Source organism: Podarcis liolepis (assembly GCF_965112155.1).
Source record: "Podarcis liolepis genome assembly, chromosome: 13".
NCBI classification, from domain to species: Eukaryota; Metazoa; Chordata; class Lepidosauria; order Squamata; family Lacertidae; genus Podarcis; species Podarcis liolepis.
In genome coordinates this window covers 23,856,285-23,928,373 of record NC_139573.1, presented here as the reverse complement: position 1 = coordinate 23,928,373, position 72,089 = coordinate 23,856,285, and the positions used below count along the sequence as shown (strand labels likewise).

At 39.5% G+C, this 72,089-nt stretch overlaps 2 protein-coding genes across 6 annotated transcripts in view; both read right to left on the bottom strand.

Annotated features, from left to right (window-relative positions):
* The window catches only part of LOC310691961 (vomeronasal type-2 receptor 26-like), a 9,817-nt gene extending 6,037 nt beyond the window's left edge, over window positions 1-3,780 (bottom strand). The window contains exons 1-2 of one of the 2 annotated variants that reach the window (XM_083472265.1): window positions 3,486-3,780; window positions 808-1,035 (exon numbers count right to left, since the gene is read on the bottom strand). In XM_083472265.1, the coding sequence (XP_083328391.1) occupies window positions 808-1,035; window positions 3,486-3,743 (486 nt within the window). In that variant the 5' untranslated portion in view covers window positions 3,744-3,780. Of the gene's footprint in view, window positions 1-807; window positions 1,036-1,857; window positions 3,464-3,485 lie in introns of those variants that run through there. The other variant, XM_083472264.1, reaches the window with a different exon arrangement.
* A 16,456-nt stretch (window positions 3,781-20,236) lies between these two features.
* On the bottom strand, window positions 20,237-45,044 carry LOC310691962 (vomeronasal type-2 receptor 26-like). Of its 4 annotated transcripts, none has more exons than XM_083472268.1 (8): window positions 43,864-44,731; window positions 42,070-42,163; window positions 40,054-40,180; window positions 30,014-30,129; window positions 29,041-29,332; window positions 26,470-26,697; window positions 24,439-24,565; window positions 20,237-22,564 (listed from the first exon to the last, which is right to left on the bottom strand). In XM_083472268.1, exons 2-8 carry the CDS (start codon window positions 42,102-42,104, stop codon window positions 21,663-21,665), a joined length of 1,827 nt encoding a protein of 608 aa, XP_083328394.1. In that variant the 5' UTR covers window positions 42,105-42,163; window positions 43,864-44,731; the 3' UTR covers window positions 20,237-21,662. The 4 variants fall into 4 exon arrangements, with proteins under 4 accessions (XP_083328394.1, XP_083328392.1, XP_083328393.1 ...); XM_083472266.1 differs by having other exon boundaries at window positions 42,070-42,297; window positions 43,559-44,730; XM_083472267.1 differs by lacking the exon at window positions 43,864-44,731 and adding an exon at window positions 43,122-43,152 and having other exon boundaries at window positions 42,070-42,297.
* Window positions 45,045-72,089: the final 27,045 nt, after the last annotated feature.

Sequence of the window (72,089 nt, the reverse complement as noted above, 5' to 3'; positions counted from 1 at the left end):
TTACTCTTTTCCTGGCAGTTGAAAACACTCTTCTTTCAGAAGTCCAGCTGCTAAGGATTTATTTTTTGCCTTTTTTATTTTCTGTGTACAATTAATTTATTAGTTCTTGTTTTATTTCTGTATTATGAATGTCGCATTTGATTGATCTGCCGATGTTTTATCTGTAACCATCCCTAGGATCATGGGAGGAAGGATGGGAAATCAATGGAAATACTATACACCTGAAATTAGGGCTATGAACCAACTTCTTATGCTTACTGTGAATATATGTACAGATTAGCCTTACATTACAAGCATTTCCTGAGTCTCCAGTGACCCTCTTTAAATGAAACCAACCCAGGGTACATGTTGAAAGTCTTGAAACCTTTTGCTGATTGCAGAATGGGGTGCACTAATTAGAGTGTATGTAACAATATTGAAAAAAAGTCGTCAGACTGGGGAAAGTTTGCGGAATATCTGGGAACTATATGTGACCAACAAACAACACTAGTGGGGTTTAAAGAGACTTTGTAACATTTTAAGGTATATTGCAAGACAGAATTAGAGTGGTGAAGGTTAATGGTAAATCGGCAATATTATATAGAAAATGCGGGAAAATAAAGAAAATGGATGATTGTGGGAGGTGCTGGTGGAGGTTCAAAAACTGTAAATTTGTAATTATGGTTGTAACCAATATAAGTAAAAGGAAAATTTAATAAAAATTTAATTGCAAAAAAGGGGGAAAAAGAAAAAAAGGCGTCAGGCACATTTGAAAAATCCATTTCCAGTTATTTGGAAGAAAAAGATTTACAAGTCTTCCTAGCTCACCTGGTTAAATGTTCTATGCCACACAATGTGTTCATCCTGAATGGTTAACTCCTTGCCTGGAGGAGCTTGACGATCCAGCCTTCCAATCTTGACTCTACCAAAAGATTGATTTGGAAACATTACCCAGTTGGTCACATCAAATCCTGCCATTATCTCTCCATGTTCGTTAAGCTGTATTGTCTCTCCAGCACTGTTGTTGAATGTGAGATTTCTTAGAAAGGGATGGAGCTACATTCAAAAAATATAGAAAGGGGTAAAATGTTTGAATCCTCAGAGTGGTGAATACAACCATAATTTTCAGAGAGGTGTGCACTAGTTGTGTGTGTGTAGCCAGTCCAGACATTTTATGAAATACAAAACCCTTAATTTAGTTTCACCCTAAAAAAATCATTCTAATGTTAATTTGTAAAATACTAGAGAATATCAGCCTCCACCTGATTCAGTAGAAGGGTCAAAAACCTGTTTATCCCTCTTAGGATCCATCACACAAAACAACAATAGGTTCAAAAGTATCCAAATGTATCAATGAAGATGGTGTGGCAGCAAGACACATTTCCACCAAGCCAAAGGAGCTTGGGAAGAGACAAATGAATAATTTTCAAGTGCAGGCAAAAACAACATGATGAGGATGCTTTCTAATAAAAGATGAAAAGGTAAAAAATCCCTCCTGTTTCTTTCTTTAAAAAAGTGTTCCTGGTATATTAGCCAGCAGTGAGAATGTTATCAGCAGCCCTGGAAAATGCAGAATTGTATACTCAACCTATAATAAGGTCTATCAGAGACGTCAGTAGGGGAAGACAACCAGACCAATATTTGCTCATTTATGAGGTATGAGATAAAAGTGGATGAATTATTAGTGAAAGTGCTATGTATAACACAGCAAACAGGGAAGCCATCAATTCTCACCAAGCTATTTGATAGGAAAGAAAAAGCCTTAAATGTAAGATCTGTTTATGTACATGAGATATATATATTTTTACACAGCTGTGGAATAATATGGTATTCTAGGCCACACAAGAGCAGAAAATGCTGTGCTGTGGGTAAAATTACCTCCCATGGCTGCAGATTCTGCAAATCCACTCTAGCCACCTGCAATTTTTGTTTAAATCTAGATTGATAAATAGCATGTAGAGCATGTGCCACTGCGTGAGGAACATTGTACACAGCATAGCTGCTGCCAGTCATGCTCATTTCAAAGATTTGTAATGGAAGACTCTCCAATTTCTCCTCCTCAGTGCAACGTTTCTTAGGCTCTTCACCCACATTATTATTTTTCAATGAGCACTTGAAGGTCTTTTCCCAGAAATCCTTGATCAAATCATTTTGTTTTTTCTCAAAAGGATTCAGACTCTGAAGAAATGTCCTGAATCCCAGGGGTTCATTTGAATGTAGAGATATAGATAATGCACCCTGTAAATGGTGCATATTCCACCTCCTTTCATTGGTGGTTTTAAAATCCCAATGACTTGTCACAAGCCATACTTTACCCATAGGAAGTTGTGCCATATGAAGATACCCGATCAAAATGTCCATCACTATGGGACTACCATAGACCACAAAAACATTGGCTTTGCTTGTAATGACAATTGAATTTTTATTAAATTCACTAAGGAGCATATCCCTCATTCCTTCAGCATAAGCCAATGGCCATATTCTACGTATAAAATCAACACAGATGTAATTCAGGGTAAGCTGTGGAACTAATGCTTCCAAAAAAAATTCTCCAGTAATGTATTCCATAGTAAAGAGACCAATCCATGTCCATTTGAAATGCAAAAGTAACTTGACCAACCCATTGTACTCATGGACATCATTAGGGACCATCTGGTACAGGGAATGGTACTGCCTTCTTTCAGTCACCCTTGAGTCAAGACAATTATAGGTGAACTAAAAGCAAACACATGATACGAAAAGCACAGAAAATGTGTGGATTAATGGTATGCATTGCTAATATGGATTACTTTTGTCCACAGCCACTACTTTGGGTTAAATGAATATTTCATTTACCAGGGAAAAATAATGATAGTATCTTCAGATGAAGGGCAGTATACAAATTTAATTATTACTACTACTACCACTGCTACTACTGCTACTACCAACAACAGCAGCAGCAGCAGCAGATGCATAGCAGGATATATTTCGATGACTTTCTCATTAGAAGCAATGGGTTAGATGCATTCTTAAACTAGTTTCACTTAGTTTACATCAATGGATATTTCAAGCCAAGGCAATCTTGATGCATTTAATTTGAAATAATCTAAATAAACATAATTTAGGGTGTAATCCACTGGTTCCTGGAAAGGTCTCTCAGTAGTCATAGGGTTTGTCTAATATTCTTCTCCAAAGAAGTGCAGGAGCTCAAGCTGCAGAGAGGGGAAAATGCCCCTCCAAGCCCCCTCTCCGCTTATCACTAAGACTAAAACCCTTACAGACCAACAAACTTTGAGGCAGACTGCAGCAGAACTGAACAGGCCTACTGCTCAGTGTCTCTGACACAAAAAGTCTGTTATTAACTGACATCACTGTACCAACTTACACAACTGCCTCAAGCACAAGGTATATAACCTCACAAGATTCTTTCTTAGAATGTTGCAGCCCTTGTGAGTATTAACCCTTTACTTAGCATTTTGAATGCTCATATCTCACACAATCTCAGCACTATCCTCAAAAACACCCACCTGAGGAATCTTGTACATGTTTATAATAGTGGCCAAAGTGAAGGTGAGCTCAGGGTACTTTGTTCCAAGAATGACCATCAAATTGTTCTGGCGATCACATTTATAATTTGGAGCTGAAATATGCCGCGGAGAAAGTAGGTCCAGTGAGAGCTTATAAGTAACTACAACCCTGTGCATGCTATCATAGATTCGGAAGCCCAACGTGATGTTAGGCAAAATATGGTGATTTTTGTTTATCTCCTCTACAGCAAATACCATGGCAAGAACCTCCTGGTAGTTTTTTGGTACCACACTGCAATACAAATTAGATTAGATATAATAAATAGCTGGAGGGGAAAGAACCAAAGAAGCACACAGAAAATGATTTCTCATATTTTTTATCCCCTCCATGAAATAAAACAGGCAGATCTATTTATTTAGTAGGAACAATCTTCTACATTCATTAGAAAAATCTGCTGTGTACAGAATATTTCCTGCATTACAAATTCAGTGTAAGGTGTACTTTACTGCAAATCCATTGCAACAAAGCCGTTGTAAGGATTTTTGGATAGACTTATAGTCTTTTGAACAATTCAGAAAAACTATTTTCATATGCTCTACACATTCTAGAGCTCTGAAATATTTCTAGTCTCGAACTCATGGACATCCAATGGAATGTTTCCAGGGTAGGGCTATCATATGCATTATTTACAAATGAATCAGAAAGCACTGTAAACTTGTGCTATATTCCTTTATTTGCTCTATTTACACAAATGAATCTGGAGCAAAAACAGATTTAAAGAAGCACTGCACCAAGGCAGCCCCTTTGCTCTCTAAAATCAGGTGTCTAGAAATAAATTACGTAAGTATATAATGTGGAACACTAGATCTATAAAATTAGTAGACTGCAAAAAACTAACAGTAGAATAAAGTGATAAAATATGGAACAGGTTTACATCTACTAAAAAACAAACAAAATCACCTATGCTGAAAGTGCAGCCAATAAAAGTTCAGAAGTACCAACATATGATTTGCATCTCACATTTCAGATTATATCGGAGGAAAATACCTCTTGTTGCTTCATTATCTGTTCTTAATTTCTGTGAGATAAAATCATTAATTCTACAGAGAGGAAAAAGAGGGTGACTTACACGAGTTCCTTCTGGGGTGCTAAAGAAGGCTGTTCAGATGAAATTGTAGGGAAGTGCATCATGTAGAACCGAGAAGCAATAAACCCAATGACAAAATTTCCTGACTGAGAAAACTCCTGTGAAGTGATGTTTCTTACTTTGCATTGGACAAATCGGGTCTTCAAGCCGTAAATAATGGAATGGTTCTTGCTCACAATATGAGGGAGAAAAACAAGCAGCAGTATCAATAACATTAGCATTTTGGGGACAAAATGTCACTGTTTTCTTCAATGCCACTTTTATTCAGACGAGTCTTGTTTCAACTTAATTTGAACAAGATGTGACCCCGTTTTTACATTGATCAGTTGGTGAAAGAAGGTGACTGCATCCTATTTCATGTTTTTTTTTTTTTTTTTTTTTTAATAGGAGGATCTATAAGTGAGGCACTGCTGGGAGAAACAGATCGTTCGAGCAACTCAAAATATGCTTAGTCTGGAAGAAACCACAGCACAACCAAAGACTGCAAACTTATCCTAAAACTGTTAGAGCTCAGAATGACAGGGCCTTGCCTGCTCTTTCTGCTTTGGGCAAGCCCTGAGCATTGGAGAAGACTCTGATAAGTACTTCTGTTGTGGTGGTTTATTTTCTCAAGGCCTTGAACATACATTTCCTGGGTTTGTTTAGCAGGGTAATTATATGCTCATAATTATAGGGGTGAAAATCATCTCCCCATCTGCAGACATTGCTGTCTCTGCTACATATAGAAAAATAACTGGAAAAACAGTGGGAGGTGAACTTGTATGGCATACCCAGCAAGTGTCTCAGAAAAATTGGGGCATCCCAATTTTTATCATGAGAGACCAGTGGCATTTTTGGTCACCAAGGTCTTGCATAATTTTGCACCACAATTTTCCCTCTCGAACCCCCCCCCTTTTTAAAGGGTTGGGGTCGTGCAATCTTGCACAGTGCCCACAAACACACATTTTTGGGCACCATTCCTTGGGGAAATTGTCTTGCAAAATCATGTGAAATCATGACAACCAAAACCACTACCATTCTTAAAAGCTTTAAGTAAACAGTGCATTCTATTCCCATGCTGAATTCAGTTTCATTTTTATAGCCAGTTCCACACAAACAAGATGGAGAGTTTAAAGTACTATAAAACGAAGATTTTTAACAAAGCAGAGTGCCCTTCTCCACCAAAGATAATTAATATAAGCCTTTTGCTTTGTTAATTAATGCCTCCTCTTTAATTAGTCAGAGTCTTTATTATTTTATTGTTTCTAATGTTTTGTGCTCTACTGTTGTACATATGATACTATGGTCAATGGTTCCAATTGGTTTAATGATACTTCCATTCCATGCCAGCTCCTAGGTTTCACTCAAGATTGGATCCAGGGTTTGGAAACAATTTTCAATGTGGTCATTGCTTCCTTTATTTTGTAGTCATTCATCTTTTTCTCAAGATTGAAGCTGTTCCGAAGCGGGGAGGGGGGCGGGGACACCTGCCCCAGCCGCCCCACTTCGGAACGCTGTTCCGAAGCGGGGAGGGGGGGCGGGGACACCTGCCCCAGCCGCCCCACTTCGGAACGCTGTTCCGAAGCGGGGAGGGGGGGCGGGGACACCTGCCCCAGCCGCCCCACTTCGGAACGCTGTTCCGAAGCGGGGGGGCGGGGGCGGGAAGACCTGCCCCAGCCGCCCCACTTCGGAACGCTGTTCCGAAGCGGGGAGGGGGGCGGGGACACCTGCCCCAGCCGCCCCACTTCGGAACGCTGTTCCGAAGCGGGGAGGGGGGGCGGGAAGACCTGCCCCAGCCGCCCCACTTCAGAACGCTGTTCCGAAGCGGGGAGGGGGGGCGGGGACACCTGCCCCAGCCGCCCCACTTCGGAACGCTGTTCGGAAGCGGGGGGGCAGGAAGACCTGCCCCAGCCGCCCCACTTCGGAACGCTGTTCCGAAGCGGGGAGGGGGGGCGGGGACACCTGCCCCAGCCGCCCCCCTTCGGAACGCTGTTCCGAAGCGGGGAGGGGGGGCGGGGACACCTGCCCCAGCCGCCCCCCTTCGGAATGCTGTTCCGAAGCGGGGAGGGGGGGCGGGGACACCTGCCCCAGCCGCCCCGCTTCGGAACGCTGTTCCGAAGCGGGGCGGGGGGCGGGAACACCTTCTGAAGGCGGGCAGGGGGCGAAAGTCTTTGTCCCCCCTGCCTGCCTTCCAAGGGGCTTTTAAATCGCCCCGGACAGCGGAGAAGTCCTCCGCTGTCCCAAGGTTTTTTAAAATGCTGGGGGTGGGAAGAAAAGCCCTTGTCCCCCCCCCCAGCCTTCAGAAGACCTGGTCCTGGTCTGAAGGCGGTTTCCCTAGGAATGCATTAATTGATTTTCAATGCATTCCTATGGGAAACCGTGCATCGCAAGACGAAAAAACCGCAAGACGAAGAGACTTGCGGAACGAATTAATTTCGTCTTGCGAGGCACCACTGTATTCTGTTGGAAGCTGCCCAGAGTGGGGCATAAATGGGTGGGGTAAAAATTATTATTATTATTTATTATTATTATTATTATTATTATTATTATTATTATTATTATTACATTTTAATTGTTCTCTGTTATTTAACTCAGGCCTGAACACAATTATGTAGAATTTGGGGGAAAATATGCAAAAAAGTAGCCCGGCACTAGATGATAAGATAGCAAAGATCTCCACAGCTACCATGTATTTTCCTTTGGTACTCAGGTATGCTGGAACAAATGATATCCAAACACTGCAAAAGACCAACATGCTGAAAGTGATAAATTTGGCTTCATTGAAACTGCCAGGTAACTTCCTAGCAAGAAATGCCACAGTGAAAGTGACAGCAGCTAGGAAGCCCATATACCCCAAGACACCATAAAACATGGAAACTGAGCCCTCTTTACACTCTGCTATGATTTTCCCAATCAGGGAGTGCATATCTGAATGTGCGTAAGGTGGAGAAGTACTCAACCAAAAAGCACAAATTCCTGTTTGAACAAAGGTGCAAGAAAATACAATAGATTTTCCAAGCCTATTCCCCAACCATTTTCTTATCCTTGATCCTGGTTTGGTTGCCATAAATGCCAGAACCACAATGATGGTTTTTGCTAAAACACAGGAGAGAGCCACAGAGAATATGATGCCAAAAGCACTTTGTTGGAGAAAGCAACTCACCTGTCCAGGCTGCCCCATAAAAAGGAAAGAGCAGAGGAAACATAGGAGGAGTGAGATGAGAAGAATGTAGGTTAGACTTTGATTATTGGCTTTGACTATGGGAGTGTTTTTGTGCTTAATAAATATTATCATTATCAAAGCTGTGGTGAGAGCAAAAGCAAGAGCAGAGAAAACTAAAGTCATCCCTAAAGGTTCTTCATAAGAGAGGTAGGTTATAACTTTAGGAATGCATTGGCTTTGATCCAGATTTGGATATTGATCTTCTGGACATCTAGTGCAAGCGTCCATATCTGAAAAGTAGAAGAAAGATGAAAGATGTTATATTAAAGAAAGATGTTACACTGAATAATATGGAATATTTTTGTACACTTTGTATGCAGTATGTACATATCTATAACTTTTGTATATTTATAGATGGATGAATTAAGACTTTAAATATTTGTATTTGAAATTGTAATAATAAAATTGTTAAAAATTAAAAAGAAAAGCATGCTTAATAATTCCAGAATTATTGGAACTGAGTAAGATATTTGTGCTACACATTTTGTCAATTTATTTTAATGGTTAATGAGTGATGACAGCGGTACATAAGCATTCGTGACAAAGTTCTCATTTTTAATCTACTATCATACACACTTTAAAGTTGGTCAAAAGCTTTAATTGGAAAATGACGTCTGCTGCTAAAAAGAAAAGAAGCATGAAGCATAATTTTCATGATCAGTGTGCGAGCCAATTTAAATCTCTCCATTCAAAACTCACCAGGGACATGATTACCACTCATCTTAATCTTCTACCTAAAGGATATGCAGTTGTCTGTTTTAAGGGCATTAGGTCCATTAACCAGGAACTGTACATAATAAGGGATAGCAAATTATTCAGCAGTCCCAGTATATGTATGGAACGCTTACCTTGACTGATACTACAGTAAGTGGACTGAGGAATGTACTTGGCATTAGAAAATTAATTCTATTAATGCTATATTAATACAATTAATACAATTCAGCTTTCCCTGTTGCATCTTACAAGAGATTTTTGCAATAAAATATTGAATGAGAGATGGTGCAGCCAATGGCAATGATTAGCAAAATATGCTACATCTCTAATGTGTAAGTCCAGGTCCTGATTACAACAGCCAATATCAAAACATCACTATGAGCACAGAGAGTATCGGCTTTGTCTATTGTATGCCTTTTGTGTGGATTGGGTAATTTGGAACAGGAAATTTCTATGATATTGGTGTAAAGTACTAAAGTGGACACACTTTAAAGTGGACACAATTTGAACATGCACACAATGCCAATTTATCACCTCCTGCCTTTATGTAGAAGACTTGAGATGGTGAGAGATACTGAGGGTCACAAAGGGTCTGGTCAGCTATTTAAGCTGGATTGATCCACAAACCACCTTCTCAGCTGCAGTGCTCTGCCTCCCTTTACAGCGAGGAGTTTGCTCTTTGAGTTGAGTTGGAATTTTGGAGCTAACTGTATCATACATCATGTACTTAACCCCTGTGACAAACTTATTTCCTACCTGTTTGGTTAGAAATCTTTCCCTCTGGACACGGAACACAATCATAACAGCAAAATGGCTTCCCTTCTTTCTCTTTTCTTCTGTGACCGGGGTGGCACTTGTCATTACACACAGAAATAGGAAGAACCTATAGAGAAACATTAGGGATTGAGAAAGTGTGTGTCTCTTTCTCTCTTTCTCTCTGTGTGTGCTTGTTCTAAAGCTAGGTACTATGAGATGGAGCAACTGTTGGCAATTCATGTATACTCTTCCTTCACAATTTCCTTCATCATTCTTCCATTTCTTACACATGGTTCATGAACATTTCATGTATTCTACATTGTTCATTGTTTTTTTCTGGTTTTCAACTCCTATTATGTCACATAACTTTATCTTCTTAAGCCTCTTTGAGATTTTGTTTTTGTATAACGTGGCTCATAAGTGGTGTTATTATTATTATTATTAATAATAATAATAATAATATATGACAAAATGAGATCTCCGGTAACCTCATTCAAGTTAAAGCAACCAAGAGTACATACTGGAAACCTTGAAAACATTAATCAGCTGAAGATTGGGGTACTCCAAACAATGATTGTAGAGCATGCAACATCACTAAAATGTACTAATAACATTGAAAAGAACTCACACATTTGAACAATCAATTTCCAGTTATTTGGAACTAAAGATTTGTTGTTTGTTCTGTCTCACCTGGTTATACTTGCTATGCCACACAATGCTTTCATCTTGTATGGTTAACTGTTTTCCTGGAGGAGCCCGAAGATCCAGGCTTCCAATTTTGACTCTACCAAAAGATTGATTTGGAAACATTACCCAGTTGGTCACATCAAATCCTGCCATTATCTCTCCATGTTCGTTAAGCTGTATTGTCTCTCCAGCACTGTTGTTGAATGTGAGATTTCTTAGAAAGGGATGGAGCTACATTCAAAAAATATAGAAAGGGGTAAAATGTTTGAATCCTCAGAGTGGTGAATACAACCATAATTTTCAGAGAGGTGTGCACTAGTTGTGTGTGTGTAGCCAGTCCAGACATTTTATGAAATACAAAACCCTTAATTTAGTTTCACCCCCAAAAAATCATTCTAAAGTTAATTTGTAAAATACTAGAGAATATCAGCCTCCACCTGATTCAGTAGAAGGGTCAAAAACCTGTTTATCCCTCTTAGGATCCATCACACAAAACAACAATAGGTTCAAAAGTATCCAAATGTATCAATGAAGATGGTGTGGCAGCAAGACACATTTCCACCAAGCCAAAGGAGCTTGGGAAGAGACAAATGAATAATTTTCAAGTGCAGGCAAAAACTCAACATGATGAGGATGCTTTCTAATAAAAGATGAAAAGGTAAAAAATCCCTCCTGTTTCTTTATTTAAAAAAGTGTTCCTGGTATATTAGTCAGCAGTGAAGATGTGCTCAGCAGCCCTGAAGAATGCAGAATTGTAGAGTCTACCTATACATAGGGTCTGTCAGGGAATTCAGTAGGGGAAGACAAGCTGACCAAAATTTGCTCATTTAGGAGGTAAGACATAAAAGTGAATGATTTATTAGTGAAAGTGCTATGTATAACACAGCAAATAGGGAAGCCAGCCATTCTCACCAAGCTATTTGATAGGAAAGAAACAGCCTTGAATGTAAGATCTGTTTATGTACATGAGATTTTAAATTTTTTTTTTTTTTACACAGCTATGGAATAATATGGTATTTTAGGCCACCCAAGAGCAGAAAATAGTGTGCTGTGGGTAAAATTACCTCCCATGGCTGCAGATTCTGCAAATACACTCTAGCCACCTGCAATTTTTGTTTGGATCTAGATTGATAAATAGCATGTAGAGCATGTGCCACTGCGTGAGGAACATTGTACACAGCATAGCTGCTGCCAGTCATGCTCATTTCAAAGATTTGTAATGGAAGACTCTCCAATTTCTCCTCCTCAGTGCAACGTTTCTTAGGCTCTTCACCCACATTATTATTTTTCAATGAGCACTTGAAGGTCTTTTCCCAGAAATCCTTGATCAAATCATTTTGTTTTTCCTCAAAAGGATTTAGACTCTGAAGAAATGTCCTGAATCCCAGGGGTTCCTTTGAGTGTATAGATACAGATAAGGCACCCTGTAAATGGTGCATATTCCACCTCCTTTCATTGGTGGTTTTGAAATCCCAATGACTTGTCACAAGCCATACTTTACCTGTAGGAAGTTGTGCCATATGAAGATACCCGATCAAAATGTCCATCAAAATGGAACTACCATAGACCACAAAAACATTGGCTTTGCTTGTCATGACAATTGAAATTTTATTAAATTCACCAAGGAGCAAATCCTTCATTCCTTCAGCATAAGCCAATGGCCATACCCTATGTATAAAATCAACACAGATGTAATTCAGGGTAAGCTGGGGAACTAATGCTTCCAATAAAATTTCTCCTGTAATGTATTTCATAGTAAAGAGACCAATCCATGTCCATTGGAAATGCAAAAGTAACTTGAGCAACCCATTGTACTCATGGACATCATTAGGGACCATCTGGTACAGGGAATGGTACTGCCTTCTTTCAGTCACCCTTGAGTCAAGACAATTATAGGTGAACTAAAAGCAAACACATGATATGAAAAGCACAGAAAATGTGTGGATTAATGGTATGCATTGCTAATATGGATTATTTTTGTCCACAGCCACTACTTGGGTTAAATGAATATTTCATTTACCAGGGAAAAATAATGATAGTATCTTCAGATGAAGGGCAGTATACAAATTTAATTACTACTACTACCACTGCTACTACTGCTACTACCAACAACAGCAGCAGCAGCAGCAGCAGCAGCAGATGCATAGCAGGATATATTTCGATGACTTTCTCATTAGAAGCAATGGGTTAGATGCATTCTTAAACTAGTTTCACATAGTTCACATCAATGGATATTTCAAGCCAAGGCAATCTTGATGCATTTAATTTGAAATAATCTAAATAAACATAATTTAGGGTGTAACCCACTGGTTCCTGGAAAGGTGTCTCAGTAGTCATAGGGTTTGTCTAATATTCTTCTCCAAAGAAGTGCAGGAGCTCAACCTGCAGAGAGGGAGAAATGTCCCTCCAAGCCCCCTCTCTGCTTATCACTAAGACTAAAACTCATACAGACAAACAAACTTTGAGGCAGACTGCAGCAGAAGTGAACAGGCCTACTGTTCAGTGTCTCTAATTGACATAACTGTACCAACTTACACAACTGCATCATGCACAAGGTATATGACCTCACAAGATTCTTTCTTAGAATGTTGCAGCCCTTGTGAGTATTAACCCTTTACTTAGCATTTTGGATGCTCATATCTCACACAATCTCAGTACTATCCTAAAAAAAACACCCACCTGAGGAATCTTGTACATGCTTATAATAGTGGCCATATTGAAGGAGAGCTCAGTGAACTTTGTCCCAAGAATGGCCATCAATTTGTTCTGGTGATCACATTTATAATTTGGAGCCGAAATATGCCGTGGAGAAAGTAGGTCCAGTGAGAGCTTAGAAGTAACTACAACCCTGTGCATGCTATCATAGATTCGGAAGCCCAACGTGATGTTAGGCAAAATATGGTGATTTTTGTTTATCTCCTCTACAGCAAATACCATGGCAAGAACCTCCTGGTAGTTTTTTGGTACCACACTGCAATACAAATTGGGGGGGGGGAGCACACAGAATATTATTTCTCATATTTTTTATCCCCTCCATGAAATATAACAGGCTGAACTACTTATTTATTAGCAACAATCTTCTACATCTGTTAGGAAATATCTGCTGTGCACAGAATTTTTTCTGCATTACAAATTTCAGTGTAAGGTGTCCCTTACTGCAAATCCATTGCAACATGGCCTTTGTAAGGATTTTTGGATAGATTTATAGTCTTTTGAACAATACTTGTGTCCATGTGTCTTATTTCATCATAAAGCAGGGGACGGGGCCTCAACTCTCAACACTGTAAACTTGTGCTATATTCTTTTATTTGCTCTATTTACACAACTGAATCTGGAGCAAAAACAGATTTAAAGAAGCACTGCACCAAGGCAGCCCTTCTGCTCTCTAAAATCAGGTGTCCAGAAAGAAATTGCATAAGCATATCAGTAGAATTAAGTGATAAAATATGACCAAGATTGCATCTAGTAAAAAATAAACAAACCCACCTATGCTTAAAGCGCATCTAATAAAAGTTCAGAAGTACCATGATTTGTATCTCACATTTCAGATTATAAGAGAGGGAAAGACCTCTTGTTGCTTCATTATCTGTTCTTAATTTATGTGAGATAAAAAATATTAATTCTACAGAGAGGAAAAAGAGGGTGACTTACATGAGTTCCTTCTGGGGTGCTGAAGAGGACGGTTCAGATGAAATTGTAGGGAAGTGCATCATGTAAAACCGAGAAGCAATAAACCCAATGACAAGATTTCCTGGCTGAGAAAACTCCTGTGAAGTGAAGTAGGTGTTACTTACTTTGCATTGGTCAAAACGCATCTTCAGGCTGGAAAGAATTGAATGGCTCTTGCTCACAATATGAGGGGAAAAAACAAGCAGCAGTATCAATAACATCAGCATTTTGGGGGCAAGAAATTACTTCCAGACACACCTCACTGTTTTCTTCAATGCCACTTTTATTCAGATGAGTTTGTTTCAACTTAATTTGACAAGATGTGACCCCATTCCTACACTGATCAGTTGGTGTAAGAAGGTGACTGCATCCATCTCCTCCGCTCCTATTTCATGCTTTTTAATTGATTTTAATTGATTTCTCCCCTATTTAATGCACCTCAGTTCTTAACAGCAAGATTGTACATTTTTTTTCTGCCTGCACACAGAAGTTGTGTTTTCTTTATTAGAGGGATCTATAAGTGAGGCACTGCTGGGAGAAACAGATACAGTGAGGTGCAGATTGTTCAAGCTACTCAAAATATGTTTAGTCTGGAAGAAACAACAGCACACCCAAAGACTGCAAACTTATCCTAAAACTGTTAGAGCACAGAATGACAGGGCCTTTCCAGCCCTTTATGCTTTGTGCCAGCTCTGACCATTGGAGAAGACTCTTATAAGTACTTCTATTGTTGTGGTTTATTTTCTCAAGGCCTTGAACATACATTTTCTGGAGTTTGTTTAGCAGGGCAATTATTTGTCCATAATTATAGGGGTGATAATCATCTCCCCATCTGCAGACATTGCTGTCTCTGCTACATACAGAAAAACAACTGGAAAAACAGTGGGAGTTGAATAGTCTGGTAAACTTGTATGGCATACCCAGCAAGTGTCTCAGAAAAATTGGGGCATCCCAATTTTTATCATGAGAGACCAGTTGCATTTTTGGTCACCAAGGTCTTGCATGATTTTGCACCACAATTTTCCCTCTTGAAATCCCCCACTTTTTAAAGGGTTGGCAGCCAGATACTATAAAGCTTTGAAAGAATGTTTAGTGCAACCATTGAAAGAAGTTTGCAATGAAATACTGGAGGGGAAAAAGGCACCTGAAACGTGGAAAGAGGCTTTTATTTCGCTTATACCAAAAACTGAGACTGAAAAGAACCAGGTTAAGAACTACCGCCCGATATCATTACTAAATGTGGATTACAAAATATTTGCAGATATTTTAGCAAAAAGATTGAAGAAAGTACTGATAGGTGAGATTCATAAGGACCAAGCTGGCTTTCTCCCGGGAAGACATATGTCTGACAACGTGAGAAATATAATAGACATTGTGGAATTGCTGGAAATAAACATCAACAGAAAGGCAGTTTTGATTTTTGTGGACGCGGAGAAAGCCTTTGACAATATTTGCTGGAGTTTTATGAAAAAGAATCTCCATGGGATGGGGGTAGGCCAAGGTTTCGAAAATGGTATAGGGGCAATATATTCTGAGCAGAAGGCAAAGCTAATTGTGAACAATGTGGTAACGGAAGAGATAGCTATAGAGAAAGGAACACGACAGGGATGCCCTATCTCCCCTCTACTTTTTATACTGGTCCTGGAGGTCTTGTTAAATATGATTAGAAAGGACCAGTTGGTTAAAGGAATCCAGCTCGGAGTGAAAGAGTATAAACTGAGGGCATTTGCAGATGACCTAGTTTTGACCTTACAGCAGCCAAGCACCAGTACAAAAAGAGTTTTAGAACTGATTGAGATATTTGGTCAAGTTGCAGGATTTAAATTGAATAAACAAAAAACTAAAGTGCTGGAGAAAAACTTAACAAATGAGGAAAAAGAGACATTTCAGAAGGAAACAGGTTTGGAGATAGTAAAAAAAGTGAAGTACTTGGGGGTGAACTTGACAGCTAAAAATATGAACTTATTTAAAGACAATTACGATAAATGTTGGACAGAAGTTAAGAAAGATCTAGACATATGGTCAAGGCTGAAACTTTCCTTGTTAGGCAGAATTGCTGTTATCAAAATGAATGTATTGCCTAGAATGTTATTCCTGTTTCAGACACTGCAAATAATAGACAAGATGGACTGTTTCAAGAGGTGGCAGAAAGATATATCGAAATTTGTTTGGCAGGGCAAAAAGCCAAGAATAAAATTTAAGACATTAACAGATGCAAAAGATAGAGGAGGGTTTGCCCTGCCGGACTTAAGACTTTACTATGAATCAGCAGCATTTTGCTGGCTGAAAGACTGGCTGCTCCTCGAGAATACAGACATTTTGGATCTTGAAGGGTTTGATAATAGACATGGTTGGCATGCATATATATGGTATGACAAGGTAAAAGCGCATAAAGGCTTTAAGAACCATATGGTAAGGAAAGCTTTGTATAATGTCTGGATAAGGTATAAAGACTTGCTTGAAAGTAGAACCCCCAGGTGGCTGTCACCAATGGAGGCAAAAGAGGTGAAAAAATTGAATATGGATTCTAATTGGCCTAAATATTTTGAAATGATAGAACAAGATGGCGAAAAAGTAAAATTGCAGAGTTTTGAGAAATTGAAGTTTAAGGTGAGAGATTGGTTACATTATCGTCAGATAAATGAGCTATTCAAACAGGACAGAAAGAAAGGCTTCCAATTGGAGAAGTCGAAACTAGAAACAGAACTGTTAGAACCCAATACTAAAAATTTGTCAAGAATGTACAATTTGCTGTTGAAATGGAATACCCAAGATGAAATGATGAAATCTAGTATGATTAAATGGGCACAGGATATAGGGCATGACATTGAGTTTGCTGACTGGGAGCAGTTATGGACCACTGGTGTTAAATTTACGGCATGTAATGCCTTAAGAGAAAACATTATGAAAATGATCTACAGGTGGTACATGACTCCGGCTAAGTTAGCAAAGATTTACCATTTGCCCAATAACAAATGTTGGAAGTGTAACGAAACGGAGGGAACCTTCTACCACCTTTGGTGGACCTGCCCGAGGATTAAGGCTTTCTGGGAAATGATCTATAATGAAATTAAAAAAGTTCTGAAGAGAACCTTCAATAAAAAGCCAGAAGCCTTTCTCCTGGGTATGGTGGGCCAAATGGTGCCAAAGAAGGATAGGACATTCTTTATGTATGCCACAACAGCAGCAAGAATTCTTCTAGCAAAGTATTGGAAGACACAAGATCTACCCACGTTGGAAGAATGGCAGACGAAGGTGATTGACTATATGGGACTGGCAGAGATGACTGGCAGAATACGAGACCGAGGGAAAGAGGCGGTGGATGAAGACTGGAACAAGTTTAAAATTTACCTTAAAAATTGTTGTAATTTGGAAAATTAGAGGATCAGGGTTATAAGAGATAAAGAACTACAGTTGTTTTAAATATATTTTGGAAGTTAAATTCACGAAATAGAAATAAGTGTAATACAAAAGGGTTGCTGGAAAATCTTGAAACAAGAATGCAGAAAAGGGGTGGTATGGGGAAGTCATTTTTGTGTTTATTTATGTTTTTGTTTTGTTTTATTCTTTATTTATGGAAAATGAATAAAAATTTATAAAAAAAAAGAAACGCCCCCAATCTGTGACCCTGGGGGAGTTCCTAGTTGATGTGCATCAGCAGGACTTCCCCTACTGGTGGTTAACCCTTCCTGGACTTCAAATGGATGGGCTGAAGTCGGATATAGCCTGTTAGGACCAATGCCTAAGCCAATACCGCTCATCACCTGTAACCAATAAAGTTGTGGCCTTATTTAGACCATTAACCTTAATAATTCTGTCCTGTGCCATTATTTCCACTGGGAACTCGCCACACAACTTAATAACATGAATAATATGCACAAATTCTAATGAATGTAAGTTTAAAAAGAACTCTGCCATCTTATTTTCCTCCCTCTATGAAAATAAAATAATACATGATAATGACTTGTCTTTGTATTAACATATATGCAGGTGGAGCAGGTATCACTTTGATTCTACCACAATTCAACCAGTCTCTTATGCAAGTGGTTTATTTGCTATGCTCCTTCACATACTGTATAAAAAGATGTGTCAGAATCATGTTGAGGTGACCTGAGACACATTTACTTTAAGGCAAGGCAAGGCCCTTGAACAGAGCGCTAGATGAGTTTTTTACTAAATGATATTGTTTGTCCAATGGAAATAGAAAAAGAGAATAGTTACGAAATGACTTCCCCCTTGAACATGGGGATCTTGCCTTGGAGCTGTATTAATTTATGGGAGGTAGGAGATGCAGAAAAGGACCCTTGGTAGAACAAAAATGGATCAGTCTGGTTAAATAAACAACATGTGATGTTTATGATAGAAGCACTATCAAGGTACCACTGTATATTCCTCTAGGAGGTCATTTTGCAGGGTCAAACAGAAGTATACCAGATCCATTCATTCATTTCATTGGCACTTATGAGGAAAGGCTTACTAATGTCTTGTGCCCAGCAATAGAATATAGAGGGCAAAATATTGACTAACCAGTCCAAGCATTGCCAGCATGACACGTTCATCACACCCCCAATAAATAAATGCAATATTCATTAAATATGTGTTATGGTATATATGATCTGAACACATTACAAAAATGTGTGTGTGTGTGACAGAGAGAGAGAAAGAGAGAGGTGGTGGAAGAGGAGGATGGTGTCTTACATACCCTCGCCAATCACAATCTGTGAAGGCTGTTCCATGAAAGAGGGTGTATTATAGAGGAACACGACTTGAGAAACAATCCCACCAATGAAAAGGTCACCTCATTGGTAAAATTCATAAGGAATAGGGAGATGAGGAATAGGGAGACGATCATCATGTATGCTGCAATTAATGAAATGTGTCTTGCATACAATATGACACAACAATATAAGCATCATCATCATCATCATCATCATGATCCTGTTGACAAAATGTCCCTTCCAAATGTCATTTTCCATGGTGCCCTCTACTGCATTGCATATTTTTCTAAAGCCAGGAAGTGGATATATAACCTAACATATAAGAGAGATTATCTAACAGAAGAATGATGGAGCCCTGCCAATACCTGGACCTAGTTCTGAAGGATACAAGGGTTTTATAGCTCTTTTTCAGAATCTTGTTTTTTTGGTGTGTTGCTAGCATGTGCTGAATGTCAATGACATTAACAGGTATGATTATCATTTCTCCAGTGTGTTGTTGACTTCTGAAGTTGTATCACGCATAACAAAAGTGCTAGAAGATTTTTTCTTCTTTCCACCAGAATCATAGACATATTATTTTGTCCTTTGATGAATAATAAGTGGCCAGCGTTATATAGCCTGGTAGATTCAGATCTGACCAGTGCTAGAGCTAAGTTCATCCACAGAGCATTCAGTTTCATTGGAGGTTTTTAAGCAAATATTGGATGGCCACCTGCCATGTATGCTTTAGTTGAGATTCCTGCAGTGCAGGGGGTTGAACTAGATGATCCTTGTTGCCCTTCCAACTTTGTAATTCTAGGATTCTGTAATAGCTTTCCCCAAACATCCTAAGCTCTACAAATAGCTTCATATAAATGCTAATTAGCATTATGAACAAAACAGTGGCCTGTGATACATCACAACACTGGATACTGAAGCAAAAGCACTCAATACATCAATAAAGTCACATGTGTTGGTGAAAATAACATACAGATGCATTCTATTGAAGTAAATTTCTTGTAAAAGTTTTTTAGGGGGAAATTACATTGCAATTAGTATATTAGAAGAAACTTACACAAAAATGCTGCTGAATTCTCTGGAGAAGGTTTGATAGCAGCAGCAGCAGTCATCATCATCATCACCATCATAATTTATTATTTATACCCCGCCCATCTGGCAGAGTTTCATATTTGACAGAGAATCAGACCTCATCTGGCTACAACATCAGAAAGCTCATGGTTCAGTAAGACTCTAACTTGCTGTTTGGTCTATCAACAAGTCTTAAGCTTGTGCTGCATAAGAATAGTGTATCAACTAGTGCTAGATTATGAAACTAGGATGCATATATTGAAGTGATTTACTACATATAAGTGTATTAACAAATGTGAGAGTGAATAAAACATTGAAAGGACATTCTTTGTCTGTCTTCTCTTGGGTCTAGGAAAAGGAGTAATGGTGCTGACTTGGCGCTGCATAATAACTCTTAGTACAATCACTGTGGTCTAAACCACTGAGCCTCTTGGTCTTGCTGATCAGAAGGTCAGCAGTTTGAGGCCCCGTGACAAAGGAATCTCCAGTTGCTTTGTCCCAGGTTCTGCCAACCTAGCAGTTCAAAAGCATGCCAGTGCAAGTAGATAAATAGGTACCACTGCAATGGGAAGGTAACAGCGTTTCCGTTGGCCAGAAGCAGTTTAGCCATGCTGGCCACATGACCCGGAAAGGTGTCTGTGGACAAATGCTGGCTCCCTTGATCTGAAGCAAGATAAGCGTCGCAACCCCACAGTTGCCTTGGACAGGACTTAACCTTCGAGGGGTCCTTCACCTTTTTTACCTTTACATGCCAACCATAAAAATATGCATAGATTGAAAACCCAACATCAATAACAGTTGGTGGCTGTTGACTCTTAAGAAGGGTGATTAATTTGAGTTATATTCTAAGTGGGCCAGCTTGTTTGGGCAGGGGTAGATAGATGGAAAGAAACAACGCACCCATCCAGACTGGTGTTTTATTGTAGGGTTATTCTGCAGCATGTTCTTGACACAACAATAGTGCATTATTTGTATACTTAATCTTATTAAAACCATCAGGTAACTTTTTGGCTAGGACAGCCAGAATGAAACTCACGAAAGCCAAAAAACCCATATAACCCAAGACACAATTAAACACGGGAGCTGAACCCTCATTGCATTCAAATATGAATTAACCATTCAGTGACTGCATGTCTGTATCTGGGAATGGAAGGGAAGTACTTAACTAAAGAGTACAGATGCCAGCTTAACAAGGTCCATACACAAGGTCCAGGTAAGGGAGTCTGCTGAATTGCTCCTGAGGGGGCCACCAGACACACCTTGCTTCTTTATGGGTTTCTTCTCCCTCCCCTGGCTCAATGTTTCCAAGGACCCTGTCTTCCTACTCCCAATTCAGGCGCAGCAGCAGCAGCAGCAGCAGCAGCAACTCCAGCCCCCTCCCCCTTGACATAGGCAGATAGGCAGAGCCATAACTAGGTGATCTTGTGCCCCTGGCACAACTGTCCAGATTGCGCCCCCTAGCCATGGACAAATTAGCTCTTCTTTCCACCTTTCCTCCAACCCCAACCCCTCCACCCATTCAATTCACTCGCTATTTAAAACCATTTCTTATGAGGCAATAATCAATATTTATATGTAAGGACATATTTTAAAGCCAATTATGTGCCCCCCATCGCCTGTGCCCCATCTTGGGGACCCACCTTGCCACACCCTAGCTACGGCCCTGCAGATAGGCAGGTAGTTTCCTTCCTCCTCTTCTTCTCTTCCTCCTCCTCCTTGTCCAGGCTGCCCTTTCCCTTCCCTTCCTACTGCTGGAATTCCTGGGAAATCACCACAGACCAGCAGCAAATTGCTTACATACAGGCACTGGTCCATGAACCACCATTTTCAGTAGCGTTTTTCCAACAGAGAGAAAATAACAATAATATTATTACCTTCATTCTCTATTTTATATTTATTCATGGAATATTTATTTCAGTCAATCATTCTGTTTGGCTGATGAGTATGAAGAGAATAAATATGCAACTTCACCTTGTGGATCTTGACTTGCAAATAATTTCACTAAAATGTCAAAGAAAAGGTCCATTAAGATCGTTGAAATTAATTTTCAGGTCAAGAAAGCTTTAGAAAGCTTTAGAAAGGATGTTTCTGAGTATATTTAACCTCTGTGAAGTACTGTATGTGTCGGTCATTATACTATTCATTCTACCATTCAGATAGTATACTTGAAAGGGGGAGGGAGGGAAGTGCTATCTGTTTTTAATTCTCATATAACTTAGTCTTTTCCTGATTTTAGTTGCTCCCTGTTATTCAAGTCAGCCCTGAACAAAAGAACATAGCATTTAGGGGAAAAGATGCAAAGCAGTAACCCAGCACTGGAGGATAAGATAGAGAAGGTCTCCACAGCCACCATGTATTTTCCTTTGGTGCTCAGGTAGGCAGGAACAAAGGACAACCAAACACTGCAGAACACCATCATGCTGAAAGTGATAAATTTGGCTTCATTGAAAGTGTCTGGCAACCTCCTAGCAAGGTATGCCACCGTGAAGCTGACAAGGGCCAGGAAGCACATATAGCCCAAGACACTATAAAACATGACAGTTGAGCCTTCATTACACTCTGCTATAATTTCCCCATTGACGGAGTACATGTCTGTATCTGCGTATGGGGGAGAAATACTCAACCAAAGGGTACAAATTCCTGCTTGAATAAAGGAGCCTGAAAACATGATAGAGTTTGTCAGCTTTTTCCCCATCCATTTTCTCATTCTAGATCCTGGTCTAGTAGCCATAAATGCCAGGACTACAGTGATGGTTTTAGCTAACAAGCTGGAAAGAGCAAGGGAAAATATGATGCCAAATGTTGTTTGTCGGAGTAAGCAAATTAGCTGTCCAGGTTTTCCAATAAAAAGCAAGCAGCAGAGGAAACACAGTAGGAGGGATACAAGAAGAATGTAGGTGACACTTCGGTTGTTGGCTTTGACGATGGGTGTGTTCTGGTGCTTCACAACTATTATTATCACCAAAGCTGTGATCAGAGCAAGAGCAAGAGCAGACAAAGCTAAAGTCATCCCTAAAGGTTCCTCGTATGAAAGGTAGGTTATGACTTTGGGAATGCATTGGTTCTGGTGGAAGTTTGAGTATTGATCTTCTGGACATTCGGTGCAGGCATCCATATCTAGAATAAAATTTTAAAAAAATTGGATACTTTTATAGTCATTGTTGGAGCTGACTTAAATCTCTCCTCATTTCCAAGATCATTAGCCAAGGGTTGTCATTCATCTGCAACCTCCTCACATGCGAAGACTATCCATCCTTGCTTTTAAGCAAAGAACAGTTCCATCAGATGTGAGATATCAGCAAAAAAGGTGTTTTGAGGTATATGGCACATTATTCCTAGGCCAGAACTGGGGGGAAGCTATGCCAGCCCTGGAAGAACTAGCAGAAAGCATAAAACTAATTTAAAAAGTCACAGCCACCTTTCACCCTAATAAGCATGCTGTTATAACACTGGTCTTAAGATCTACGTTGGCTCCCAGCACATTTCTGATCGCAATTCAGGCCCTGTATATAGGAATATGTATATATTCAGGCCCTGTTCATCTCAAACAATAATGTCCAGCTCCGAGGGCCTTCTGGTTAGTTGCAGAGCTTCATGCTCCGGCACCAGGGAGCGGAGAGCAGGTGGGGACGGGGCTGGTGCGCATTCTGGGGCGGGGTATGCTGCCTGAAAGGGTGTGGCACCCAGCACGGGTGGGTGGCAGCTGCGATGGCACTTACTGGGATGGCGCTGCCGGGGGCTGTGTGTTCCACCCGCACTCCTCTTCCTCTGCCAGTGCTTCTGGTGGTTCCTCACTGCTACAAATGAAGTTATAGGGAACCAAGCAGAGGGCTTTCTTGGTGGTGGCACCTGCCCAGTGGAATGACATCTCATCAGATGTCAAACAGTTAAACAACGACGCAACTTTTTAAAGATTTGTTGGAAGCCACGCAGAGTGGCTTTTATTATAAGTAATAAAAAAATCATTCTATTGATTCACATGTTTTACTTATTTGAAGAAATAAATTGAGATTAATAGGTTCTCAGATCATGTAATTTCAGTTTCTCAATATACATATCTTTTTTGTTTTTGTTTTTGCTTTATATCTATTTTTCTATGGTGGGGTTAATAAAAATGGAATAAGTAATACATATTGAATTTTTAGTTATATATATCATTGGAAAATTATAAGGAAGATGAATTTTTGAAAATTCAGCTTCCCCTTGATGTGATGTGTCTCACAATAAAGTTCTGTATTGAAATATAGAATAAGAGATGTTACTTCCAATACCAATAGTTAGCAAACGGTATATAAGAAAACCCATTTGGTGTCCTTCTAAGGCCCTGGCCAGAATTGCTGATGTCAGAACATGAAAGTCTAAATAGTAACTTTTTTACTACATGTCTTAAATTTGGACTAGGCTACTTCTGAAAAGGAATTGTTTACATTGTTGGTGGAAAGTGTACTGCATATGGAATATTTTCAGCATTCAAACAAGATAATGCACATTTTAAGCATGATTGTTTCCCCCCTTTAAAGCCATATGGTGGGTTTCAATGTAGCACTCTGTGGTCCAAGCACATGGTGAATGAAGTCCCTTCAGGCAATGGCACTTCCACCCTTGTCCTCCCCCTATTCTCCATGAACTCCATGATTATCCCCTGGAGCCTTGTGGGAAACCCAGAATGGGTTTAGGTGCTGCAGGGGGAAAACAGCAGGGAGGTTCCATTGCATGTGCAGGCCTTGTTCTGCACGCACAACAACTTAGCTGAATACCAAATATAGTCATGTCAGTCTTGCTGGATAATTGTGGAATTCATTCTGCACTTACTAATATTCAATTTATTACCCACCCTTTACCAACAGATCCCAACAGATGCAACATTTTAAAACTGTACATTAAAAACAGTTATGATACTGTTAAACTAATTAGTAGTACAGGAATGTACTGAAAACACCTACCTTAAGTTTCAAAGGCACATTGACCTCTGTGACAACCATATCTCCTACCTGTCTGGTTAGAAATCTTCCCTTCTGGACAAGGAACACATTCATAACAGCAAAAAGGCTCCCCTTCCTTCTTTTTCCTATTGTATCCAGGACGACACTTGTCATTACACAGGGAAGTGGGAAGAATCTATAAATAAATGTCCAATTTTATCATTTTCATTACAATTCGCATTTCATTGAATATCACTACACATTGAATAATAGACTTATCTTTCCCCCTTCCATGCTTCCATTTATTTATCAATTAAGACTACATATTCTAATTCCCCTTTTATTCAATTATTCCCGCACTATAATTTTTAGAATTTAAACTGCTACATTTACATTAATCCTGCTAACACTTTATCTTGCTTTGCATAATTCTTGAGGTATTCTGCAAACATTTTCCACATTTTCTTAAACACGCCATCTTCCTGATTTCTTATTCTGTTGGTTAAATTTGCCAATTCTGCATATTCCAATAACTTTATCTGCCACGCCTCCTTTGTTGGGTTCATTCTCTCTTTCTATTTCTGAGCATATACCTCAGACTGCTGTAATTGCTTAAAGAAATTCTGCAGTTCTGCTAAGACTTCTGTTCCTAATATACCTTGTAAGAAGGTTTCTGGTCTTTTTATAACATTTTTTGATTTCATTATATATCACCTCCCAGAATTCCTGCGGAATTCTACATGTCCACCACATATGATAAAAAGTACCCTTCCTTTCTTGACACTTGCAACAGGTACTTAATTCTGATTTATATATTTTCGCTAATTTACTCGGAATAAAATACAGCCTATATATAATCTTCATGAAGTTTTCTTTCAACGTATCACAATCTGTAAATTTTAAATCCTTACTCCACAATTTTTCCAACACACTTAATTCTATACTATGTCCTATATCTCTTTTCCAGTGTATCATGGCTGACCCATGCCGGTCTGGTTTCATGCCTGGTTATGAGGAGAAGGACAGGGGACATGTCAATGGCTTTTGATGCCCTTGGCCATGGTATCCTTCTGAGTTGACGTAATGGACTCTACTTCTCTGTAACATCTGAAACAAGGGGGGCTGTAGAACCCAGTGTCCATGTGGGGAATCCCTTGAGGCTGGTCAAGAGGCTGAAGCTGATGCAAATTGCTTGACTGCTTACTGGGACACAGTATTGGCAACCAGTCACACCACTGCTGAGAGAATGGCACTGGCTACCAATTTGCTGCTGGCCCATGATTAAGGTGCTGGTCTTCTTCTGATGCCCAGAGATGATGTTGAAGGGTTTGTGGAAGTGATCAAATGATTAGCACTCCTGAAACTGATTCTGAAAGAGACATAGACTTGAATTCCCTAGTAGGAAAATACAATGCTGTGATATTGCTGGTTCTAATCCCATTGGGGCCTGGGGAGATTTGATGGGGAATGATATCCCCATATATTTTCCTGCTCGTATTTTATAAAATTACTACCTGAAGACAGTGAGTAAGCAGCTTACGCCAGGGCCATCTTAGTTTTAATGTTCCATTTTTTGAATCCCCCTTCCTAAGTAGTTCTGCTGCCAACCATTTACTCTTTTGCTGGCAATTGAAAAGACTCTTCTTTCAGAAGGCCAGCTGCTATTCATTTATTCTTTGCCTTTTTTATTTTCTGTGCACAATTAAATTATTAGTTCTTGCTTTATTTCTGTATTATGAATGTTGCATTTGATTGATTTGCTGATGTTTTATCTGTGACCATCCCTGGGATCATGGGAGGAAGGATGGGAAATCAATGGAAATTAGGGCTATGAACCAATTTCTTATGCTTACTGTGAATATATGTACAGATTAGCCTTACATTGCAAGCATTTTCTGAGTCTCCAGTGACCCTCTTTAAATGAAACCAACCCAGGGTAGATGTTGGAAGTTGGAAGTCTTGAAACATTTTGCTGATTGCAGAATGGGGTGCACTAATTGGAGTGTATGTAACAATATGGAAAAAAAGTCGTCAGGCACATTTGAACAATCCATTTCCAGTTATTTGGGAGAAAAAGATTTACAAGTCTTCCTAGCTCACCTGGTTAAATGTTCTATGCCACACAATGCGTTCATCCTGAATGGTTAACTCCTTGCCTGGAGGAGCTTGACGATCCAGCCTTCCAATCTTGACTCTACCAAAAGATTGATTTGGAAACATTACCCAGTTGGTCACATCAAATCCTGCCATTATCTCTCCATGTTCGTTAAGCTGCATTGTCTCTCCAGCACTGTTGTTGAATGTGAGATTTCTTAGAAAGGGATGGAGCTACATTCAAAAAATATAGATAGGGGTAAAATGTTTGAATCCTCATAGTGGTGAATACAACCATATTTTTTAGAGAGGTGTGCACTAGTTGTGTGTGTGTAGCCAGTCCAGACTTTTATGAAATAAAAAACCCTTAATTTAGTTTCACCCTAAAAAAATCATTCTAATGTTAATTTGTAAAATACTAGAGAATATCAGCCTCCACCTGATTCAGTAGAAGGGTCAAAAACCTGTTTATCCCTCTTAGGATCCATCACACAAAACAACAATAGGTTCAAAAGTATCCAAATGTATCAATGAAGATGGTGTGGCAGCAAGACACATTTCCACCAAGCCAAAGGTAAAAAATCCCTCCTGTTTCTTTATTTAAAAAAGTGTTCCTGGTATATTAGTCAGCCATGAAGATGTGATCAGCAGCCCTGAAGAATGCAGAATTGTAGAGTCAACCTATACATAGGGTCTGTCAGGGAGTTCAGTAGGGGAAGACAAGCTGACCAAAATTTGCTCATTTAGGAGGTAAGACATAAAAGTGGATGATTTATTAGTGAAAGTGCTATGTATAACACAGCAAACAGGGAAGCCAGCCATTCTCACCAAGCTATTTGATAGGAAAGAAACAGCCTTGAATGTAAGATCTGTTTATGTACATGAGATTTTAAATATATTTTTTTACACAGCTATGGAATAATATGGTATTTTAGGCCACCCAAGAGCAGAAAATACTGTGCTGTGGGTAAAATTACCTCCCATGGCTGCAGATTCTGCAAATCCACTCTAGCCACCTGTGATTTTTGTTTGGATCTAGATTGATAAATAGCATGTAGAGCATGTGCCACTGCGTGAGGAACATTGTACACAGCATAGCTGCTGCCAGTCATGCTCATTTCAAAGATTTGTAATGGAAGACTCTCCAATTTCTCCTCCTCAGTGCAACGTTTCTTAGGCTCTTCACCCACATTATTATTTTTCAATGAGCACTTGAAGGTCTTTTCCCAGAAATCCTTGATCAAATCATTTTGTTTTTCCTCAAAAGGATTTAGACTCTGAAGAAATGTCCTGAATCCCAGGGGTTCCTTTGAGTGTATAGATACAGATAAGGCACCCTGTAAATGGTGCATATCCCACCTCCTTTCATTGGTGGTTTTGAAATCCCAATGACTTGTCACAAGCCATACTTTACCCATAGGAAGTTGTGCCATATGAAGATACCCGATCAAAATGTCCATCAAAATGGAACTACCATAGACCACAAAAACATTGGCTTTGCTTGTCATGACAATTGAAATTTTATTAAATTCACTAAGGAGCAAATCCTTCATTCCTTCAGCATAAGCCAATGGCCATACCCTATGTATAAAATCAACACAGATGTAATTCAGGGTAAGCTGGGGAACTAAAGCTTCCAATAAAATTTCTCCTGTAATGTATTTCATAGTAAAGAGACCAATCCATGTCCATTTGAAATGCAAAAGTAACTTGACCAACCCATTGTACTCATGGACATCATTAGGGACCATCTGGTACAGTGAATGGTACTGCCTTCTTTCAGTCACCCTTGAGTCAAGACAATTATAGGTGAACTAAAAGCAAACACATGATACGAAAAGCACAGAAAATGTGTGGATTAATGGTATGCATTGCTAATATGGATTATTTTTGTCCACAGCCACTACTTTCGGTTAAATGAATATTTCATTTACCAGGGAAAAATAATGATAGTATCTTCAGATGAAGGGCAGTATACAAATTTAATTACTACTACTACCACTGCTACTACTGCTGCTACCAACAACAGCAGCAGCAGATGCATAGCAGGATATATTACAATGACTTTCTCATTAGAAGCAATGGGTTAAATGCATTCTTAAACTAGTTTCACTTAGTTCACATAAATGGATATTTCAAGCCAAGGCAATCTTGATGCATTTAATTTGAAATAATCTAAACAAACAGAATTTAGGGTGTAACCAACTGGTTCCTGGAAAGGTGTCTCAGTAGTCATAGGGTTTGTCTAATATTCTTCTCCAAAGAAGTGCAGGAGCTCAACCTGCAGAGAGGGAGAAATGTCCCTCCAAGCCCCCTCTCTGCTTATCACTAAGACTAAAACTCATACAGACCAACAAACTTTGAGGCAGACTGCAGCAGAAGTGAACAGGCCTACTGCTCAGTGTCTCTAATTGACATCACTGTACCAACTTACACAACTGCATCATGCACAAGGTATATGACCTCATAAAATTCTTTCTTAGAATGTTGCAGCCCTTGTGAGTATTAACCCTTTACTTAGCATTTTGGATGCTCATATCTCACACAATCTCAGTACTATCCTAAAAAAACACCCACCTGAGGAATCTTGTACATGCTTATAATAGTGGTCATATTGAAGGAGAGCTCAGTGAACTTTGTCCCAAGAATGGCCATCAATTTGTTCTGGCGATCACATTTATAATTTGGAGCTGAAATATGCCGTGGAGAAAGTAGGTCCAGTGAGAGCTTAGAAGTAACTACAACCCTGTGCATGCTATCATAGATTCGGAAGCTCAATGTGATGTTAGGCAAAATATGGTGATTTTTGTTTATCTCCTCTACAGCAAATACCATGGCAAGAACCTCCTGGTAGTTTTTTGGTACCACACTGCAATGCAAATTGGGGGGGGGGGAGCACACAGAATATTATTTCTCATATTTTTTATCACCTCCATGAAATATAACAGGCTGAACTACTTATTTATTAGAAACAATCTTCTACATCTGTTAGGAAATATCTGCTGTGAACAGAATTTTTTCTGCATTACAAATTTCAGTGTAAGGTGTCCCTTACTGCAAATCCATTGCAACATGGCCTTTGTAAGGATTTTTGGATAGATTTATAGTCTTTTGAACAATACTTGTGTCCATGTGTCTTATTTCATCATAAAGCAGGGGACGGGGCCTCAACTCTCAACACTGTAAACTTGTGCTATATTCTTTTATTTGCTCTATTTACACAACTGAATCTGGAGCAAAAACAGATTTAAAGAAGCACTGCACCAAGGCAGCCCTTCTGCTCTCTAAAATCAGGTGTCCAGAAAGAAATTGCATAAGCATATCAGTAGAATTAAGTGATAAAATATGACCAAGATTGCATCTAGTAAAAAATAAACAAACCCACCTATGCTTAAAGCACATCTAATAAAAGTTCAGAAGTACCATGATTTGTATCTCACATTTCAGATTATAAGAGAGGGAAAGACCTCTTGTTGCTTCATTATCTGTTCTTAATTTATGTGAGATAAAAAATATTAATTCTACAGAGAGGAAAAAGAGGGTGACTTACATGAGTTCCTTCTGGGGTGCTGAAGAGGATGGTTCAGATGAAATTGTAGGGAAGTGCATCATGTAAAACCGAGAAGCAATAAACCCAATGACAAGATTTCCTGGCTGAGAAAACTCCTGTGAAGTGAAGTAGGTGTTACTTACTTTGCATTGGTCAAAACGCATCTTCAGGCTGGAAAGAATTGAATGGCTCTCGCTCACAATATGAGGGGAAAAAACAAGCAGCAGTATCAATAACATCAGCATTTTGGGGACAAGAAATTACTTCCAGACACACCTCACTGCTTTCTTCAATGCCACTTTTATTCAGATGAGTTTGTTTCAACTTAATTTGACAAGATGTGACCCCATTCCTACACTGATCAGTTGGTGTAAGAAGGTGACTGCATCCATCTCCTCCGCTCCTATTTCATGCTTTTTAATTGATTTTAATTGATTTCTCCCCTATTTAATGCACCTCAGTTCTTAACAGCAAGATTGTACATTTTTTTTCTGCCTGCACACAGAAGTTGTGTTTTCTTTATTAGAGGGATCTATAAGTGAGGCACTGCTAGGAGAAACAGATACAGTGAGGTGCAGATTGTTCAAGCTACTCAAAATATGTTTAGTCTGGAAGAAACAACAGCACACCCAAAGACTGCAAACTTATCGTAAAACTGTTAGAGCACAGAATGACAGGGCCTTTCCAGCCCTTTATGCTTTGTGCCAGCTCTGACCATTGGAGAAAACTCTTATAAGTACTTCTATTGTTGTGGTTTATTTTCTCAAGGCCTTGAACATACATTTTCTGGAGTTTGTTTAGCAGGGCAATTATGTGTCCATAATTATAGGGGTGATAATCATCTCCCCATCTGCAGACATTGCTGTCTCTGCTACATACAGAAAAACAACTGGAAAAACAGTGGGAGTTGAATAGTCTGGTAAACTTGTATGGCATACCCAGCAAGTGTCTCAGAAAAATTGGGGCATCCCAATTTTTATATTGAGAGACCAGTTGCATTTTTGGTCACCAAGGTCTTGCATGATTTTGCACCACAATTTTCCCTCTTGAAATCCCCCACTTTTTAAAGGGTTGGGGTCGTGCAATCTTGCACGGTGCCCGCAAACACACATTTTTAGGCACCATTCCTTGGAGAAATTGTCTTGCAAAATCATGTGAGATCATGACAACCAAAACCACTGCCATTCATTCATGAGAAAATAATGGGAACATGTTATTCAATAAGATTTTTCCTGGAGTTTTCTATCACTGTGTTGGAGGGTATGGTATTATATTTTCCAAAAATCAAAGTAGAATCATTCACTTGTACTTAGTTCAATGTGGTTTCTATTCTCTTGGAAAGAGAGAAAAGTGATTTCTGACCTTCAGAGGAGGTGGAGTAACGGGTTTCACGGCCCAACTATGCACGCGGCAGCTGAAACCCAGCCCCCTCAGGGATTCCTGGCCGTGTCACTTCCTGGCCAGCCAATCGGCTGGCTCTGGGGGTGTGGCCTGCCCAATTTGAACCAAGACACAGCTGGGGATCTCCATCTTTGCTGCCTGCCAGCTGTTGCTGCTTTCCCCAGCCTCCCGCCCTATAAGGTTTTCGTTCCTTGACCTTGCTATGGATCTTGGTTGGTTGCCGTTGAGGGGCCTGGCAAATTGGCACCAGCAACTTGGTTTTTGCCTACCTCATAGCAAATCACCACAACTTTCTTGATATTGGTGGTTATGCATTGTTATTGCTCTGTAGATGGAAGAGGGGAGGTAGCGCCATCACCTGCCCCATATATTGATAAAGGATTCTGGGGGGCGTGGCCCTGTCCGAAGCCTATGGGTGTGCTGGCCTAAGAAACGCCCCCAATCTGTGACCCTGGGGGAGTTCCTAGTTGATGTGCATCAGCAGTATTCCCCTACTGGTGGTTAACCCTTCCTGGACTTCAAATGGATGGGCTGAAGTCGGATATAGCCTGTGAGGACCAATGCCTAAGCCAATACCGCTCATCACCTGTAACCAATAAAGTTGTGGCCTTATTTAGCCCATTAACCTTAATAATTCTGTCCTGTGTCATTATTTCCACTGGGAACTCGCCACACAACTTAATAACATGAATAATATGCACAAATTGTAATGAATGTAAGTTGAAAAAGAACTCTGCCATGTTATTTTCCTCCCTCTATGAAAATAAAATAATACATGATAATGACTTGTCTTTGTATTAACATATATGCAGGTGGAGCAGGTATCACTTTGATTCTACCACAATTCAACCAGTCTCTTATGCAAGTGGTTTATTTGCTGTGCTCCTTCACATATTGTATAAAAAGATGTGTCAGAATCATGTTGAGGTGACTTGAGACACATTTACTTTAAGGCAAGGCAAGGCCCTTGAACAGAGCGCTAGATGAGTTTTTTCCTAAATGGTATTGTTTGTCCAATGGAAATAGAAAAAGAGAATAGTTACGAAATGACTTCCCCCTTGAACATGGGGATCTTGCCTTGGAGCTGTATTAATTTATGGGAGGTAGGAGATGCAGAAAAGGACCCTTTGTAGAACAAAAATGGATCAGTCTGGTTAAATAAACAACATGTGATGTTTATGATAGAAGCACTATCAAGGTACCACTGTATATTCCTCTAGGAGGTCATTTTGCAGGGTCAAACAGAAGTATACCACATCCATTCATTCATTTCATTGGCACTTATGAGGAAAGGCTTACTAATGTCTTGTGCCCAGCAATAGAATACAGAGGGCAAAATATTGACTAACCAGTCCAAGCATTGCCAGCATGACACTTTCATCACACCCACAATAAATAAATGCAATATTCATTAAATATGTGTTATGGTAACTATGATCTGAACACATTACAAAAATGTGTGTGTGTGTGATAGAGAGAGAGAAAGAGAGAGTAGGTGGAAGAGGAGGATGGTGTCTTACATACCCTCGCCAATCACAATCTGTGAAGGCTGTTCCATGAAAGAGGGTGTATTATAGAGGAACACGACTTGAGAAACAATCCCACCAATGAAAAGGTCACCTCATTGGTAAAATTCATAAGGAATAGGGAGATGAGGAATAGGGAGATGATCATCATGTATGCTGCAATTAACTCTTCTTCATCCTGGAGAAGAGTGACTAGTGGGGTGCCACAGGGTTCTGTCTTGGGCCCAGTCTTATTCAACATCTTTATCAATGACTTGGATGATGGACTCAAGGGCATCCTGATCAAATTTGCAGATGACACCAAACTGGGAGGGGTGGCTAACACCCCAGAGGACAGGATCACACTTCAAAACGACCTTGACAGATTAGAGACCTGGGCCAAAACAAACAAGATGAACTTTAACAGGGAGAAATGTAAAGTATTGCACTTGGGCAAAAAAAATGAGAGGCACAAATACAAGATGGGGGACACCTGGCTTGAGAGCAGTATATGTGAAAAGGATTTAGGAGTCTTGGTTGACCACAAACTTGACATGAGCCAACAGTGTGACGCGGCAGCTAAAAAAGCCAATGCAATTCTGGGCCTCATCAATAGGAGTATAGCATCTAGATCAAGGGAAGTAATAGTGCCACTGTATTCTGCTCTGGTCAGACCTCACCTGGAGTACTGTGTCCAGTTCTGGGCACCACAATTCAAGAAGGACACTGACAAACTGGAACGTGTCCAGAGGAGGGCAACCAAAATGGTCAAAGGCCTGGAAACGATGCCTTATGAGGAACGGCTAAGGGAGCTGGGCATGTTTAGCCTGGAGAAGAGGAGGTTAAGGGATGATATGATAGCCATGTTCAAATATATAAAAGGATGTCACATAGAGGAGGGAGAAAGGTTGTTTTCTGCTGCTCCAGAGAAGCGGACACGGAGCAATGGAGCCAAACTACAAGAAAGAAGATTCCACCTAAACATTAGGAAGAACTTCCTGACAGTAAGAGCTGTTCAACAGTGGAATTTGCTGCCCAGGAGTGTGGTGGAGTCTCCTTCTTTGGAGGTCTTTAAGCAGAGGCTTGACAACCATATGTCAGGAGTGCTCTGATGGTGTTTCCTGCTTGGCAGGGGGTTGGACTCAATGGCCCTTGTGGTCTCTTCCAACTCTATGATTCTATAATTCTATAATGAAATGTGTCTTGCATACAATATGACACAACAATATAAGCAACATCATCATCATCATCATGATCCTGTTGACAATATGTCCCTTCCAAATATCAGTTTCCATGGTGCCCTCTACTGCATTGCATATTGTTTCTAAAGCCAGGAAGTGGATATATAACCTAACATATAAGAGAGATTATCTAACAGAAGAATGATGGAGCCCTGCCAATACCTGGACCTAGTTCTGAAGGATACAAGGGTTTTACAGCTCTTTTTCAGAACCTTGTTTTTTTGTGTGTGTTGCTAGCATGTGCTGAATGTCAATGACATTAACAGGTATGATTATCATTTCCCCAGTGTGTTGTTGACTTCTGAAGTTGTATCACACATAACAAAAGTGCTAGAAGATTTTTTCTTCTTTCCACCAGAATCATAGACATATTATTTTGTCCTTTGATGAATAATAAGTAGCCAGCGTTATATAGCCTGGTAGATTCAGATCTGACCAGTGCTAGAGTTAAGTTCATCCACAGAGCATTCAGATTTCACTGGAGGTTTTTAAGCAAATATTGGATGGCCACCTGCCATGTATGCTTTAGTTGAGATTCCTGCAGTGCAGGGGGTTGAACTAGATGATCCTTGTTGCCCTTCCAACTTTGTAATTCTATGATTCTGTAATAGCTTTCCCCAAACATCCTAAGCTCTACAAATAGCTTCATATAAATGCTAATTAGCATTATGAACAAAACAGTGGCCTGTGATACATCACAACACTGGATACTGAAGCAAAAGCACTCAATACATCAATAAAGTCACATGTGTTGGTGAAAATAACATACAGATGCATCCTATTGAGGTAAATTTCTTGTAAAAGTTTTTTAGGGGGAATTTACATTGCAATTAGTATATTAGAAGAAACTTACACAAAAATGCGGCTGAATTCTCTGGAGAAGGTTTGATAGCAGCAGCAGCAATCATCATCACCATCATCATCATCATCATAATTTATTATTTATACCCTGCCCATCTGGCAGAGTTTCATATTTGACAGAGAATCAGACCTCATCTGACTACAACATCAGAAAGCTCATGGTTCAGTAAGACTCTAACTTGCTGTTTGGTCTATCAACAAGTCTTAAGCTTGTGCTGCATAAGAATAGTTTATCAACTAGTGCTAGATTATGAAACTAGGATGCATATATGGAAGTGATTTACTACATATAAGTGTATTAACAAATGTGAGAGTGAATAAAACATTGAAAGGACATTCTTTGTCTGTCTTCTCTTGGGTCTATGAAAAGGAGTAATGGTGCTGACTTGGCGCTGCATAATAACTCTTAGTACAATCACTGTGGTCTAAACCACTGAGCCTCTTGGTCTTGCTGATCAGAAGGTCGGCAGTTTGAGGCCCCGTGACAAAGGAATCTCCAGTTGCTTTGTCCCAGGTTCTGCCAACCTAGCAGTTCAAAAGAATTCCAGTGCAAGTAGATAAATAGGTACCACTGCAATGGGAATGTAACAGCGTTTCCGTTGGCCAGAAGCAGTTTAGCCATGCTGGCCACATGACCCGGAAAGGTGTCTGTGGACAAATGCTGGCTCCCTCGATCTGAAGCAAGATAAGTGTTGCAACCCCACAGTTGCCTTGGACAGGACTTAACCTTCAAGGGGTCCTTCACCTTTTTTACCTTTACATGCCAACCATAAAAATATGCATAGATTGAAAACCCAACATCAATAACAGTTGGTGGCTGTTGACTCTTAAGAAGGGTGATTAATTTGAGTTATATTCTAAGTGGGTCAGCTTGTTTGGGCAGGGGTAGATAGATGGAAAGAAACAATGCACCCATCCAGACTGGTGTTTTATTGTAGGGTTATTCTGCAGCATGTTCTTGACACAACAATAGTGCATTATTTGTATACTTAATCTTATTAAAACCATCAGGTAACTTTTTGGCTAGGACAGCCAGAATGAAACTCACGAAAGCCAAAAAACCCATATAACCCAAGACACAATTAAACACGGTAGCTGAACCCTCATTGCATTCAAATATGAATTAACCATTCAGTGACTGCATGTCTGTATCTGGGAATGGAAGGGAAGTACTTAACTAAAGAGTACAGATGCCAGCTTAACAAGGTCCATACACAAGGTCCAGGTAAGGGAGTCTGCTGAATTGCTCCTGAGGGGGCCACCAGACACACCTTGCTTCTTTATGGGTTTCTCCTCCCTCCCCTGGCTCAATGTTTCCGAGGACCCTGTCTTCCTACTCCCAATTCAGGCGCAGCAGCAGCAGCAGCAGCAACTCCAGCCCCCTGCCCCTTGACATAGGCAGATAGGCAGAGCCATAACTAGGTGATCTTGTGCCCCTGGCAGAACTGTCCAGATTGCGCCCCCTAGCCATGGACAAATTGGGTCTTCTTTCCACCTTTCCTCCAACCCCAACCCCTCCACCCATTCAATTCACCCGCTATTTAAAAACATTTCTTATGAGGCAATAATCAATATTTATATGTAAGGACATATTTTAAAGCCAATTATGTGCCCCCCCATCGCCTGTGCCCCATCTTGGGGGCCCACCTTGCCACACCCTAGCTACGGCCCTGCAGATAGGCAGGTAGTTTCCTTCCTCCTCCTCTTCTCTTCCTCCTCCTCCTTGTCCAGGCTGCCCTTTCCCTTCCCTTCCTACTGCTGGAATTCCTGGGAAATCACCACAGACCAGCAGCAAATTGCTTACATACAGGCACTGGTCCATGAACCACCATTTTCAGTAGCATTTTTCCAACAGAGAGAAAATAACAATAATATTATTACCTTCATTCTCTATTTTATATTTATTCATGGAATATTTATTTCAGTCAATCATTCTGTTTGGCTGATGAGTATGAAGAGAATAAATATGCAACTTCACTTTGTGGATCTTGACTTGCAAATAATTTCACTAAAATGTCAAAGAAAAGGTCCATTAAGATCGTTGAAATTAATTTTCAGGTCAAGAAAGCTTTAGAAAGCTTTAGAAAGGATGTTTCTGAGTATATTTAACCTCTGTCAAGTACTGTATGTGTCGGTCATTATACTATTCATTCCACCATTCAGATAGCATACTTGAAAGGGGGAGGGAGGGAAGTGCTATCTGTTTTTAATTCTCATATAACTTCGTCTTTTCCTGATTTTAGTTGCTCCCTGTTATTCAAGTCAGCCCTGAACAAAAGAACATAGCATTTAGGGGAAAAGATGCAAAGCAGTAACCCAGCACTGGAGGATAAGATAGAGAAGGTCTCCACAGCCACCATGTATTTTCCTTTGGTGCTCAGGTAGGCAGGAACAAAGGACAACCAAACACTGCAGAACACCATCATGCTGAAAGTGATAAATTTGGCTTCATTGAAAGTGTCTGGCAACCTCCTAGCAAGGTATGCCACCGTGAAGCTGACAAGGGCCAGGAAGCACATATAGCCCAAGACACTATAAAACATGACAGTTGAGCCTTCATTACACTCTGCTATAATTTCCCCATTGACGGAGTACATGTCTGTATCTGCGTATGGGGGAGAAATACTCAACCAAAGGATACAAATTCCTGCTTGAATAAAGGAGCCTGAAAACATGATAGAGTTTGTCAGCTTTTTCCCCATCCATTTTCTCATTCTAGATCCTGGTCTAGTAGCCATAAATGCCAGGACTACAGTGATGGTTTTAGCTAACAAGCTGGAAAGAGCAAGAGAAAATATGATGCCAAAAGTTGTTTGTCGGAGTAAGCAAATTAGCTGTCCAGGTTTTCCAATAAAAAGCAAGCAGCAGAGGAAACACAGTAGGAGGGATACGAGAAGAATGTAGGTGACACTTCGGTTGTTGGCTTTGACGATGGGTGTGTTCTGGTGCTTCACAAATATTATTATCACCAAAGCTGTGATCAGAGCAAGAGCAAGAGCAGACAAAGCTAAAGTCATCCCTAAAGGTTCCTCGTATGAAAGGTAGGTTATGACTTTGGGAATGCATTGGTTCTGGTGGAAGTTTGAGTAGTGATCTTCTGGACATTCGGTGCAGGCATCCATATCTAGAATAAAATTTTAAAAAAATTGGATACTTTTATAGTCATTGTTGGAGCTGACTTAAATCTTTCCTCATTTCCAAGTTCATTAGCCAAGGGTTGTGATTCATCTGCAAACTCCTCACATGCGAAGACTATCAATCCTTGCTTTTAAGCAAAGAACAGTTCCATCAGATGTGAGATATCAGCAAAAAAGGTGTTTTGAGGTATATGGCATATTATTCCTAGGCCAGAACTGGGGGGAAGCTATGCCAGCCCTGGAAGAACTAGCAGAAAGCATAAAACTAATTTAAAAAGTCACAGCCACCTTTCACCCTAATGAGCATGATGTTATAACACTGGTCTTAAGATCTACGTTGGCTCCCAATACATTTCTGATCACAATTCAGGCCCTGTATATAGGAATATGTATATATTCAAGCCCTGTTCATCTCAGACAACAATGTCCAGCTCCGAGGGCCTTCTGGTTAGTCGCGGAGCTTCATGCTCCGGCACCAGGGAGCGGAGAGCTGGTGGGGACGGGGCTGGTGCGCATTCTGGGGTGGGGTATGCTGCCTGCAGGGGCGTGGCACCCAGCACGGGTGGGTGGCAGCTGCGATGGCACTTACTGGGATCGCGCTGCCGGGGGCTGTGCGTTGCACCCGCACTCCTCTTCCTCTGCCAGTGCTTCTGGTGGTTCCCTCACTGCTAGTAATGAAGTTATACGGAACCAGGCAGAGGGCTTTCTTGGTGGTGGCACCTGCCCTGTGCAATGTCATCTCATCAGATGTCAAACAGTTAAACAAAGACACAACTTTTCAAAGACATCTGTTGGAAGCCACCAAGAGTGGCTGGGGCAAACCAGTCAGATGGACGGGGTATAAGTAATAAAAAAATCAAAAAATCATTCTATTGATTCACATGTTTTACTTATTTGAAGAAATAAATTGAGATTAATAGGTTCTCAGATCATGTAATTTCAGTTTCTCAATATACATATCTTTTTTGTTTTTGTTTTTGCTTTATATCTATTTTTCTATGGTGGGGTTAATAAAAATGGAATAAGTAATACATATTGATTTTTTTTGTTATATATATCATTGGAAAATTATAATGAAGATGAATTTTTCAAAATTCAGCTTCCCCTTGATGTGATGTGTCTCACAATAAAGTTCTGTAGTGAAATATAGAATCAGAGATGTTACTTCCAATACCAATAGTTAGCAAACGATATATAAGAAAATCCATTTGGTGTCCTTCTAAGGCCCTTGCCAGAATTGCTGATATCAGAACATGAAAGTCTAAATAGTAGCTTGTTTTACTACATGTCTTAAATTTGGACTGGGCTACATCTGAAAAGCAATTGTTTACATTGTTGGTGGAAAGTGTACTGCATATGGAATATTTTCATCATTCAAACAAGATGATGCACATGTTAAGCATGATTATTTCCCCCCTTTAAAGCCGTATGGTGGGTTTCAATGTAGCACTCTGTGGACCAAGCACATGGTGAATGAAGTCCCTTCAGGCAATGGCACTTCCACCCTTGTCCTTCCCCTATTCTCTATGAACTCCATAATTATTCCTTGGAGCCTTGTGGGAAACCTAGAATGGGTTTAGGTGCTGCAGGGGGGAAACAGCAGGGAGGTTTCATTGCATGTGCAGGCCTTGTTCTGCACGCACAACAACTTAGCTGAATACCAAATATAGTCACGTCAGTCTTGCTGGATAATTGTGGAATTCATTCTGCACTTACTAATATTCAATTTATTACTCACCCTTTACCAACAGATCCCAACAGATGCAACATTTTAAAACTGTACATTAAAAACAGTTATGATACTGTTAAAATAATTAGTAGTACAGGAATGTACTGAAAACACCTACCTTAAGTTTCAAAGGCACATTGACCTCTGTGACAACCATATCTCCTACCTGTCTGGTTAGAAATCTTCCCTTCTGGACAAGGAACACATTCATAACAGCAAAAAGGCTCCCCTTCCTTCTTTTTCCTACTGTATCCAGGACGGCACTTGTCATTACACAGAGAAGTGGGAAGAATCTATAAATAAATGTCCAATTTTATCATTTTCATTACAATTCGCATTTCATTGAATATCACCACACATTGAATAATAGACATATTTACCACTTCCGTGGTTCCATTTATTTATCAATTAAGACTACATATTCTAATTCCCCTTTTATTCAATTATTTCCCCACTATAATTTTAAAAATTTAAACTGCTACATTTACATTAATCCTGCTAACAGTTTATCTTGCTTTGCATAATTCTTGAGGTATTCTGCAAACATTTTCCACTTTTTCTTAAACACGCCATCTTGCTGATTTCTTATTCTGTTGGTTAAATTTGCCAATTGTGCATATTCCAATAATTTTATCTGCCACTCCTCCTTCTCTCTTTCTATTTCTGAGCATATACCTCAGACTGCTGTAATTGCTTAAAGAAATTCTGCAGTTCTGCGGGGGCATCTGTTCCTAATATACCTTGTAAGAAGGTTTCTGGTCTTTTTATAACATTTTTTGATTTCATTATTTATCACCTCCCAGAATTCCTGCGGAATTCTACATGTCCACCACATATGATAAAAAGTACCCTCCCTTTCTTGACACTTGCAACAGGTACTTGATTCTGATTTATACATTTTCGCTAATTTACTCGGCATAAAATACCACCTATATATAATCTTCATGAAGTTTTCTTTCAACGTATCACAATCTGTAAATTTTAAATCCTTACTCCACAATTTTTCCAACACAGTTAATTCTATACTATGTCCTATATCTCTTTTCCAGTGTATCATGGCTGACCCATGCCAGTCTGGTTTCATGCCTGGTTATGAGGAGAAGGACAGGGGACATGTCAATGGCATTTGATGCCCTTGGCCATGGTATCCTTCTGAGTTGACGTAATGGACTCTACTTCTCTGCAACATCTGAAACAAGGGGGGCTGTAGAACCCAGTGTCCATGTGGGGAATCCCTTGAGGCTGGTCAAGAGGCTGAAGCTGATGCAAATTGCTTGACTGCTTTCTGGGACACAGTATTGGCAACCAGTCACACCACTGCTGAGAGAATGGCACTGGCTACCAATTTGCTGCTGGCCCATGATTAAGGTGCTGGTCTTCTTCTGATGCCCAGAGATGATGTTGAAGGGTTTGTGGAAGTGATCAAATGATTAGCACTCCTGAAACTGATTCTGAAAGAGACATAGACTTGAATTCCCTAGTAGGAAAATACAATGCTGTGATATTGGTGGTTCTAATCCCATTGGGGCCTGGGGAGATTTGATGGGGAATGATATCCCCATATATTTTCCTGCTCTTATTTTATAAAATTACTACCTGAAGACAGTGAGTAAGCAGCTTACTCCAGGGCCATCTTAGTTTTAATGTTCCATTTTTTGAATCCCCCTTCCTAAGTAGTTCTGCTGCCAACCATTTACTCTTTTGCTGGCAATTGAAAAGACTCTTTTTTCAGAAGGCCAGCTGCTATTCATTTATTCTTTGCCTTTTTTATTTTCTGTGCACAATTAAATTATTAGTTCTTGTTTTATTTCTGTATTATGAATGTTGCATTTGATTGATTTGCTGATGTTTTATCTGTAACCATCCGTGGGATCATGGGAGGAAGGATGGGAAATGAATGGAAATTAGGGCTATGAACCAATTTCTTATGCTTACTGTGAATATATGTACAGATTAGCCTTACATTGCAAGCATTTTCTGAGTCTCCAGTGACCCTCTTTAAATGAAACCAACCCAGGGTACATGTTGGAAGTTGGAAGTCTTGAAACCTTTTGCTGATTGCAGAATGGGGTGCACTAATTGGAGTGTATGTAACAATATGGAAAAAAAGTCGTCAGGCACATTTGAACAATCCATTTCCAGTTATTTGGGAGAAAGAGATTTACAAGTCTTCCTAGCTCACCTGGTTAAATGTTCTATGCCACACAATGCGTTCATCCTGAATGGTTAACTCCTTGCCTGGAGGAGCTTGACGATCCAGCCTTCCAATTTTGACTCTACCAAAAGATTGATTTGGAAACATTACCCAGTTGGTCACATCAAATCCTGCCATTATCTCTCCATGTTCGTTAAGCTGTATTGTCTCTCCAGCACTGTTGTTGAATGTGAGATTTCTTAGAAAGGGATGGAGCTACATTCAAAAAATATAGAAAGGGGTAAAATGTTTGAATCCTCAGAGTGGTGAATACAACCATAATTTTCAGAGAGGTGTGCACTAGTTGTGTGTGTGTAGCCAGTCCAGACATTTTATGAAATACAAAACCCTTAATTTAGTTTCACCCTAAAAAAATCATTCTAATGTTAATTTGTAAAATACTAGAGAATATCAGCCTCCACCTGATTCAGTAGAAGGGTCAAAAACCTGTTTATCCCTCTTAGGATCCATCACACAAAACAACAATAGGTTCAAAAGTATCCAAATGTATCAATGAAGATGGTGTGGCAGCAAGACACATTTCCACCAAGCCAAAGGAGCTTGGGAAGAGACAAATGAATAATTTTCAAGTGCAGGCAAAAACTCAACATGATGAGGATGCTTTCTAATAAAAGATGAAAAGGTAAAAAATCCCTCCTGTTTATTTCTTTAAATAAGTGTTCCTGGTATATTAGCCAGCAGTGAGAATGTTATCAGCAGCCCTGGAAAATGCAGAATTGTATACTCAACCTATAATAAGGTCTATCAGAGACGTCAGTAGGGGAAGACAACCAGACCAATATTTGCTCATTTATGAGGTATGAGATAAAAGTGGATGAATTATTAGTGAAAGTGCTATGTATAACACAGCAAACAGGGAAGCCATCAATTCTCACCAAGCTATTTGATAGGAAAGAAAAAGCCTTAAATGTAAGATCTGTTTATGTACATGAGATATATATATTTTTACACAGCTGTGGAATAATATGGTATTCTAGGCCACACAAGAGCAGAAAATGCTGTGCTGTGGGTAAAATTACCTCCCATGGCTGCAGGTTCTGCAAATCCACTCTAGCCACCTGCAATTTTTGTTTAAATCTAGATTGATAAATAGCATGTAGAGCATGTGCCACTGCGTGAGGAACATTGTACACAGCATAGCTGCTGCCAGTCATGCTCATTTCAAAGATTTGTAATGGAAGACTCTCCAATTTCTCCTCCTCAGTGCAACGTTTCTTAGGCTCTTCACCCACATTATTATTTTTCAATGAGCACTTGAAGGTCTTTTCCCAGAAATCCTTGATCAAATCATTTTGTTTTTTCTCGAAAGGATTCAGACTCTGAAGAAATGTCCTGAATCCCAGGGGTTCATTTGAATGTAGAGATATAGATAATGCACCCTGTAAATGGTGCATATTCCACCTCCTTTCATTGGTGGTTTTAAAATCCCAATGACTTGTCACAAGCCATACTTTACCTGTAGGAAGTTGTGCCATATGAAGATACCCGATCAAAATGTCCATCACTATGGGACTACCATAGACCACAAAAACATTGGCTTTGCTTGTCATGACAATTGAATTTTTATTAAATTCACTAAGGAGCATATCCCTCATTCCTTCAGCATAAGCCAATGGCCATATTCTACGTATAAAATCAACACAGATGTAATTCAGGGTAAGCTGTGGAACTAATGCTTCCAAAAAAAATTCTCCAGTAATGTATTCCATAGTAAAGAGACCAATCCATGTCCATTTGAAATGCAAAAGTAACTTGACCAACCCATTGTACTCATGGACATCATTAGGGACCATCTGGTACAGGGAATGGTACTGCCTTCTTTCAGTCACCCTTGAGTCAAGACAATTATAGGTGAACTAAAAGCAAACACATGATACGAAAAGCACAGAAAATGTGTGGATTAATGGTATGCATTGCTAATATGGATTATTTTTGTCCACAGCCACTACTTTAGGTTAAATGAATATTTCATTTACCAGGGAAAAATAATGATAGTATCTTCAGATGAAGGGCAGTATACAAATTTAATTATTACTACTACTACCACTGCTACTACTGCTACTACCAACAACAGCAGCAGCAGCAGCAGATGCATAGCAGGATATATTTCGATGACTTTCTCATTAGAAGCAATGGGTTAGATGCATTCTTAAACTAGTTTCACTTAGTTCACATCAATGGATATTTCAAGCCAAGGCAATCTTGATGCATTTAATTTGAAATAATCTAAATAAACATAATTTAGGGTGTAATCCACTGGTTCCTGGAAAGGTCTCTCAGTAGTCATAGGGTTTGTCTAATATTCTTCTCCAAAGAAGTGCAGGAGCTCAAGCTGCAGAGAGGGGAAAATGCCCCTCCAAGCCCCCTCTCCGCTTATCACTAAGACTAAAACCCTTACAGACCAACAAACTTTGAGGCAAACTGCAGCAGAACTGAACAGGCCTACTGCTCAGTGTCTCTGACACAAAAAGTCTGTTATTAACTGACATCACTGTACCAACTTACACAACTGCCTCAAGCACAAGGTATATAACCTCACAAGATTCTTTCTTAGAATGTTGCAGCCCTTGTGAGTATTAACCCTTTACTTAGCATTTTGAATGCTCATATCTCACACAATCTCAGCACTATCCTCAAAAACACCCACCTGAGGAATCTTGTACATGTTTATAATAGTGGCCAAAGTGAAGGTGAGCTCAGGGTACTTTGTTCCAAGAATGACCATCAAATTGTTCTGGCGATCACATTTATAATTTGGAGCTGAAATATGCCGCGGAGAAAGTAGGTCCAGTGAGAGCTTATAAGTAACTACAACCCTGTGCATGCTATCATAGATTCGGAAGCCCAACGTGATGTTAGGCAAAATATGGTGATTTTTGTTTATCTCCTCTACAGCAAATACCATGGCAAGAACCTCCTGGTAGTTTTTTGGTACCACACTGCAATACAAATTAGATTAGATATAATAAATAGCTGGAGGGGAAAGAACCAAAGAAGCACACAGAAAATGATTTCTCATATTTTTTATCCCCTCCATGAAATAAAACAGGCAGATCTATTTATTTAGTAGGAACAATCTTCTACATTCATTAGAAAAATCTGCTGTGTACAGAATATTTCCTGCATTACAAATTGCAGTGTAAGGTGTACTTTATTGCAAATCCATTGCAACAAAGCCGTTGTAAGGATTTTTGGATAGACTTATAGTCTTTTGAACAATTCAGAAAAACTATTCTCATATGCTCTACACATTCTAGAGCTGTGAAATATTTCTAGTCTAGAACTCATGGACATCCAATGGAATGTTTCCAGGGTAGGGCTATCATATGCATTATTTACAAATGAATCAGAAAGCACTGTAAACTTGTGCTATATTCCTTTATTTGCTCTATTTACACAAATGAATCTGGAGCAAAAACAGATTTAAAGAAGCACTGCTCCAAGGCAGTCCTTTTGGTCTCTAAAATCAGGTGTCTAGAAATAAATTACGTAAGTATATAATGTGGAACACTAGATCTATAAAATTAGTAGACTGCAAAAAGCTAACAGTAGAATAAAGTGATAAAATATGGAACAGGTTTACATCTACTAAAAAACAAACAAACCCACCTATGCTGAACGTGCAGCCAATAAAAGTTCAGAAGTACCAACATATGATTTGCATCTCACATTTCAGATTATATCGGAGGAAAATACCTCTTGTTGCTTCATTATCTGTTCTTAATTTCTGTGAGATAAAATCATTAATTCTACAGAGAGGAAAAAGAGGGTGACTTACATGAGTTCCTTCTGGGGTGCTAAAGAAGGCCGTTCAGATGAAATTGTAGGGAAGTGCATCATGTAGAACCGAGAAGCAATAAACCCAATGGCAAAATTTCCTGACTGAGAAAACTCCTGTGAAGTGATGTTTCTTACTTTGCATTGGACAAATCGGGTCTTCAAGCTGTAAAGAATGGAATGGCTCTTGCTCACAAAATGAGGGAGAAAAACAAGCAGCAGTATCAATAACATTAGCATTTTGGGGACAAAATGTCACTGTTTTCTTCAATGCCACTTTTATTCAGACGAGTCTTGTTTCAACTTAATTTGAACAAGATGTGACCCCGTTTTTACATTGATCAGTTGGTAAAAGAAGGTGACTGCATCCATCTCCTCCGTTCCTATTTCATGTTTTTTAATTTTTTTAGTTTTATAGGAGGATCTATAAGTGAGGCACTACAGGGAGAAACAGATCGTTCGAGCAACTCAAAATATGCTTAGTCTGGAAGAAACCACAGCACAACCAAAGACTGCAAACTTATCCTAAAACTGTTAGAGCTCAGAATGACAGCGCCTTGCCTGCTCTTTCTGCTTTGGGCAAGCTCTGAGCATTGGAGAATACTCTGATAAGTACTTCTGTTGTGGTGGTTTATTTTCTCAAGGCCTTGAACATACATTTCCTGGGGTTTGTTTAGCAGGGTAATTATATGCTCATAATTATAGGGGTGATAATCATCTCCCCATCTGCAGACATTGCTGTCTCTGCTACATACAGAAAAATAACTGGAAAAGCAGTGGGAGGTGAACTTGTATGGCATACCCAGCAAGTGTCTCAGAAAAATTGGGGCATCCCAATTTTTATCATGAGAGACCAGTGGCATTTTTGGTCACCAAGGTCTTGCATAATTTTGCACCACAATTTTCCCTCTCGAACCCCCCCCCCCTTTTTAAAGGGTTGGGGTCGTGCAATCTTGCACAGTGCCCACAAACACACATTTTTGGGCACCATTCCTTGGGGAAATTGTCTTGCAAAATCATGTGAAATCATGACAACCAAAACCACTACCATTCTTTCATGAGAAAAAATGGGAATATGGTGTTCAATAAGATTTTTCCTGGATTTTACTATCACCGTGTTGGAGGGTTCTGAGGGCAGATGTTGATCAATATTGTTTTCCAAAGGTCTGGCCTTTTCTGATCCATTTTCATTCACCATTGTAAGCATCTCAGCTCTAAGCTCTTCCAACTGCTCATCCAATAATCACCGCATGATACCAACAATCTTTGCCATATTGGATTCTGTTAACCTCCCACTTAGCAGTGTCTGCCTATAAAAGCTTTAAGTAAACAGTGCATTCTATTCCCATGCTGAATTCAGTTTCATTTTTATAGCCAGTGCCACACAAACAAGATGGAGAGTTTAACGTACTATAAAATGAAGATTTTTAACAAAGCAGAGTGCCCTTCTCCACCAAAGATAATTAATATAAGCCTTTTGCTTTGTTAATTAATGCCTCCTCTTTAATTAGTCAGAGTCTTTATTATTTTATTGTTTCTAATGTTTTGTGCTCTACTGTTGTACATATGATACTATGGTCAATGGTTCCAATTGGTTTAATAATACTTCCATTCCATGCCAGCTCCTAGGTTTCACTCAAGATTGGATCCAGGGTCTGGAAACAATTTTCAATGTGGTCATTGCTTCCTTTATTTTGTAGTCATTCATCTTTTTCTCAGGATTGAAGCTATGGCCTCCAGACTATTCCAGAAACAAATGCCACTTCATTTTTGCAAGTATCTCTCATTTTGGCAATAGCTCTTCTTTGAAGGCTTCCACAGAGGTCTCTTTCAGTAATTTGCACCAGTTATATGAACCTCTGTCTTGCATCTTTAGCTTTGTTCTAGATGCCTATGCCTGCTATTACTCTTGCCTCCCTTCAGGCTTCCAAAGCCCATCCTGGGCCTCTTCTTAAATCCCTTACCATCCTGCTCCAGTTCATTTTTGTGTTTTTTAATTCTAAATTGCCCTCTAATCCTTGAATGAAGGGTGATGTATAAATTAAATAAATAGCTTTCCCCCAACAACCATTTTATGACCATTCCCGAACCCTGACTTTTATTTACACACATGTGGGCCCTCCACCCAGTCGCCACAATTTGAGTGAAATTCAATGAGATGTGGCAGACTGTCCAGTAACCGACTTACTAAAACTGAGCTTGAAGCCTCTCCAAACTTAGCTAGCCCATTATTGACACTAGGCTACAAGTTTTACTGACACTTTGATACCTGCTAGGATGCCTTTAGCTTCTATCAGGAATAAAATTCAGCTTAGTTAATAGTAACCCCATTTTTTGAAATTATATAATGTTATTATACTAAGCTTTATCACATAAGCAAAATGAGTTACCTGCAACAAAATAATAAAAAAATGCTACAAGAACGTATACCAGCCAGTATCCATTGACATTAATTATATTTTGCTGATTAATGTGAAGATAATAAATAGGCAGTTTTCTGTATGCTTATTGCCCTTTATTTGGAAAGAATTTCATTACCATCACTCCTAACTATCTGAAATTAAGTATGCAGGCACATACGGAGAAGGCTGCTGGTGAATTGCATAGTAGTCCACCAAAGCTTCTGCCATAATAATTTGTTTTAAGGTGCTCTGTGGCCCTTTGGCGATATCTTAGTTCTGCCCAGAGTAGACCTGCTAAGTCAGTGGACCTAATTACTCATGCCCACTTCAGTGGTTCCCCTCTGGAGTGTGACTAGCTTTGACTTTACAACCCTTTCTTGAACTAACTTTGGCTTCTGCTGCGGTGGGCGAACAGGGTGGCTACTCTGCTTCGTCACCTACCTGGAGAAAAGAAAAACTGAGCACAGCAACAGCCTGCTGCAGAAAGGCTTGCAGGACATTCAGGGAAGCAGGGGCAAGAGAGAGAGGGTGATACAGGGTGAGGGGGTGATGAGGGGGCAGTACTGGACCTTTTAATCTAGAAAAAAGGCACTGGTTTTAACCATGAGACTTCAGAGGCACACCCAAAGCAGAGCTGCAGGCCATCTGGCTTTCCAGACATGTTTGGTCTGTTCATGAGAAATAGCTTGCTCACAAGAAGCCATGTACTCCCAAGGAATCCTTGTTCTTCATACAGGAAATCCAGCAGCTGGCTGCTGCCTGAGTTTGCACCATTAGGCCCTGGTAACACCCCCCTCCCCAATCTCAGTGATAGCTCACCCTCAACTTTTCATTCTGTGCATTGGCCCTTTGTGTCTTAGAAAATATAATGGATTTCCAAGACCCCTGAAGGCCTGTATCTCCTCTCTTTCTCAGTTTCAGTTGACACAGTCTGTTCCTTTGTAATATTTGCCTTGAGGCGCCTCAGGGCCTCCTCAAAGATGACTCCTCTAGCTGGGGCATGGCACTTATTATATCTTAAGAGGTGTACAAATCGGTGCAGTTTTGACAAGTTCAGTACCCATGTTGGTTCAAAATGCCATTGGATAATTGCCAAACATAGACCAAAACATACTCTTTAAACCCAGGAACTACCGTGCCAAATGCCTTGGCCTCTGCCCAGTATACCTGAAGGAGCGTCTCCATCCCCATCATTCTGCTCAGACACTGCAGTCCAGTGCGGAGGGTCTTCTGATGGCTCCCACGCTGCAAGAAGCCAAGTTACAGGGAACCAGACAGAGGGCCTTCTCGGTGGTGGCACCCACCCTGTGGAACACCCTCCCACCAAAGAGAAAAACAACTACCAGACTTTTAGAAGACATCTGAAGGCAGTCCTGTTTAGGGAAGCTTTTAATGTTTAATAGGTTATTGTATTTTAATATTCTGTTGGAAGCTGCCCAGAGTGGGGCATAAATGGGTGGGGTATAAATTATTATTATTAATAATTATTATTCTTGTTATTACATTTTAATTGTTCTCTGTTATTTAACTCAGGCCTGAACACAATTATGTAGAATTTGGGGGAAAATATACAAAAAAGTAGCCCAGCACTAGATGATAAGATAGCAAAGATCTCCACAGCTACCATGTATTTTCCTTTGGTACTCAGGTATGCTGGAACAAATGATATCCAAACACTGCAAAAGACCAACATGCTGAAAGTGATAAATTTGGCTTCATTGAAACTGTCAGGTAACTTCCTAGCAAGAAATGCCACAGTGAAAGTGACAGCAGCTAGGAAGCCCATATACCCCAAGACACCATAAAACATGGAAACTGAGCCCTCTTTACACTCTGCTATGATTTTCCCAATCAGGGAGTGCATATCTGAATGTGCGTAAGGTGGAGAAGTACTCAACCAAAAAGCACAAATTCCTGTTTGAACAAAGGTGCAAGAAAATACAATAGATTTTCCAAGCCTATTCCCCAACCATTTTCTTATCCTTGATCCTGGTTTGGTTGCCATAAATGCCAGAACCACAATGATGGTTTTTGCTAAAACACAGGAGAGAGCCACAGAGAATATGATGCCAAAAGCAGTTTGTTGGAGAAAGCAGCTCACCTGTCCAGGCTGCCCCATAAAAAGGAAAGAGCAGAGGAAACAAAGGAGGAGTGAGATGAGAAGAATGTAGGTTAGACTTTGATTATTGGCTTTGACTATGGGAGTGTTTTTGTGCTTAATAAATATTACCATTATCAAAGCTGTGGTGAGAGCAAAAGCAAGAGCAGAGAAAACTAAAGTCATCCCTAAAGGTTCTTCATAAGAGAGGTAGGTTATAACTTTAGGAATGCATTGGCTTTGATCCAAATTTGGATATTGATCTTCTGGACATCTAGTGCAAGCGTCCATATCTAAAAAGTAGAAGAAAGATGAAAGATGTTATATTAAAAAAAGATGTTACATTGAATAATATGGAATATTTTTGTACACTTTGTATGCAGTATGTACGTATCTATAACTTTTGTATATTTATAGATGGATGAATTAAGACTTTAAATATTTGTATTTGAAATTGTAATAATAATAAAAAATTAAAAAGAAAAGCATGCTTTTTAATGCTTAATAATTCCAGAATTATTGGAACTGAGTAAGATATTTGTGCTACACATTTTGTCATTTTAATGGTTAATGAGTGATGACAGCGGAACATAAGCATTCGTGACAAAGTTCTCATTTTTAATCTACTATCATACACACTTTAAAGTTGGTCAAAAGCTGTAATTGGAAAATGACGTCTGCTGCTAAAAAGAAAAGAAGCATGAAGCATAATTTTCATGATCAGTGTGCGAGCCAATTTAAATCTCTCCATTCAAAACTCACCAGGGACATGATTACCACTCATCTTAATCTTCTACCTAAAGGATAAACAGTTGTCTGTTTTAAGGGCATTAGGTCCATTAACCAGGAACTGTACATAATAAGGGATAGCAAATTATTCAGCAGTCCCAGTATATGTATGGAACGCTTACCTTGACTGATAGTACAGTAAGTGGACTGAGGAATGTACTTGGCATTAGGAAATTAATTCTATTAATGCTATATTAATACAATTAATACAATTCAGCTTTCCCTATTGTAACTTACAAGAGATTTTTGCAATAAAATATTGAATGAGAGATGGTGCAGCCAATGGCAATGATTAGCAAAATATGCTACATTTCTAATGTGTAAGTCCAGGTCCTGATTACAACAGCCAATATCAAAACATCACTATGAGCACAGAGAGTATCGGCTTTGTCTATTGTATGCCTTTTGTGTGGATTGGGTAATTTGGAACAGGAAATTTCTATGATATTGGTGTAAAGTACTAAAGTGGACACACTTTAAAGTGGACACAATTTGAACATGCACACAATGCCAATTTATCACCTCCTGCCTTTATGTAGAAGACTTGAGATGGTCTCTCCCAAGGTGAGAGATACTGAGGGTCACAAAGGGTCTGGTCAGCTATTTAAGCTGGATTGATCCACAAACCACCTTCTCAGCTGCAGTGCTCTGCCTCCCTTTACAGCGAGGAGTTTGCTATTTGAGTTGAGTTGGAATTTTGGAGCTAACTGTATCATACATCATGTACTTAACCCCTGTGACAAACTTATTTCCTACCTGTTTGGTTAGAAATCTTTCCCTCTGGACACAGAACACAATCATAACAGCAAAATGGCTTCCCTTCTTTCTCTTTTCTTCTGTGACCGGGGTGGCACTTGTCATTACACACAGAAATAGGAAGAACCTATAGAGAAACATTAGGGATTGAGAAAGTGTGTGTCTCTTTCTCTCTGTGTGTGCTTGTTCTAAAGCTAGGTACTATGAGATGGAGCAACTGTTGGCAATTCATGTATACTCTTCCTTCACAATTTCCTTTATCATTCTTCCATTTCTTACACATGGTTCATGAACATTTCATGTATTCTACATTGTTCATTGTTTTTTTCTGGTTTTCAACTCCTATTACGTCACATAACTTTATCTTCTTAAGCCTCTTTGAGATTTTGTTTTTGTATAAAGTGGCTCATAAGTGTCAATAATAATAATAATAATAATAATAATATATGACAAAATGAGATCTCCAGTAACCTCATTCAAGTTAAAGCAACCCAGAGTATATACTGGAAACCTTGAAAACATTAATCAACTGAAGATTGGGGTACTTCAAACAATGATTGTAGATCATGTAACATCACTAAAATGTACTAATAACATTGAAAAGAACTCACACATTTGAACAATCAATTTCCAGTTATTTGGAACTAAAGATTTGTTGTTTGTTCTGTCTCACCTGGTTATACTTGCTATGCCACACAATGCTTTCATCTTGTATGGTTAACTGTTTTCCTGGAGGAGCCTGAAGATCCAGGCTTCCAATTTTGACTCTACCAAAAGATTTATTTGGAAACATTACCCAGTTGATCACATCAAATCCTGCAACTAACACCCCATTTTCATCAAATTGTATTGTCTCTCCAGCACTGTTGTTGAATGAGGTACCCTTTAGAAAGAAATGGAGCTATGTTCAAAGCAAGAATAAAGAAAGAGACAAATAGCAAGATATTAGATGGCTGATATGGTGTTGCCAGATACTTTGCAAAGATATGAACTTGGAAATAGACAAAATGGGGGTTGCAGTGGGGAAAAGGGGAATAAATTTAAGAGTTAACCCAAATTCATTGTTGAATTGTACTTTCTGATATAAAAAGAGATAGCAGTGAATTCATCTCCATTTTCTTATTTTTCAAAAAGCTTTCCTGCTATTGTAACCAGTAGTACAGTTGCAATGAGCATCCATACAGACTGCAGAACCTTTGGCTTAGCACTATGATCGGCACTGCAGAGCTATGTCACTTGGTGACTTCTGTAACAAAACTTTAACAATTGATTTATGCAGAAGAAAGAAAAAGCCATGAACATAGCAATTATTTTTTGTAGGTGCTACTTTTTACAAACATGTGGAAAGCTCTGTTCTTTTAGTCTATACAAGAAAACTACACTGGTTTGGGTGAAATTACCTCCCATGGGTGCAGATTCTGAGCCACCAGTTTCCTTCCAACTACGTGTCTTCTGTATTTTGATATGGATTTATACATGGCATGCAGAACATGCAGAACTGTGTGGACAGCATTGTACACAGCATAGCTGTTGCCAGTCATGTCCATTTCAAAGATAGATAATGGCAGACTCTTTAGTTTCTCCTCCACATTGCAGAATTTTTTAATCTTGTCACCCACACTATTCTTTTTCAATGAGCAGTTAAATGTTTTCTCCCAGAAATCCTGCACCAAGCAGTTTTCTTTTGCCTCTGAAGGATTTAGATTCTGGAGAAATGTCTTGAATCCCGGTGGTTCATTTGAATGGACAGATAAGGATAAGGCACCTTGAAAGGACTGCATATTCCAGGGGCTTTTACTGGTGGTTTTGAAATCCCAATGTGATGTCACAAGCAGCACTTTACCTGAAGGAAGATGTGCTGTATGAAGATACCAGATCAAGATATCCATTACTACAGGAGTTCCATATACAACAATTATATTGGCTTTGCTGGTGGTATCTGATATTGTAGAAAATATTGCAGTATTCCATTTCCCTGACATATCAGCAGCATAACCCCATGGTTGTATATTTGTTATAAAAGCAATACAGATGCCATTTAAAGAAAGCTGTGGCACTAGAGCTTGCAAAAATCTTTCTGCACTGAATAATTTCACAGTTAATAGCCCAACCCATGTCCATCCGAAATGCAGAAGTAAGTGGACCATCCCATTGTACTCATAGTTGTTATTTGGCACCATCCGGTATAAGGAAGGGAAGAGTTTTCTTTCTATAAACCTTGAGTCAAGGGAGCCAATCGTGAACTAAGAATAAAACATAGATATAATGATATGAAGGTCACAAAAACTGCATTAAATCACTCACCAGTGTGCAGTACATTTGCTTGCATACACTGGTGTGATTTAAATTAATATTTCATTTGTAATACAAAAATGTGTTCATTCAGGAGATGCACATCAGTATATAGTTAGACAAATCTTTCTCAGTGAGGAACAGTGAGATGAATGCATCTATAATAGACAGGAGAATGTTTTGGATCCAGTAGTTCCAAGAAACATTTTTTTGTAATATTTAAACTTATGCTTGTTTGACTCTGAACCTCAAACTGACCCATTAAACACAATTTCATTTTGAATAACTTATGTTGTACCATCTTAGTACTATCCCCTGTAATAGATACCTGTGGAATCTTGTATGGGTTTGCAATGTTGGCCAGGTTGAGGGAGAGCTCAGAGTATTTTGACCCAACAATGGCTATCAAATTGTTCTGGGTATCACACTTGTAGTTGGGTAAAAGTCTGCGTTGTGTAGAAACAAGATCCAATGAGGCCTTGTAAGTCCTCTGAACACTGTGGTAGCTTTCATAGATGTGGTACCCCACAGTAACATTAGGTAGGATTGTGGGATTTTTTTTAATCTCCTCCATAGCAAATACTAAAGCCAGAATCTCCTGGTAGTTCTTTGGCACAACACTGCAATAAAAAGTACATTCCATATAATAAAATGCCAAGAAATATCAAACGAGCACAGAGAATACCATTTCTAATTCTCTTGGTTATCTCCAGTAAAGAATACCATATGTTATTATTCTTAATTATTTGTAGTAGTATCAGCATTTTGCTTTTCATGAAAAAGTTACATCAGTGTTCTGCTGCTCTTGGAATACTTCCCACAATACACAATGCATGCTAAGGCTTATGTAGCTGCAAATATATTTGGAGACATTTGCGGTAAGGATTTTCTCATATGGCATCACCTGAATATTTCATACCCCTCACTTTCCATAGTTGTGACATGTTCCTAAGGTGGTGCTACCTATGCTTGCTTTCCTATGGATTAGACACACTGTTTTTTTTGTTGTATCTGCTGTTAAGAAATGTGCAGATGAATAATTAGTAGAGATGCAGAGGCACTTCTAGAGTGTAGCACATCTGCTAACCCAGATCAGATGTCCAGACTGAAACTTTGAATCCTGATGCTGCTGGTAGGCTTCAGTGAACTCACCACATGCCAGCTTCTGAATTGCAATACTGCTGTTTCTACACACACACATACTTGTTAGTTACAAAACTGGATTGGTGCTCAGCCTCTGAAAGTCAAAAACAATGCTGAATTTCCAACAATTTTCAGTTCTTCAGCTCCAGCTAAGAAAATATCAACTAGCCATCCTGAGCTATGAAGACAAAGAGACTGTTAGCCAGAAGTCGGAACACCATATGAAAAATGCTTCACATGCATTGCCAAAAATAATAATAATCCTTGTTAAGTAGGATAGTATGGTTATCTCCATATGGATAATAGGAGAGGGTAGATGGGAAAAACATTCGCTGGACAGAGGGTACATTCACATGTCAAGCAAGAATCTCACAGCTCTCATTTCTAACTACATTTAGAGCGAATTTTTCCAGTAATTACCATCAGGAATTTTTAAAATTAATAGGAGAGAAGGCGAAAAGTAGATACTAAAGTACACATCACAACTATTAAGAACATCCAACTAGATGACCGTCATGGTCTCTTCTAACTCTAGAATTCTATGGCTCACTTTAATGTTTGAAAGAAACATGGACAAGATTGATGCCACAAACACAGGAGAAATATCAGAGAATAATCTGGATGATGCCAGAAACACAAGAGAAATATCAGAGAATAATCTGGCACAGAATTGCAAGCCTCAGGGGATGGAATATCCCAATATAGTACTTGAAAAATACTATTAAAATAAATACATTTTGTTTTATTATTTTTAAAAAGGCAGTTGGGTTCATGAAAGAAAGAAGTGCTGCAGAGAAAATAGGAAGAGTTATGAAATGGTCAAAATGATCGTCTGTCCTAGCAGATGCAAGGAGAATACCAAATGCACACAATTGGGTTACAAAATGTTATGTCTAAATGACCTTAGAATGATGTGCTGGAAATCTGGACCAAATTCTCAAATACTAAAAAATGTCTTATCCAGATATCATGGCAAGTACAATGTCAGAAGCACCTACATGTGGATTGCATGCCACTTTTTGTTAGGTAAAGAGCTCCCGTTGCTTCATTGTCTTTTCACAGTTTCTATTAGGTAAACAAATGAATGCTTTAGTTAAAAGAATGAAAATGCCTTACACAATGTCCTTGTTCAACACTGAAGAAGGCTGTTTATTGAAAATATGAGTGAAGTTCACCAAATAGAACCGAGAAGCAATTTGTCCAATGAAAAGGTCTCCTGACTGAGAAAACTCCTGTTAAATAAAGAAGTAGTCATTACCTCTGCATTTAGAGGATCGGAAATTCAAGCTGAAAGAACCAGTATCGGTTTTGTTCACAACACAAGGGAGAAGACCAAGCAGAAACCCAAAATCTCATTTCTAAACACAGTTTTATTGAACTGCAGTTAGCATATTCAGACCAGTCTGGTTGTGACCTGCTTTCAAGGAGACCTCAATGCCACTTTGACCAGTTGGCTTAAGATAATGCCTCCATTACTATCAGTTTGGCTGTATTTTACATGTCTTAATCACGCACACAGTTCTATTCACCAATGTTGCATAAAAGTCTCCCAGCTAAGGAAAATCCTGTGAAATAAAGGAGTTACTTACTCTGCAGCTATTAGAATGAGTCTTCAAGATAGGAGGAATGCAAATGGTCTTGCTGACAATATGTGGGAGAAGACCAAACAGAAACACAAATAACATCACCATTTGGGGAACAAAACTTCCCTTCCAGAAACACATGCTTCGGTTTTCTTCAGATCACCCAAGTTATGACTTACTTTCAATGAGATTTACTCCATTACTACATTGATAAGTTGGTATTAGAGCATGTCAGCCTCACTGTCCCTCTCTTTCTACTTAATAATTCTTAATAATCTTTCCCTATGCTAGTTCTTTTTGTACCTTTCCTGTACCTATGCATCAAGGCTGTATTATTTTCCCATATAAGCAATATCTAGAAATGGAGTCTGCCTTGGGGAAATAGCATGAGTTGCAGATTGCTCAAGCTACTCACAAACCATTTTCACTGGTAATAATCACAGGACATCCAATTGTGTACTCTTACTCTAAAACTATCAGAACACAGAGTGACAGAACTATATCCAAACCTGACCCTTTGGGCCAGTTCTGAGCCTTGGAGAAACCTTTTATAATCACTTTCTGATACAACAGTTTAGTTTTCTCAAGGCTTTCAAATATCCCATGGGGCTTGGTGAGCAGGACAATTATATGGGTATAATTATATGGGGAGGGAGAAGCAGTTCCACATGTGGTGACATTTATGTGGTCTCAAACACAGCAAAACACTAGGAGAAGCAGAAGGTGTTAATTGGTGTGGTAAACACATTATCTTTTGTCCAGAGTAGGATCACTCTGCTGCAATTAATTTAGTAGGGTTTCTGATCTGTTCTACTATGAGTTAAAATATGAATGTTGTACAATGCTGAACAATATGTTAAAATATTAATGTTTTTGCTGCTGGATATTATTGTTGTTGTTGTTGTTGTTATTATTATTATTAGTAGTAGTAGTAGTAGTATATTCTAATTTCTACCCCACAGCTCCTGCAAATGGAACTTTATTTTCCTCACTCTCTTTTTAAATCTCTTGTCTATTTCTTTTTCTTTACTTCTCTCTCTCTCTCTCTCTCTCCCTATCCCCCCCCCCTTTCTCCTCTTATACGTTCTCAGTGTATTTAGAACAATGTTTTGGTTTTGGACAATAAAATTGATATTAAGCTTTGTATTTCTCTTTAAAAATCCTAATAAAATTTATTTTAAAAAATGAAAAGATAAACAAACAAAAATCAATAATATCTAACTTAGAAAAGGACCCTGTCACTTTGATTTTCCTCCACTCTGTTTTATCCTCAGATAATGGAGTAATCTCTTTTATCAACACATATACAGTGGTACCTCAGGTTAAGTACTTAATTCGTTCCGGAGGTCTGTTCTTAACCTGAAACTGTTCTTAACCTGAAGCACCACTTTAGCTCATCTCACTTTATTGGCCGAGGGAGCCGGCGTTTGTCTACAGACAGCTTCCGGGTCATGTGGCCAGCATGACTATGCCGCTTATGGTGAACCAGAGCAGCGCACGGAAACGCCGTTTACCTTCCCACTGGAGCGGTACCTATTTATCTAATTGCACTTTGATGTGCTTTTGAACTGCTAGGTAGGCAGGAACAGGGACCGAACAACGGGAGCTCACCCCGTCACAGGGATTCAAACTGCCAACCTTCTGATCAGCAAGTCCTAGGCTCTGTGGTTTAACCCACAGCGCCACCCGTGTCCCTTAATTCATGTTTCCTCCCTATTTCATTTAGTTTGCTGCCATGCCAGCTTTTTTAACCTTTCATATACCTATAATAATAATAAACGTTTCTTTATATCCCGCCCTACCCAGCCGAAGTCAGGCTCAGGGCAGCTAACAATGGTATAAAATCAAACAATAATTAAATTACCGCCAAAAAACATGTCAAAATCAAATTAAAGTCTGATTAGATGGCTTTCCACAGGGTTAGGGTTGGGAACAGTAAGTGCTCATCGGCCCAACTGTTTACGCTGATCTTATATGGGCCTGTGAAAATGCTGGGAGCCCTCTTTCATATGAGTACTTATACAAAAAAGAAAAGGGGAGTCAGGCTAAGTCCCGGCCTGACCTGGTGGAACAACTCCGTCTTGCAGGACCTGTGGAAAGATATCAAATCCCGCAGGGCCTTGATCTCTTGTGGCAGAGGATTCCACCAGGCTGGGGCCAAGGCCGAAAATTGCTCAAGACCATGAGCTTGAGAGATTTCTTGCTTTCTTCTCTCAAGAAAGTAAGTTAATGTTGAACCATAAGATATCTGATCAGGAAGTAGAAGGTGCCATTCAAAATATGCAATTGGGCAAATCTCCAGGACTGGATGGGCTGACTTCTAGATACTATAGAACTCTGAAAGAGTGGTTATTGCAACCTTTGAAAGAAGTCTGCAATGAAATATTGGAAGGGAAAAGGGCACCAGAATCATGGAAAGATGCGTATATTACACTTATACCGAAAACAGAGACTGAAAAGACTCAGCTCAAGAACTACCGCCCTATATCGTTACTTAATGTGAATTACAAAATTTTTGCTGACATTTTGGCCAAGAGATTGAAAAAAGTATTGATGGAAGAGATCCATAAAGATCAAGCGGGCTTTCTCCCAGGAAGACACTTGTCTGATAATGTGAGGAATATAATAGATATCTTGGAAAAATTAGAAGTGAATATAAACACTAAAGCAGTTTTGATATTTGTGGATGCGGAGAAAGCTTTTGACAATATCTCTTGGAGTTTCATGAAGAAGAACCTACATGGGATGGGGCTGGGCCAAGGTTTTGAAAATGGTATAGGTGCAATATACTCCGAACAAAAAGCTAAACTAATTGTAAACAATGTGGTTACGGAAGAATTTAGAATAGAAAAAGGGACATGACAGGGGTGCCCAATTTCCCCATTGCTTTTTATTTTGGTCCTGGAGGTATTGCTAAATATGATCAGAAGGGACCGGTTAGTTAAAGGTATACAGGTCGGAGCCAAACAATATAAATTGAGAGCATTTGCAGATGACTTAGTACTGACGTTACAGGAGCCAGAATCTAGTACGAAGAGGGTTTTAGAACTAATTCAGGAATTTGGTCAAGTGGCAGGCTTTAAACTAAACAAGTCGAAAACCAAGGTTTTAGAGAAAAACTTAACACCGATTGAAAGAGATAGGTTTCAGAATGAGACAGGACTAACTGTGGTAAAGAAAGTGAAATATCTGGGAATTAATATGACAGCCCAAAATGGGGACTTGTTTAAAGATAACTATGAAAAATGTTGGACGGAAGTGAAAAAAGATTTAGAAATTTGGTCAAATTTGAAGCCTTCACTGTTGGGTCAAATTGCTGTGATAAAAATGAATGTATTGCCGAGAATGTTGTTTTTATTTCAGACATTACAAATTGTGGACAAGATGGGCTGTTTCAAGAAGTGGCAGAAAGATATTTCTACATTTGTCTGGCAGGGCAAGAAGCCCAGAATAAAATTTAAGATACTGACAGATGTAAAGGAAAGGGGTGGATTTGCCCTGCCAGACTTTAAACTTTATTATGAATCAGCAGCTTTTTGCTGGTTGAAGGAATGGCTACTTCTTGAAAACACAGACATTTTGGATTTAGAAGGTTTTAACAATGTATTTGGATGGCATGCATATTTGTGGTATGATAAGATCAAAGCTCATAAAGCATTTAAAAATCATATTGTCAGGAAAGCTTTGTTTAATGTTTGGATAAGATATAAAGACTTGTTGGAAAATAAAACTCCAAGGTGGCTGTCACCAATGGAAGCAAAAGCTTTGAAAAGGCTCAACATGGAGGCCAAATGGCTGACATATTGTGAGATTTTGGAACAAGAGGGAGATAAATTGAAATTGCAGAGTTTTGAAAAATTAAAGGATAAAGTGAGAGACTGGCTCCATTACTATCAGATAATTGAGGTATATAAATTGGACAAGAAAATTGGCTTCCAGGTGGAAAAGTCAAAATTAGAAACAGAACTGTTAGAACCCAAAACTAAGAATTTGTCAAGAATGTATAACTTGCTGTTGAAATGGAATACTCAGGATGAAACGGTGAAATCTGCTATGATCAAATGGGCACAAGATGTTGGACACAATATTATGTTTGCTGACTGGGAACAGTTATGGACCACAGGTATGAAGTTCACGGCATGTAATGCCTTAAAAGAGAATATTATGAAAATGATATACAGGTGGTACATGACCCCAGTCAAGCTTGCAAAAATCTATCACTTGCCCGATAATAAATGCTGGAAATGTAAAGAAACTGAAGGTACATTCTTTCACCTTTGGTGGACGTGCCCTAGGATTAAGGCTTTCTGGGAAATGATATATAATGAATTGAAAAAGGTATTTAAATATACCTTCTTGAAGAAACCAGAGGCCTTTCTCCTGGGCATTGTCGGCCAATTGGTGCAAAAGAAAGACAGAACTTTTTTTATGTATGCTACAACAGCAGCAAGAACACTAATCGCTAAGTATTGGAAGACACAAGATCTACCCACTCTGGAAGAATGGTAGATGAAGGTGAGTTGACTACATGGAACTAGCTGAGATGACTGGCAGAATCCGAGACCAGGGAGAAGAGTCGGTGAAAGAAGACTGGAAGAAATTTAAAGACTATTTAAAGAAATATTGTAAAAATAATGAATGTTAGAAAGATGTTGGATAGAAATTAAGTGGTTTCCAGCTGTAATGTTTTAGGAGATATGAAAAAAGGATTATAAATGGGTAAAAGTTTTATGGTAAGGATTTGCTGAACCAACAATTCGAATTGGAATACAAAGAAGGGAAGTACGAGGAGGTCGGAGGAAATAAGGATATGGAAGTTATATTATTGAAAATTAATGTGTGTGTTTTTTAATTGTTTATTATTTTGTATGTTTATTTTTTCTTATTTTCTGAAAATTTTCAATAAATATCTTTTTTTTAAAAAAAAAAGACCATGAGCTTGACCTAGGTGATGAGACAAAAAAAAAATTCCCTTCCATTTCTGAAACTCTAGACATTTCCCAGTCAGCTGTGTTTCATTTCTCAGGGGGGCTGAGGCAACATAGGGTTTCATAAGCTTAGAGAGCACATTAGAACATAGGAAGCCCACTTTATACTGGGTCAGCATATTGACCCATCTATTACAGTATTGTTGACACTGAGAGACAGTAACTGTCCAGGATTTCACACTGGGTCAATTCCCAGCTATATTTGAAGATGCCAGTGATTGAATGAGGGGGCTTTTGCATGGAAAGCAGATGCTCTATCCCTGAGTAAAGGTAAAGGGACCCCTGACCATTAGGTCCATTCGTGGCCAACTCTGGGGTTACGGCGCTCATCTTGCTTTATTGGCCGAGGGAGCCGGCGTACAGCTTCCGGATCATGTGGCCAGCATGACTAAGCCGCTTCTGGCGAACCAGAGCAGTGCACGGAAACGCCATTTACCTTCCTGCCAGAGCGGTACATATTTATCTACTTGCACTTTGATGTGCTTCGAACTGCTAGGTTGGCAGGAGCAGGGACCGAGCAATGGGAGCTCACCCTGTCGTGGGGATTCGAACCACCAACCTTCTGGTTGGCAAGTCCTAGGCTCTGTGGTTTAACCCACACCCTGAGTACTTCCACTCAACTATGGTGTACATGAACTGACACCTTTATAATAACAAGATCCTACTTGGAAAAATAGAGATGCGGGTGGCGCTGTGGTCTAAACCACTACTTTCATTAGTGTAACTAAAAAAGGTACTGTGTGCCAATACATGGACCTTTCCCCCCCACCTGGCTGGTAGTTAAAAGGACAAAAGCCAGGATAAGTTGTGTGAGAGTTGAGCTGAAAGAGGCTATAGGCTCAGGTTGTATACACTCTACAAGGTCCAGATCAAGAATTCCACTTGCAGCAAGACACTCCCTAGCTGCACCACTGCAGTCTTAAGAGATGTGAGTGCACAATGGTAGCTTGTGATCAACAACAATAAAAGACACAAATTGAAAGATATGACTAAAAATAACTATACAGTGGTGCCTCAGGTTACATTCGCTTCAGGTTACACATTCCACTAACCCAGAAATAGTGCTTCAGATTAAGAACTTTGCTTCAGGATAAGAACAGAAATTGGGCTCCGGCAGCCCAGCAGCAGCAGGAGGCCCCATTAGCTAAAGTGGTGCTTCAGGTTAAGAACAGTTTCAGGTTAAGAACGGATCTCCGGAATGAATTAAGTACTTAACCCGAGGTAGCACTGTATATTTTTTCTCGATCAAAAATATAATACTAATAATAATACTTAATTATACCCCACCCATCTGGTTTCCCCAGCCACTCTGGGAGGTTCCCAACAGAAATAAAAGCAGAATAAAACATTTGAAAGCAAATGAAGTGCTGTCACCATGGTTGCCTCTTTTGGTCTCCATAAACAGCTAATTGATCCATAGCATGGCATAGTTTAAAACAGGGTGCCAACTTGAATAGAATATTGTGGGGGTGCAGGTAAGCTCCCCCCCCCTGCATAATTAATCACAGGGTAATTCTATGCATGTTTACACAGAAAATTTCACTGGGTTTACTGAAGCTTGCATGCTAGCCTCATAAATTGGATTCAGTGTATATTAATTTGAGATACACATTCCTATTGAATATCATGATTATGCTTTTAAACCGTGCAAAATGCATTCAAGATGAGCACGATCCCCAAGGCCTGCAGGGGAATACATATATAAACATGGAAACATACACAGTTCTGTCTTCATGGATGGATTGTGCACACAATTTCCACGAGACCTGGTGAATGTCCACAGTTGCTGTTATGCACATTAGCTGCTCAATATGTGCACACACACACACACACACACAGTCGTCCAGCTGATGAGAATGCTACAGTTCCACAGATCTCACAAAGTCATATTAAGTCCACAATTAAAAATGGTGTCTAGACAACAAAGCAATGCTATGACAGGGCAGAAGAGAAATTCTGTGGCAGAGAAACTTGCTTCATGCCCTTGCTGATAATGTCTTGGGGGAAATGAGAGAACTTATAATAGTGGGAATGCATGATCCCCCTAGAATTCCCCATTTTGCACTTCACTACCAACGGAACAATGCCGATGCTATATCTATGCCACTGTGCATGTACTGGAGGCCCCAATCCCACAGGTGGACTTCTCTCTGTGTGGGTAGAAAGACTTTTCTTTAACTTTTGCTGGATATAGGACTACAGTGGCAATCAAGTTACAGTGAAAGTATCATTCTTCCCCACTTCTGCTAAATGTGATGTCTTGCAAAACACAGTGCTCTGAGAAGATGATTTTGAACCTGGTAATTATATCAAATTATGGTTTTCATCAAATATCTAGTCAAATCCCATGTGGATTATCTCAGAATACAAACACAATCAATAACATAGTCTGAAAATTTACATAAAATAAATACAAGCCACTCTGTCCACTCATGAAGAGCTCTGAACATGCAGGCTTTCATAAGTCAATTTTTTGGCACTTGCCTTTTTATGAAAATAATCCTGAGCCGTTGAAGGAAAATTTTTAGAGACCAACTGATGTTGGATGATAGAGAGAAAGTAGATATTCAGCATCACAATTGGCCCCTAGATGGCAGATACATTTTTGCTGCTTATCCTGTTCTTCTTGTGGCTACAACTTTCTCCAACTGATTGCAAGAAACATTCTGCTTGCACCATAAATGATCCGTTCCAGTTTCCATACCAGTATTATCAGAGAGGAGAACTAATCATTGGAGTGATTGCTTCTCAACTTGGTTGTGTAAATGATGAAATATATTTCTGGGACCACCCTAAAACAAAGTTTGTAGATGAATTTATGTAAGAAAATCACTGTTGCCCTCGATGGCATACTTTTCCACTGCAAGAATTTACTTCAGGAAGCAGTCTGCATATGATATTTTTGAGGTTGCATTTAAGCATGTTCAAAGTAATATATTTGCTTCCTTTATGATCTTCATATCTTCTTCTCTGTTATTTTTCTCCTCCTCTTGTGAATTCTTTCTTCTGTTTCCAAAACATGTTAGTGTATTTTGTAATTTCCTTCCTATTTTATCCTCAGCCTTCCTTATGAGTGCCCTTTCATCCTACATATGTATGTTTTCACATTGCATCAAAGTTTCCCTCTTAGCCTCCATTGTTTCAGTCAAAATGAGTTACATGGGCCTAGATTTGGCTAAATTGGGGTAATGGATTTTATTTGAAAGCAGGGCAGAGGCAGAAGTTATATGTTTTATTTCCATACTTCTTTCTTTGCTTTAATATTGCTGGGTTTACTGGAAGAAAGGTGGGGAGAAAAATAATCAAGACACCAAGTTACCTGTGTACTCAAAAGCTAGAAAGGAAGAACTGACTTTTTCATCTTGAAATGTTTAATATCATTCAGATGTTTTACTCTTCCTTAGTGCAATACCAAAGAACTACCAGCATGTTCTCTCCTTGGTATTTTCTGTGAAGCAGATAAATGAGAATCCCAAGATCCTACCAAATGTCAGTCTGGGATTCCACATCTATGAAAGCTACACAGATGCAAGGATGACTTTTCAGAACACCATGAAACTTTTGACAACGGCAGAAAGAATTGTCCCAAACTTCAAATGTAACAAAAATGAGAATATGATAACTGTTATTGCAGGACTAGACTCTGAAATCTCCCTTCTCATGGCTAGTATCTTAGGCCTTTACAAGATTCCACAGGTAGGCTGAGCATGTGGGCTATTTAACTCACCTGACACTGATATATATATATATATATATATATATATATATATATATGAGAGAAACCTTGCTGGATAACCTTTAGAATTTATTTCTCCTTTTTTCTGAGGAAAAAAAGTGATGGTGAGAGAGAAATATATTACTGACAACAAAGTGTCGGGATGGGGGAAAATACTGATTACATGAATCTTTATGATGTGGATGAGCTGCATGACCTATGCCAGGATTTGCAAATCCATGAAAACTTCCAGTGCTGCCTCTTGGGAAGTGCCCCAGAGGAAGAGTCTGTCCTTTCTTTCTTTTCTAACTAAGTCTTGAGCCCTCCTAGAAATAAGAGTTCGGGGCTTAATGTGCAGACACATTCTAAGCAATTTCTGACATGTGGCTACTTTGCATATTTTTGCTACTAGTGGTGTTATTAGACAACAACCACATGTGGGATGGGGGGGTGACCTCCATGATCATAATTAGCATGATAAACATGAAATAGTCATATGTGTGTCAAATTATTCCTATATAAAAAAAACTATTTTTTCTTCATGAAATTATTATGTGTTACAGCTAGTCAACAGATATTTTGATTAATTACTATTTAGTATTATGTCTACTATTTAGCATTAAATCTGTCTACCATGGTGAAACTGACCTCTTTCTTTTTAGGTTGCTTACAGTATATTAGCTCTTGTTTTGAGTAATGAATCTCAACTCCCTTCCTTCTACCGGATTGTCCCCAATGAAGCCCATCAATACATTGGTATTGTCCATCTTCTTCTACATTTCCAGTGGACATGGGTGGGGATTGTTGCATCAGATAATGACAATGGTGAAAAGTTCATGCTGACTTTAACACCAATGCTTTTCCAGCATGGAATCTGTACTGCCTTCAATGAAAAAACTCCAGCCATATCTCAAGTTATAGACAATTTTAGTTCATTAGTACTCATCCAGGCCAAATCCTTTTTCTGGACCGTCTCAAAAGTTAAAGTATTGGTTGTATGTGCAGAACCTCAGACCATGACAACACTGATATGGATGGCATTTTTATATTCATTCTTAGATGGTACTACAGAGTTTTCTGTACATAAAGTATGGATCATGACAGCCCAGTGGAATTTCTCATTGGAAACAATGCAAAGAGATTTTGATATACAAGCCTTCAATGGTGCCTTATCTTTTGCAGTTCACTCAAACAAAGTGCCAGGCTTTACACAATTCTTGCAGGTCCTTCATCCTAGCTATCCCAAAGGAGATGGTTTTCTTAGGATCTTCTGGCAAAAGGCATTCAACTGCCTATTTTCTGATTCCAATGAGCAGAAGCAAAGGATGGCTACTTGCACTGGTCAAGAGAAGCTGGACAGTCTCCCTGGTGCTCTTTTTGAAATGAGCATGACTGGCCAAAGTTACAGCCTTTATAATGCAGTCTATGCCATAGCACATTCTTTAGATAAAATTTACTTATCTAGGCTAAAGCACAGAGTGATGGCACATGGAAGTAGTTTGGATCCTCCAAATGTGGAACCTTGGCAGGTAAATTTCACACCCAAAATCTTGTCATGCCTAATGTAATATGTTATGATGCTCAGTTCATGGAGAATATCAGTAAAACAGAATAAAACTGTCTATAAATTTTTATCTCTTCCATACATTGCTTTGCCCCCTCACTGAAAGCACCTCAGAAGGCTACAAATGAAGATTTTTCACATTCTACTTTCTATGCACTCAGAAATTAATTTGAGTTTCAAACAATCCCTGTAGTATGTGTGAGTATCACATGAGGATTATCGGTTGAAAATAGGTTCCTAGTTTTGCTCCACTGATCTAGTTGTGGTAAGCAAAAATGAAGCTGAGTCAGAGCAAATACAAAACAAATTTGAAATGTTTATTAAATCAAAGTGCAGAAATTATGGAAATATATGAACTCATCAATAAATATTAGAATAACAATAATTTATTTATGAAATATGAAAAATATTACATTAGGTTGTCAAATAAGCCTAACAAACCAAAGCATGTTTATTACTAAGGTTTAAATTTCATTCTCCTTAAACTCTTATCTGTTTTTTTCCTCTCTCTCGTGCAAGGGGGGAAATGCACTTTTGTCATTCTGTTAAATCTACCTCTGTCTCTTCAAATCTAGCTTCACTCTGTGCTGAAGAGAATCTCATTTAACAATACTGCTGGTGATACTGTGTCCTTTGATAAAAATGGTGAATTAGCAGCTGGATTTGATATAATAAACTGGGTTACCTTCCCAAACCAATCCTTTGTCAAAGTGAAAGTAGGAAGGGTGGATGCACAGGCATCTCTTGAAGAAGTGTTCACCGTGAAGGAGGAGGCCATCACATGGCACAGCACCTTTAATCAGGTGGGATTGAACTATATACTCATATGAGTGTGCAAAGCATAATTCCAATATAGATTCAGTCTTCAAGAATGTAAAGAAACTGAATTCCTATAAATTTGCTGTCACTGAATTAAAAGAGTTTGAGATGTAAAGTCACGATCCAATACATATTTAGGAATAAGCTGCATTGAAACAAAAGGGACTTGTCAGGTTTCAGTTTGAGTTGCTCTTCTGATGGTTTAGTCTTCCTTTCAAATTTTCTGATGAGTCTCTTCGCTTCTTATCTCAATTCCACTAGCTTCAGATTAAGCTTTTTTTTTTTAGGGGACCCAAAATAGATGAGCCTTCATGATAGCTGGTACTCTCCCCCTCTGCAGCTGTGACACAGCTGGAAATTCACTGTCCATCTCTCATTGGTTCGACACAAAGAGAAGATGATTTACAATTTATGCTGATTGTGTATTATCAGTAATCGCAAAGATATAATCTACTGCTAACTTTGAAAGTCAATAAATATTTCAAACTTTATTGAGGATGTTTCCCTCATGTAATAGTACAATATATATATTCAAAACCTTTTATTTCTTGGTGTTATAATTAAAAAGTAGAGAGCCCAGTTTGCTTTCTCTTTAGTCTTATTAAAGAGAAACTGAACACCCAAGCACATCATTCAATAGCACAGTCCAACCCCACACAGTGTAGCTTTTCAATCTGCCCTTTTCCACAAACAGTTCTATGGAGTGGATTGCCGCTTGCTCTGATTCAGCAGTAAAAAGCAGGGTTTGTAGGGAAAAGCGTGTTCTCCATAACAGAGAGCACGTGTTGCGGTTGGGAAAAACGGGCTACCCTGCAGTGACTAGGCAAATTTGGAGGAACCCAAGCCTTTAAGTGGTTAAAATTGGGTTGCTGGGGAGTTTTGATTGTTGCCAATTCGGAGGAGGGGTCAGAGTCTTTAAATACAGGGGCCAGACGTTGGACGTTCTCTTGGCCGTTTTGCACCAGATCACCCGCCCTCCCTCCCTTTTATAGGGTGGTTTTTTGTTTTGCTCGATTGACCTTGCTATGCCTGTCATGGGGTCGTCCGCCTTGGAGCGGGGGCCTGGTAGGAATTTTGCCATCTGGCTGATTGGCTGGTGCCATTTGGTTTTTGCCTACTGCGTAGCAAATCGTCACAACTTGTAAGGTTGGCGGTTAGGCATTGGATAAATTGGTGCTTGGAGGGGTATGTGCCTATCCCTCCAAATGATGCGAAGGGAATTCCGTTAAAGGAATCCAGGGGCTTGCCATTCTTTTCGTCCTTGTCCCCGGAGTCGGACCTGGGCCGTGCAAGCCCCACCGGAACATGAGGGTGAGAAGAGAGGAACTGTTACCCAGCTTCATTTTCTCACCCAATACTTGTTTCCCATGCTGGCTTCTGTTGGTGTCCGGAAGGGCCAGCTCTGTCCTTGAGGGCAAGGACAGATAGTCGGAACCAATGCCTAAGCAACCACTCACATTTTTTGTATTTGAATAAAGTTGTGGCCAAAATTATGCCAAAAACCTTAAACAAAAAATCACGTGTGAAGTGTGAATTTTTTGGTGGGTGGCACTGTGGGACTCAACACGCAATGTTCAGGGAAAAGAAAGAAAAAGGACACAGAACTGGAAAGGCAGGATCTGTGCCTAGAAATGTAGAGCACACGTAAGTGCGAATGAGCCCCTACTCAACAAACATAAATCAAGTCTGAAAAATGAAATACATGATCTATCATTTTTATGAACAGGTGAAGCCCCTTGCTCTGTGCAACAACCATTGCTATCCAGGCTACAGCAGAAAAAAGAAGGAGGGATTGCCATTTTGTTGCTATGATTGCGCTCCATGTCCAGATGGGATGATTTCAAACCAAAAGGGTAGGAGACATCACGTACAGTCTGATAAAATATTATCCAGTTATTTCATTCTGCCCCCTTTAACAGTTCATCTCTCCTACACAGAAGAGTAGTTAAGACAACTCATCAAGATACAACTCCTAACAAACCACTCAAATGCTAATTCTGAGAGTTAGTGCATCATGTGGCTGCACCACCTCAATGTGGGGGGCAAGTCAGACCCCTTGATAAGGAGATCTTTGTTCTAGACTTTGTTATTTTCTGCGTGTTTTGAAAAGTAAAATCTCTGGCAGAGTTGTCTCACCAGAGTGTTTCCCCAAAACTTGGGTCTTGGTTTCAGGATTCAACACTAAATGGAGAATTTACAAACAACTCCCACTTTTTCTGGAATCAGGAGACACATGTGAATCAATCCTGTGGCCAATGGGTGATGTAGACAACCCATATTAGCCTTCAGTATTTTCATACCATTTGCCTGTTGCAATGGTGGGTTGGTTGGTTGATCCCCACTACATGGTTTATTTTATTAATGCTCATGGTATTTCATGTTTTCACTTTTTATGCCGGCAGTGACAATTTTCGGTGCATCCAGCTGATGTGTGATAACTGACACATGGGTCCTTTTGGACCCAGAAAAGGGCAGACAGAGTGAGGCGTGCTTATGAGCACTGCACCAACATATGCGGGTGACAGGAATGTAACCCCCACACAAAATGGTCACTGCTTCTGTCATATTTATTACACATCATTCAGCAGCTCAAATATTTATGTTTCCACAAAGGCAGTATTTCAAAGAAGAATACTTTAAAAGGATATAGAAATTTGAGCTAGCCTGTGCAGCATCCTAATCTGATGAAGCGCCACAGTGCCAAGTGTCAAGGTGAGTTAAGCAGATCCACAGGTCTGGCAGAATGGCAAAGAGGCCAGGGCACCCCACTCTGCCCAGTGAAATCCCTAACACTCAATAAAGTTACTAAGGCAAGCAAAGAAAATACAATTATGCAAACAGAAACCTAGGAGAGTTGTGGGAGCTTTCCTGTGTTTTGTAGTCTCTGCCATATGTATGACGATCTTTCCATTGGACTGAAGTCACACTAAAGTGCAATGAGTTCCACGTTCTCTGGGAACAAGTTTGTTCCCTTGATGTCAAGGTGGTGAACCTGGAAAAGGTAGGAGAGGCAGTGAATGTGGTGGCTGAGGACTTCAGGGATGTTGTAGCCATTGGCCCAATCCAGTAGGCTCTAATTAGTGTGTCTACACACAATGCCATACAAGGGAGATAGATGCATCTACTTCATTTTCAAGTGAATAAGATCACAATAATTGATGGCAAAAAAATCAAGAATACATATATCTTTTTTTCCTCAGACACTGATGAATGTTTCAGGTGCCTAGAAGATCAATTTCCAAACAAGAACCAAGATCAATGTATTTCAAAGTTTCTAAATTTCCTCACTTTCTCAGAACCATTGGGGATCACTTTCATTTTCTTGGCACTCTCTTTCTCTCTGATCACGGCTTTGGTGCTAGGAATTTTTATCAAGCACAGGGACACTCCCATTGTCAAAGCCAACAATCGTGACCTCACCTATGTTCTGCTCATCTCCCTGTTTCTTTGCTTCCTCTGCTCCTTGCTATTCCTGGGAAAACCTCATGCAGTGACATGTTATTTACGACAAACTGCTTTTGGCATAATTTACTCAGTGGCTGTTTCATGCATATTATCAAAAACCATAACTGTGGTCCTGGCTTTCATGGCTACTAAACCAGGATCCAGTATGAGGAAATGGGTGGGGAAAAGGCTGGCCAACTGTATTCTACTTAGTTGCTTCCTTATTCAAATTGGCATCTGTGTTCTATGGCTCTGTACTGCTCCTCCATTCCCAGATTTCAACATGAAATCTGTGGTGAAAGAAATCATAGTAGAATGCAATGAAGGATCAGTCACAATGTTTTATTGTGTTCTCGGTTACCTGTGGCTCCTGGCCATAGTTAGCTTCATTGTGGCTTTTCAGGCCAGGAAGCTGCCAGACAGTTTCAATGAAGCCAAGTTTATCACATTCAGCATGCTGGTCTTTTGCAGTATTTGGTTGTCCTTTGTGCCTTCTTACCTGAGCACCAAGGGGAAATACATGGTGGCTGTGGAGATCTTCTCCATCTTGGCCTCCGGTGCTGGGTTACTTGGCTGTATCTTTTCTCCCAAATGCTACATCATTATCCTTAGGCCAG

Bases quoted from the DNA above. Each gene is read 5' to 3' on its own strand.
- LOC310691962 (XM_083472268.1), bottom strand. From the start codon at position 42,104: ATGAACGCATTGTGTGGCATAGAACATTTAACCAG. The intron at 40,181-42,069 runs GTGAGCTAGGAA...ATTTATTTATAG, and splicing joins GGCATAGAACATTTAACCAG to ATTCTTCCCACTTCTCTGTG. The intron at 30,130-40,053 runs GTAGGAGATATG...TTCACTTCACAG, and splicing joins GAAGATTTCTAACCAGACAG to GAGTTTTCTCAGCCAGGAAA.